At 39.9% G+C, this 72,089-nt stretch overlaps 1 protein-coding gene and 1 long non-coding RNA gene across 2 annotated transcripts; both read left to right on the forward strand.

Annotated features, from left to right (window-relative positions):
• The first annotated feature begins 16,317 nt into the window (after positions 1-16,317).
• On the forward strand, positions 16,318-19,036 carry LOC140723921 (uncharacterized). Its single transcript, XR_012098005.1, has 3 exons — positions 16,318-16,447; positions 18,596-18,698; positions 18,897-19,036. It is a non-coding gene; the product is annotated as an uncharacterized lncRNA (long non-coding RNA).
• A 33-nt stretch (positions 19,037-19,069) lies between these two features.
• Positions 19,070-37,014, forward strand: LOC140723926 (SLAM family member 6-like). Its single transcript, XM_073038473.1, has 4 exons — positions 19,070-19,238; positions 24,330-24,608; positions 30,019-30,123; positions 36,188-37,014. The coding sequence occupies exons 1-4, from the start codon at positions 19,070-19,072 to the stop codon at positions 36,229-36,231; spliced, it is 597 nt and encodes a 198-aa protein (XP_072894574.1). The 3' UTR covers positions 36,232-37,014.
• Positions 37,015-72,089: the final 35,075 nt, after the last annotated feature.

Genomic DNA, 72,089 nt, shown 5'->3' on the forward strand with positions numbered 1-72,089 from the left:
TGCGTCTCAATATCACCAAGACCAAGGAGATGGTGGTGGACTTTAGGAGATCTAGGCCCCACATGGAGCCAGTGATCATTAATGGAGAACGTGTGGAGCAGGTTAAGACCTACAAGTATCTGGGAGTACAGTTAGACGAGAAGCTTGACTGGACTGCCAACACAGATGCCTTGTGCAGGAAGGCACAGAGTCGAATGTACTTCCTAAGAAGGTTGGCGTCATTCAATGTCTGTAGTGAGATGCTGAAGATGTTCTATAGGTCAGTTGTGGAGAGCGCCCTCTTCTTTGTGGTGGCGTGTTGGGGAGGAAGCATTAAGAAGAGGGACGCCTCACGTCTTAATAAGCTGGTAAGGAAGGCGGGCTCTGTCGTGGGCAAAGTACTGGAGAGTTTAACATCGGTAGCTGAGCGAAGGGCGCTGAGTAGGCTACGGTCAATTATGGATAACTCTGAACATCCTCTACATAGCACCATCCAGAGACAGAGAAGCAGTTTCAGTGACAGGTTACTATCGATGCAATGCTCCTCAGACAGGATGAAGAGGTCAATACTCCCCAATGCCATTAGGCTTTACAATTCTACCGCCAGGACTTAAGAACTTTTTAAAAGCTATTAATGCTTTTTGAGATGGTGATTTAGATGCATATCATATTTTTTTACTGAGTTAAGTATTGTATGTAATTAGTTTTGCTACAACAAGTGTATGGGACATTGGAAAAAAAGTTGAATTTCCCCATGGGGATGAATAAAGTATCTATCTATCTATCTATCTATCTATCTATCTATCATATGAGGTGCATTTAATGATTCTGGGCCTAAACTCACTGGAATTCAGAAGAATGAGGGAGGGATCTCATTGAAAACTATTTAATGTTGAAAGAGGATGTGGAGCGAATGTTTCCCATGGTGGGGGAGTTCAAGACCAGAGGACACATCCTCAGAATATTTATTTATTTCTATGATATTTGAGTAGAAGCTATTTGGATGCATTGGATTTATTTTGCATTTTGTGGACAGGGGATTCTAGAGAAACTCCTCAGTTTGTTGGGGTGGTTGCCATTTTAAAGACAACTGACCAGATTATCCAGAGCTACAGTTAGTTCTGTGTGCACTCTGCTCCTGAAGCAAGCAATGAGATTGCATTTTGCATGTGGTGCACACTGCAGACACTGCCTCACATATATGAGGCTCACAACAACTCTGAAAGATTGCATTATTAATTGTCTATAAAGAAAGTTTTATATTTCTCTCTAAAGCAGGAATGCACAAACTCTGCCCTTCAACACTCGAGGGCTACCATCTAAATGGGCACTGACAGTCTGGTGTGCTGTATTCCTACACTCAAGACCACCTATAAAATGTAGTGCAATTGGCTATGACTGTAGCAGCACCTCTCAAAATTCTAACTCTCCAACTGAAAAGTTCAAAGGAACCAGGAACCCCCGTTTCATTTCCAAGTCAGACTTAGAAACATGAAGGTTCCTTTATCATTTATTGGCATCTCTGTTTGAACGCATTCACCATACAGACTTCAGTGGATCAAGAAAAGGGTTCACAAAACATATCAAAGATAATGGCAATAAATGTCATTCTTGTAGGTGACACCACTAACCCATAATAGAATTTCCAATAAGTCAGTATTTTCTGCTGTTTGATGCCACTGCTTATGTCTACAGTCTCCATTGCTACCATGTCACACCTGCACAACTGTGCCAGGAATAATCTGGGACTGTCATTTTGCTTCTCCAAGCTCAAATTTTAGTTCACCCACTCAGCAATGTGGCACCCAATTACTCTTGAATGATTTTCATAAAAAGTTCTTGCAATTATGTTGCATTTGTATGGATGTGGTCAAGTGTCTCAGAGTCTTTTGAATTTGAATCACTATGGTACTATATAGGGAAAACCTGTCTATAGTGAGGCCCCACAAACTGAGATATAGAAATATAGGGATAATTATTTTCTGGGTGCTATTGACCATGAGACCATAAGACCATAAGATATAGGAGCAGAGTAGGCCATTCGGCCTATTAAGTCAGCTCTGCCATTCAATCATGGGCTGATCCAATTCTTCCTTCTTCTAGTCATCCCCACTCCCCTGCCTTCACCCCATACCCTTTGATACCCTGGCTAATCAAGAATCTATCTATCCATTGCTTACATAATTTATTCTGTAATTTCTTAACCACTTGCTGTGATCTTAATACCTTTCTAAATTGGAAAATGTAGGAAAACAATTATCCCTACATTGCTATATTTCTGTTTGTTGTTTATCTTGTATCTTTTTTTTACTTAACTGAAGTTCAAAGAATGGTGAATCTGTGGTATTTGTCACACAGTCCTCTCCACCTTGTTTCACTCTAACATTGTTCCTCTATAGAACAGTTTTTGGTTCCTACAGTCCAATAGTACAGTTTCATTTGCTTTCTTAGCTATTCGTTTTCACTATTTTGAATATAATTAAATAGTTTTGGTGTGGGAAGTTTTCATCCAAGCATTAGAAATCAATGTCTATCACAACATTGGACTGATCACAGTCCTTGAGATAGATATGTCTCCAAAGAGGTTAAAGAGGAATGTTCTTCTGATTCTAAATTAAACTGGTACGCACAGGTTACTAGATTATACTTTTGATTAACTTAAAATAGTGTCAGTATTAAATGATATGAAAGAATGACTACCACGTCTGTAAATGCTTATGCCTGTTTTGTTATGATTTTTGAGTTCAGATGTCACAATAATTTGCTTGTTCACTGGAAAACTGCCAAAATACATTTTCAAGCTTTCCTGCAAATTCTAGAATTGGGAGTTCATACTTAATTTACGCATTAGATGGGCATTCTGTATTGCTCAAACACCAAATCAGAAGTCACCCAAAAATTTATGAAATTATAGGACTTTCTCTAGTCAGAGAATGGTGAATCTGTGGTATTTGTTACCATAGGCAGCTGTGGAAGACAAATCATTGTGTATATTTAAGGCAGAGCCTGATAGATTCTTGACTGACCAGGACATGAAAGGAAACATGGGAAAGCAAGAGATTGGAGCCGAGAGGAAAAATTGATCTGCCATGGTGAAATAGTGGAGCAGACTCAACAGGCCAAAAGACCTATGTCTGCTCCTATATCTTACGGTCCTATGATGTTAAGAAATCATTTTTTGTGTTTGCTGCTTTTAAAAAACATTAAAACCAAAGTTGAGCTTTTTCCCATCAAAGACTCGTGTTCAACAGGCAACATCAATAGCATTCTCTCATTAACCCATGGAAAATGGATCAATGCTCTTGCAGTGATCACTCCATGGCAGTCTCAGGAAATTATTGAGTTGAGTGATGATGGATTTGGCTGGGGTTGTGCTGGGTGGTGTTGGCAGTGAAGGCAGGGTAATAATTGTTCAACGGTTACCTGGAAAGACCGTAATGCCTGACTAACGCAGAGAGAGTTCATTGTGTTGAATGGATATGCCTAATCTCAATCATCTGCCACATCTGTGAAGGCGCTGGGCAAACAAAACAGGAGATCTGTGATCCACAGTAATCATTTCACAGAAACATGATCTGTTTCAAGGGCCATAAATTAATAAACTGACATCCTGAATAAAACACTTGACACATGCAGCTTTTATGCTGTCTACTCCTTGTTGAACTATAAGTAAATTACACAGGTAATAAATTGTGGCATTTTGACCTCATTTCTGTAATGGAACAAGTGGATGGTGACATTTTTATAGAATCAGTACATGCATGAAATATGATGAGCAAGTTAGATTATGGGAGGCCCAGTGACCCAAGCTGTCGTGCTGTTGCCTCTCAGCTCCAATGAGCTGTGTTTGATCCTGAACTCTAAACGGAGTTTGCATTTTCTTCTTGTGACAATGTGAGTCTTTTTCCAGGTACTGCAGATCAAAGACAGCAGACTGGAGATTACTACACTGAAGGTCCTGAAATTTGGGAAAAGAATAGTAAGGTACAGATAATACATTTTTATGACCACTGTAAAAGATTAACACCTGATATATTGGAAAGCATGTGTGGAAATAGGAAAAATAAGGTTATATGAGGTGGGGACTTTAATACTCATAGTACAATGTGGGTTTGTAGTGACGCAGTGTGAATGGGACAGTGGTGGAAGACTATCTGGAAGAAAAATGTTTGGTGTGCTTGGATGATGGTAGGAGTCCCATGATAAATCTATTAAACAACACTGCTTCTGCTATAGACCTTACACTGGTACCTGAGGATGTAGCAAATGTGTGTAACTGGGAAGGATATAATAACACAACTGTGCAGAGTGATCATTTCCCCTTTATCTGAAAATTGGGAATATTAGATGTGTATTAGAGTAAAGGATCTCCTGTCCCCTGATGGAATTTAAAAAAAGGCAAATTGGGATGTATTTGATGATTTATGAAAAAGTAGATTTCCTGATCATTTGGTTTTGGAGGATATGGAGTTGCATAATAATACCTTGTGCTCTGTACTCAACTCAATAGCTAAGGAAACAATTCCCAGAACTTTGGGAGATAATAAAAGGAGAGCTGCTCCCCGGTGGACTGATGAACGTAAAGGAGCTGTGAAGGAGAGGAATAAACTTTTGGGGAAGCTAGGCAGTGTTACTCTTATTCATCATTCATACAACATAAACGAGCTCAAGCTATAGTTAAAAAAGTAGTGAGATGGACAAGGAAAATGTATTGGAGAACGTACTGTGATAGCATTGGAAAAGAGATCCAGGCAGGGGAAGTTTGGGGTATGATACAGAAAACTTGATGCATTATCAACTTCACATGGTGGGGGAAGACCGCAGTTACTGACGCTGAAAAAGCAAAATTATTAGCAAAACCTCTCAATCTCTCATGACATCTGAGGTTCCTTGGACCTGTTGATCTTATCTTCCACCTTATGAGAGCATCTGGCTTTGAACTTTCATTATTTTACTTTTGAATCACTCCTACTAGTTCCATATAGTTCCACTAGTCCATGTCCCAGGTCCTGCTGGATTTTGAATTCATGTTGAATTTTGTCTTCACTCATTTCAGGCCTTTAAATTTTAATTCCCTTGTTTCATGTGGCTGACCTTGTCGTATCTCAGAGACATTACTCAACAAAGTAACAATAAAGATTATATTATAAAAGAATAATCACATTTTTGATCAAAAGTAAGAATATTGTCCTAACAAGAGACACTTAACATTATTGAGCCTAAGATTAAAATGCCTTTTCCTCATCGATTGAGTCCAGATGTAATACACACCAAAAGCATGCATTATAACCTGCCTCCAGACCTATACCAATGTTTTTCCATTTTTGGCAATGATGTTATTGATCAAGTTGATCTGTTCCTTGACTATTTTCTCCATAATACTTAAGCATCATTTTCAGTAAATGAGGAGATGTTTGAGGTTCTATCAGATCTTTGACATTCTACATTTTAAACAGAAATATTTATAGTCTAATAATTAAATAAGCTTGAATAAACTAAAATAGGCTGCATGCAGACACAAAAACAACAGATGGTCTAACTGGCCTGAAGTGAACATTATGTGTGTAAAACATATTTCCACATCTCCATTTGTACTGAAAAGATCAAGGTGAAAGATCCTCCAAATGTCTCCACAGACACCATTGTGTGTGCCTATTTATTAATATGATTTCAGCAGATGAGTGGGGTGATAGATAAACAGATTGTACAACAGGAAATGGCTGGAAACAGACTATTAGCAAAGCTCTGGACTCTTATTTTTCAGTTAACTGCAAAGTGGCTTGGTTTTAACTGTGGGTACATCAAAACAGCCCACGCGGCAATAAAAGTATGCCCAATAACTAACAAGAGGAACAGAGGAAATGGTGAACAACACTTACACTGGTTCTAACCACATAGGGGCACAATGGGTGAGAACACTTTTGGCATGAAAACTTCACAGAGTTTTAAAACAAACTGCTCATTAATATAGAACAGTACAGCATAGGAACAGGCCTTTATACCAGAATGTTGTGCCAAGTGAATTAACAAAGTAATTAATGGGGAACTAAACTAATTCTTCTCCCTACACAATCCTTCCATTTCCTGCACATTCATGAGCCTGAGACTCTCTTGAACACTTCTATCATAATTGTCTCCACCTCTAGCCAGGCAGGACATTCCCGTCATCCACCACCATAAAAACAAAGTTGTCCCACACAGCTCCAGTAAACTTACCTCCTCTCAGCTTAAACACAAGCCTTCGAAAAAAGATACAGTCTCTCTACTTTATCTATGCCTCAATCTTATAAAAATTTATCAGATCTCCCCTCAGCCTCCACTGCACCAGAGAAAACAATCTAAGATTGTCCAAACTCTCCTTACAGCACATGTCCATTAAATCAAGGTAGAATCCTGGTGAACCTCTTCTGCACCCTTTCTAAAGCTGCACTATCCTTCCTATAATTGCAATTCTGGCTATTCAGCCACACTATGGCCAAAATGTGTTTTATAAAGCTGCAACAAAACTACCAACCCATACATACAATTCCTTGAGAAATAAACGATGCATGCCTTCTTTACCACCCTATCAACCAGCATAGCCATTTCCAGGGAATTATGGACTTAGACCCCAGGATCTCTCTGCACATCAACACTTAATGGTCTTGCCATTAGCAGTGTCTTGTCTCTTTACATTTGATCTTCTTAAGAGCAATACTTCACATTTGAGTTGCTTGAACTCCATCTCCCATTTCTCTGCCTGTATCTGCAAATGATCTATATCCCACTGTATCCTTTGCCATTCTTCTATACTATCCACAGCACCAGTCTTCATATGATCTGGAAACTTACTAAACCACCCATCTACATTTTCATCCATGTTATATATCACAAGCAGTAGAGGTTCCAGTACAGATCCTTGCAGAATACTAATTACAGACCTCCAACCAGAATAAGTCCCATTGACCACTCCGCTCTGTCTTCTATGAACAAGTCAAGTCTGAATCCAAAGGCTAATTCATTGTGAATCCCATTCATCTTAATCTTTTGTTGAGCCTCCCATGGGAAACCTTTTCAAATGTCTTTTCAAAATCTATGTAGACAACATCCACAGCTCTATCTTCGACAACTTCTCAAAAGAAAAACAGTTCAGTCTGTAAGACATGACCTGCTCTGCACACAGCCGTGACAACTGTCCCTAGTTTGGCAAGGTTTTCCAATTGTTCATAAATCCTCTTCCCAAGAATCTTCTCCAATGTCTTCCCTATGACTGACTTACCAGTCTAAAGGTTACATCATTATCCATAATTCCCTTCAATAATGGATCAACACTAACAACTTGCCAGTTTTTCAGGACCTCAATGTCCCTATATGATATATGAAAGTATGGATTTACACCCTAGCAATTTCACCTCTTTCCTCTCTCAGTAATCTGGGGTATATCACATCAGGCCCTGGGGACTTACCAATCTTAATGATCTTAAGAAACACAACACTACCTCTTTTATCTCCAAATGCTCTAGCAAATTAGCACACTCACACTGATCTCCCTATCCTGCACATCCTTCACCTTGGTAAATCCTGATGCAAAGTACTCATTTAGGAACTCATCCACATCATCTGCCTCCAAGACACATTTCCTCCTTTATCTCAAAGTTGTCCTATTCACTCCCTGGTTATTCTTTTGCTCTTGCTGTATAGAACGGCTCGAGATTCTCTTTATTTGTCAAGGACATTTATGGCCTCTCCTGCTTTCTCTAATTTCCTTCTTGAGTTCTTTTCTCGCTTCTTAGTAATCCGTAAGGATCTTTTCTGGCATCTTTATAATCCTCAAGGGCTCTGTTTGATGTTTGCTTGCTAAACCTTACATTTTTTTTTCCTTTTGAGTAAATTCAGCATCACTCTCAATATCCAAGGTTCCCTTACCATTCCAACTTTGTCCTAATTTCTTACTGGAGTGTACCTGTACTGAACTCTGTGCACTTGATGTTTAAACAATTTCCACTTGTCAGATGAGAACTTGTCCAGGAATAACTATTCCAAATCAACTCTCCTTCATTCCTGTCTAATACTCTTATGGTTTTCCCTTCACCAATTTAATATTACCCTGTGAGGTCTATACTTATCCTTATCTATAGTCATCTTAAGATGTAAGGAGTTGTGGTCATTGTTCCCCAACTGTTTCTCACCGAAAGGCTCTACCCAACACCAGGACAAGTATGCCCCTCTTTTCATTGCACTTTCTACATATTGATTTATGTAAAACATCACTGGATACCCTTAACAAATTCTGCCCCATCTAAAAGTCTTGCACCAGTCTGTATTAGGGACGTTGCAGTCACCCACAACTATGATGCTATTGTTTTTGCACCTTTCCCTAATCTGCCTAGATATCTACTTTCCAAACTCTCGAGGTCTGTAGTATAATACCATCAGAGTGATGGCTCCTTTTTTATTTTTGAGTTGTAATTATTTTGACCCAGTGCATGATTATATCCCGTCTGAGTGCAGCTGTTTTATTGTCCTTGATTAACAGTGCATTTCCATCAACACATCTCCTCCAGCGTTCCTTACTTCCTTCTCTATCTTATGTGAAACATCAAAATCCTTGAACATTAAGCAGCTATTCCTGTCTCTCTCTCAACTTAGTCTCTGTTATGGCCACAACACCATAATTCCATGTATTGATCCATGCTCTAAGTTCACTCTTACCCATAACACTAAAATAACATTAAAATACACACACTTCAACTCATCCTTCAACCCAATACTTAAAGTAAACATGATGTTAGACTCCCGTGTGTTCCTTTGAATTAGATTAATGCTTTAAAGTTTCACAACGTAATAACTCCCTTCTTCTTTTTGTGAAGTTTCATGGCAGTTTGCAGACCAACACAAGGTGGATCCCTGCCACCTAGTGAGTTAGAGTGTGTAACAAAGAGACAGATGTATATCCTCTAAATTCCAACCCCACTAAATACAACTGAAATAATATCAAAAGGTCTAATGCTTTTCAGAAAGTCAAATACACACTTATATACATTATAATGGCAGTGATTATGGAGAGTTGGGATCCTACCAAGCTCTTCATGTTAAACTGCGTCTGACCCAAACATCTCAATTTAGCAATTAGTTGTTTCCTTTGCACCTCATAAAAACTGCATTCAAACCATACATGCTGTGCCGTTTCTTAATAAGTGCTCTCTCTACAAATGCCTTATCATGCATGTCAATTCTGAAAAGGGAATTATTCAACCTAGTATTATCCATTAGGTCAACGTGTAAGTATAAAGTCTCTCCGTTTATACTCATCTATCAATTGAATTCCCACTATCCTTATGGTGTTGTGGCCAGAACAGCAACTTGGTTGAGAGAGACAGGAACAGCTGTTCAAGGATTTTCATGTTTCACAAAAGATAAAGAAGGAAGTAAGGAATGGAGAAAGTGGCAGAGTGGCGTCAAGATGGTGCAGAACGGTGACTCCTTTGCTTGCATCTTCAGAAACAGCTTAATTTCTACCTTAGATATCTCTTTTTTCCCTTTTCAGGAGGTGGGTTTCTTTTTGAAGACCCCGACCTGGAGTTACACTCTGACTTTGGTTCTTTGCGGGAATGGGACCCACTCTCAGGACCTCACAACTGGCCACTTTTTGATCTCCCAAGGACGCGGCCTGGAAGACGAGCATGCCTTCAGGTTTCTGGGATTTCGTGGCTCTGGGGACGTGTTGACTCTAGGCCAGTGCCCCTGACTGAAGTGTTGCGGGAGAACATGGAACATCGGGAGCAGCGGGTTAGTTGCTAGGGGTTCTGTGTCCGGAACTGACTCTCTGGGTGCAGAGCTCGGAAAAAGTGACGCAACAGACTCTCAACATCATAAATCAGCGAGTTGTTTGTTATGTCTCACCTCTCGCTGTGAAACAGGGTCACCTCTTTTTCACTTATTAGGGAGAGAGAGCTGGTGGTGGGTCAGATTACCAGATCAATGGGTAGTTTTTGGAGTACTACAAGTCTGTGAATTTATTGATGCTTTGCTGCACGTTTGAGTGCTCGGTGGAGGGTGCTGATGAGATTTTGCTGGTGGGGGGAGGGAGGGAGGGAGAGAGAGAGATGCTTTGCTGCACATTTGAGAGCTTGGTGGAGGGTGCTGATGCAATTTTGCTGGTGGGGGGGTTGTTGCCTTGCTGCTGCTTGTGTGTGGGAGGGGGGTGTTGGGGGGGCTTTGGGGTTCTAACGTTTAACTGCCATTCATTCTTTGTGGCACTCCTCTGTTTTTGTGGATGTCTGTGAAGAAAAATAATTTCAGGAAGTATTTTGTATACATTTCTCTGACATTGAATGTACCTACTGAAACCAATCTGTGAATTTTACATAAATGGTATTCTTTTCTTATCCCAACTTTGCTGCCAGAGTGATCAAATAGATGTTTTAGTTATGGCTTTCATCTCCCCATTACAAAAATGCACCACTATATTTATATCCTAAATTTTAGGTGATTTATATCCTTAATCTTGTGATTGCTTGGCAAGAATTCCTTCAAGCCTAACATGGGCAGGAACCCATATGAAGTTTATACATAGGCCTCGACCCTGCAGCCTCAACAGATTCCAATCTCAAGAAGAATGTCTGGCATACAATTTGAAATACTTCCTTTAATAAATGTCAAAACTGAGGACAAATCAGAGCACAGAAGTACATAATCAGGGTGTATTTCTTTGTCTCATTCCAAGGTCAAACTGATAGCAAAAGTCTAAATGCGAATACTGATGATATCCTGTCTGAAAATCTTTTCTTAGTAATCTCCTGGAATCTTGGAACATAAACAGAAACACCTGTACAAACTGACACTGTATCTTTGAACCGTCTGTGCAGATATGTAAAAACCCCTAATATCTGACTTGCAGATATTGCTGGACTTCCGGAGCCAATGATAAACAAACAGTCCTCACCTTGATCTTTTCCTGTAGATTTCAATCAAATATAGGCAAAGGGAAAAGCCATGGAAGAGTGACAGAAAGGGGTACACTGGGTGTGTCGAGCTCTTTGTGCCTGTGTGGGGCACCGGCTGGGGGGGGGGGGGGGGGGGCTTTGGACTTTGAGGTTTATAGAGCACCGGAATTGGTTAATTGTTGTTAAATGAGATTCTTAATAGCTTATATTTCTTGTACATAAGTGTGTATTTGACTTTCTGAAAAGCATTAGTCTTTTTGATATTATTTGGGGTTGAACTGGAACATTTTCACATTGGTTGGTTTTATGTCACCAAAATTATCCAGGTCTCCCTTGACCCTCCAGTTCTCCAAGGTTTATTCAATGTTTTCGAGACCCTCTCAGCAGTTGGGTGCCATAGGAAAGGGGGGTACTGCAATGAGCTCTTCAGGCTGAGCCAGAGAGCATAGGGCAACAAGGTTTTCAGAGCAGCTGAATTGCTTAATTGTTGTTTAACCTGAGCCATGGCTCTTTGTGATGCGATTTCGAGGTGCTTTCTGTTTAAAATTGTTAAATTTATTTGGATAGGTTCAGGGATTTTGTATTACTTGGATTATTTAAGGAGACAGCTGATTAGCACTAACTGTGGGGTCCTTGCTTTGAGAATGATGCATCTCACCGTGTCACTCAGCCTAGTCACCAATGTTCTGTTGGAGTTCTAATGAATAAGCTTTGGTCGCCATCTCTACATTGGAGTCTGCCTTTCCTACACGCCTAGATTCTGACATTGTGACACCATACCAAATCCGCATTAAACAATCAAAGAATTTGTGACCATTCACTTCCCATCCACCCAAAACTGAAGAGCTTATGAATACAAAGTACAGCAATGTCTTCTTTACACTTCCCTGGGATTCTATTCACATTTTCCTTCTATGTTAACTAGGTATCCATCCACATAACTAGAAACTTTACCACTGACTGGTTTAAGAGATTTACCATATAACTGGAGATCAATTGTGGTTAAAATGTTCCTTTTAGAAAAACCAATAACTTGAATGTTTGCAACAGAAGACTTAAATGCTCACTCATGTCCCCATTCCTCTACAGCTGCCTGCATTTTCCTAACAATATAATTTATATTCCTGCCTCTCTTCAAAACTGCACCATCATCAGCATATAACAATTTGGAAACATCTGAACCAACATTTAGGAAACTATCATTCAGCATAATATTAAAAAGGAGTGGGCTACACACACTCTCTACCTCATACTCCTTAGAGAATGTTGTTCTCACATAACTTGCATTTTTTGATCACATAAAAATATCTTGAATCAAATTGAACATTCTACCACCTATTCCCATCTTTTCCAGTTCATGCAGCAACACTCATGTCTGGAACACATCATAAGCTTTCTCTACATAAAAAAAAACTGCTACCACTGATTCATTATTACCTCATGAATATCAGATTCAAAACCCTAACTCTGAATCCATGGTCATTCTCTCTTTATGAAATCCAGATTGGTGTACAGCTAATTCTGCACTACTTTACACAAAATACAAAAGCCTTACTATAATTATTCACTTCATTATCTTAGGTACATGTGAAGTTATGAAAATAGGTCTATAACCGGAATGATCTGATTGATCCTTACCAGGATTCAATACAGGGATAACAACCGCTAATTTCTGTGAACCAGGAACCCATAATGTATCAAGGAATTTCAAAACCACACAAGTTTTGAATCCAATAATCATATAAACATATTATAACAAATATCAGCTTTCCCGGGTGATGTCTGACCAACACCATTAATAGTCCTTTTAAGTTCAGACGATGTAAATATGACATCGAAGCAGGAACATTCTTTTTTTCTCGGCATTCTGAGGATTGCATTCCAAAACTGTTACTCTGTAAGACCTCTACTCTTTTCTCAAATTGGCTGAATTATGTACACTTACTTTTTTTGGCTAATAATTCTGCTTTTTCAGAGTCAGTAACTGTAACCTTCTCCCCACCATATAAAGTTGGTAATGCATCAAGTTTTTAAAATCCCCCCATTTTCTGTATCACACCCCAAACTTCCCCTGCCTGGATCTCTTTCCCATTGCTATCATAATAAGTTCTCCAATACATTTTCTTTGTCCATCTCACTATCTCACTAACTACAGCTTGAGATCTTCTATGTTGTATGAAAGATAAACAAGAGTAACAGTGCCTAGGCTTCCAAAAGCTTTATTCCCCTCCTTCACAGCTCTTTTACATTCATCAGTCCACTAAGGAACAGGTCTCCTTCAAAACCAAATGATCAGAAAGTCTACTTTCTCATAAATCATCCCAATTTGCCTTTTTAAAAATTCCATCTGGGGACAGTTGATCCTTTACTCTGATACACGTTTATTCCCATTTTATAGATAATGGGGAAATTATCACTCTCCACAGTTGTGTTATTATATCCTTCCCTGTTACACATACTTGAGGATATTGGGAAATACATCCTCAGATACCAGAGTAAAGTCTATAGCAAAAGCAGTGTTGTTTAATAGATTTTTCCTTGTGCCCCTACCATCATCCAAGCTCACCGAAGATTTTTTTTCAGGATAGTTTTCCACCATTGTCCCATTCACATTTGTGTCACTACAAAACCCACATTGTACCACGAGCATTAAAATCCCCACACCATATCACCAAATTTTTCCCATTTCCATACACACTCTTCAATGTATCAGGTGTTAATCTTTCACAGTGGTCATAAAAATTTATTATCTATACTATTACTTCCCCAAAGTTCAACCACAATTGAAGAGTGATTTTAGGGAGAGATTTTAGGTAGAGAACTGAAAGCAGGGCCTTCAGAGTAGTAATCTCTGGATTGTAGCCTTTTCTTTGATCTGTAGTACCTGGAGAAAACTCACATTGTCACAAAAAAATGCAAATACCATGCAGAGTTCAGGATCAAACACAGCTCATTGGAGCTGAGAGGCAACAGCACTACAGCTTGGGTCACTGGGCCTCCCATCATCTAATTTCCCCATCATATTTCATGCCTGCACCGATACTGTCAAAATGTCCACAATCCCTTTGTCCATAATGGAAATGAAATCAACATGCCACAATTTATTACCTGTGTTATTTACTCATAGTTCAATAAGGAGTACACAACATAAAAGCTGCATGATTTCAAGTGCTTATTTCAAGGTATCAGTTTATTCATTTGTGGCTCTTGAAACAGATCATGTTTCTGTGAAATGATTACTGTGGATCACAGATCTCCTGTTTGTTTGCCCAGTGCCTTCACAGATGTGGCAGATGATTGGGATTAGGCATATCCATTCAACACAATGAACTCTGCGTTAATCAGGCATTACGGTCTTTCCAGGTAACCGTTGAACAATTATTACCCTGCCTGCACCGCCATCACCACCCAGCACAATCCCAGCCATGCCCATCATCACCCAACTCAATAATTGCCTCAGACTGCCATGGAGTGATCTCTGCAAGAGCATTGACCCATTTTCCATGGGTTAATGAGAGAATGCTATTGATGTTGCCTGTTGAACACGAGTCTGTGATTGGGAAATAGTCAGCTTTGGTTTTAATGTTTCTTAAAAGCAGCAAACACAAAAAAACACAGAAATAACTGATATATAATAATGACAGAAGAATGCATTTCATTAAAAAGCATGCACTGATACCAGGTTTGCATATATTCAAACAAATTGGAAAAGAGGGTACTCATATTGGCCTACATTTGAAAGATTATTTATAATTTACATACAAGTATATACTTTATTTTTATTAAATGGAAAGCAGAAGGCCCTCCTACACATAGCCTCCACAACCAGAATGGGTGTCAGTCAATGTGAGACCATTTCAAATGCTGAATGGAAAATGTGTAGAAAGACAAGTTCTTTCTGACAGAATAGAACAGGAAGTGGCTGAAAATACAGATGATATCTCTTAACAAAAATACTGGGTTCTCAGTATTCTGTTGTCCAGTGTGGAAAGTTTGGTTTTAGTATTATATGAACATCAAAAAAGTCCACTCAATAATAAAACTATGTTGAATAAGTAACAGAGAAATTAAAGAAATAAAAAAAATGTCATTTGCCATGCAGATGGAGAAAGTTCCAGCTGCAAAGTGATGAAATTGCATTGTATGATGTGGATATTTTTCACGTGTAATTTAAAAACAATCCGATAATATAATTAATTGCATGATTAAATTGGACAGCTAATTAGTTGATTTAAAAATGGTGATTGAAACAAATATTTGGGAGGATCACATAGATTGGAATAAGGGATGTGAAATAACAATTAGTTTGTTCTCCTTCAAATCTACACCAAAAAAAAACACCAAAGAGTTCTGCTGTCCCAGGACTCTTTCTCCCAGGCTGAATCAAATTCATACTTCAATTAAATCCGTGTAGGAATCTGTTCAATTGCTTTACTAGATGTGACCCCGAGGTGAACATTGCAATCCTATGACTATAGCCTTGAGTTAGGGAACTTCTTAAACTATTACTTACATCATGACTAAAAGTAATGCAGGAAATAGATTGCTGACCTTTCACGGTTGGTATTTTATGTGATCCAATAATATTTCCATCATAAAACCAATACAACTTGTATTGGTTTTATGATGGTCGACAGTGCTTCTCCCTATAGATGCTGCCTGGCCTGCTGCGTTCCACCAGCATTTTGTGTGTGCAAATGGAATGAAGTTAAAGATTCAAAGCGTACCTTTCCCCGCTCCTGACCTCACTCTGGACATTATCTCATTCTTATATTCTTCAGAATTTGTCGCCAGGGAACTTCCAGCAAAAAAGGAAACAATTTGCAAAGAGGGAAGTAGAAGATATCTGAGCGGGTCCGAGTGGCGCTCATTGGTTCAGTAAAGAGCAGTTTCTGTATAACCTTCAGGTCAGTATCACGTACTGTTTTCCAGTATCAGCATCTCGGAATCACCATAGGACAGTGTAACCAGTCAACATTCAACACACGTCACACCCCCGACGCTGGCGAAATGTAATCTTGTTTGGCAGAAGTTGGAGATTTTATTTGCCAGTTGAAACATTGAAAAGAGAAGGTGGTTGAACATACTTTGGCTCAGATTTTACAATAAGCTGAATACGTTTCTGAAATAATTAGATAGCACGAAGAATATTAAAACAAAGCAGAAAGGTCGGGTTTTCGTTCAGAAGGTAGTCAAATCTATCTACGCTTTCCTGACAAAGGTGATATTTTATTCTTTATATTGCCCGGAGTGAAAAAGAAGTTTGCTAATAATTAGTCTTGACCAGGCGTTAAAGAAAGACTTGCAGTCTTAAATGAAATCCACTCACTACATCGCTCAACTTTTCGATCTTGAAAGCGGTGAATCTGAGTCTGTACTTAAAGCCAATAACTATTTGCATTAAATGTTTACTAGGTACATTAACTGTGGTTGATGGACATTGAACTCAACTGGTCAAACAATAAGAAACTGACCTGCTCAAACTTGGAGAGCAAATACAGATGAGCGACCTACGCAGATCTCCAGTTATATAATGCATGTTGGTAAGTGACCGCTGGACTGGTCCGGTAGAATTAAATTCGCTGCAAAACTCCTGTCTGTGGGACACTCCCCTTCTTACCCCATCCCTGATTTATTTATTTTCCCGCCCCTCCTTTTTCTCTCTCTGCCCATCACTCTTTGCCTGTTCTCCATCTCCCTCTGGTGCTCCCCTCTCCCTAGGCCACCCGTCCCATGATCCTCTCCCTTCTCCAGCTCTGTATCCCTTTTTCCAATCAACTTTCCAGCTTTTAGCTTCATCCCCTCCCCTTCCTGTCTTCTCCTATCATTTCGGATTTCCCCCTCCCCTGCCTGGTTTCAAATCTCTTACTATCTTTTCTTTCAGTTAGTCCTGACGAAGGGTTTCGGCCCGAAATGTCGACAGCGCTTCTCCCTATAGATGCTGCCTGACCTGCTGTGTTCCACCAGCATTTTGTGTGTGTTGCTTGAATTTCCAGCATCTGCAGATTTCCTCATGTTTCCTGTTGTTATTGGTATGCTTTGCTGGGACAATTTACCTCAAATTGTGAAAGTTTCCTGTGGCAAAAGTCTCACAACCACCGACAACTTTCTTTTTTAGTTCACCTCATCCACAAGTTCACTCTTTGCTTGGAGTAATCTCATGGGAGATATTACAGAGGCATCCTTTATTTTAATTTATGCGAGACATGTTAACATTTGAAATAACAGAAATAACAATTATTGCTCCTTCCCGCTGCGGGGGTTGCTCGAATATCTAAATATTTTACACAAATTGAGGTATTTATATTCGAGCATGAGGAAACTAAATGAGACAGAAGATTGTTATCCAACCCACCCACTCCCCTTAAAAATATATCTTCCGATTTAGAATCACGACCACCATGATACGTGCCGAGTGATGGAGAGTTTGGTGAACGCGGGTCATTTTCCACAATGGACATCAGTATCTGACACTCAGCGGATAACCGATCCCTCCGCTTGGGCTCTTCAGTTCATCCCGTCGTGTGAAACGGGAAACGGTGGAATTCTGTGGATGCAATGTTAAATAAGTCTCCCAGAAAATGTGTATGACTATTGTAAATGGTGGTTAAAGTGTTCTATTTAGTTTGCCTACCGGACACAATGCGCAGTATTTTTACTATCAGTAACCTTACTGGCCGCTGTTTATATTTTTGTACTGAGGAGATAAAATTGGATTTTAAAAAACGAATATAGATTGCTAATAAATATACAAATTAAATAATAAACTTAAAAAATATATTTTAATACATACCATAAATTTGAACTTTCTGTTGCTTGTGTTTTGTTGAAAGCTTTTCTGGTTGTATAATGCTGTGTTGCTCACAAAGTTGGAAGTGACTCTTTCCTGACTGAAGTGAGTCTGTCCGTGTATTAATCGAGGAGAGGAGGGTAGTCGGGACCTGCCCCAGAGTGAACAAGTCTGTACAAGCTCGCGGCCACTTGCCTTCCTCTGTCAGGCAGTGTCTGCTGTGAGGTCCCTCTGGTCCCAACCCCAGGCTTCTCCAAATACCTCACCTTAATGATCCGCGCAATCTTTCCCAAACTTTGCCAATCCGACGTGCGCTCGGCTAGTCTCTGATCCATTCCTGATCCGAGACTGAAGAATAAACGCACCTGGGATTGGTAAAGTGGAGTTCTGTAATAGGTTACTTGGCCAGTTCAAATGAAGCTGTCAAACATCCCAGTCATAATCACATTTGACCAGATGTCACAGTTATAGTGACAGTGAAGCTAAGGAGACTCGCCGTTAGGAGAGAGCTGACGGTGAATGGGTTTCCAGTGAACGTCCGCTGCTGGTTAGACACAGCGGTTCCTCTGTTAGCGGTGTCACAACTTGCTGTCCAGTTCCCCATGGAAATGTTTTGAGTGAGGTGAAGTTGCTGCACTTTCACGGGAGAGATGAACAAAACACACACTGAAAGTCAGTCCATATGTTGTCGTGTTTTTAAAAGTGACAGTGGATTTCCTGGTGATTGTGATTAATTAAAGCTCTTCTTCTCCAAATGTTTTTAATCTCATTAATATTGTGTGTTAAACTCTTGCCTCGCAATTTGTAAATGAAATGTTTTGAAATGTGGTACTCCAATAGGAATAATTTCAGATGCTCGCGAATGGAGGCTTATTTTTCAATCGTTTCATCATCTCCTCAGATTATTTTATTTTCACGATGCCAACACAAGCATGGAAAAGAAGTGGGCTCACACCATAAGGTTGTTCGGTTCTTCGTTGTGAAGATGTTTGCAGTGTTCGCAGGTAATACACTAATCCAAGCTAACTGGTATTCAGATAAACGAGAACTCAATGTGCATATAGGAATTAATTAATCAGATTTCTTCAGTGTGAAGGTGTGTATCATGATTTCCTGAAATAAGTTTTGGGAATTATTAAGCTAACCGTTGTTCAGAAATATTAAGTTCATCATTTTAATATAAATGCACTGTCCCATTCCAGCGCTCCATTTTCTTACACTCTGTGGCTCCGAAATCTCAGCCCGACCCATTACAACCATTGATGCCGTCGTTGGAGAAGATGTTCATTTCCCTGTGGAGAATCACTGTGAAGATCAATTTGTAGTAACAGTTCAGTTACTATCCCCGGTTGTTGCAACTCTTGCCTTGCGGGGAATGAACATATCTGACAGACTGCACCCGGTGTACAAGGACAGACTGTACTGGAGCGCGAATGGTTCCCTGGTGCTGTCCAACGTGCAGGTTAATGACAGTAATCTATACGAGACCCAAATCGATTGCTCGATGACCACAACTAAAAAGATCTACGACTTGCGCGTGTTCGGTAAGTAACTGATAGGGTGGGGGTGGGGTGGTTTACCGGTAAACCAGGGTTCGTGGAGGGTATCAGGAGACCGAGAGAAGGCCTGTGCGGGGGGTGATCCAGGTTCGGGTCGGACTGCAACAGCGCGCCAGATTGCGGCATACGGGTGGCACCAGATGCCGGGTAGAGGTTGGCTTGGCCCCGGCAAAGGGTGTAGGGGTAACGGTAAAACATGTGCCAGGGACTGGGTTTGTAGCTTCGGTTCAAAGTACCCGAAGCCACGGAGAGTCCAGGACTAACGCGAGAAATACAGGGTTGGGCATAATGGAATGACGGGGTCGCAGAGAGAAGGACGGGGAATAGCATGAGGTGGAGGAGGGGGTGGAGACGGGTGGCAGAGAGGTGAGTGGGGGAGGGAGTGGGTGGAGTTGTGCAGAAAGGAAAGGAAAGCCAGCTTGCAGAATAGCCGGGTGGGGTGTGGGGAGTTGGAGACTTTGGGGAGCGTGTAAGCGCAGTGGTGGGGATACCAGGTGGGACTGGACACAGTAGAGTGTGTCCACTCTACTGAAGGAGGGAGAATGGGACGTTTGATCGAGGTATGAGGAGAAAAGTGGTGAGAAGAACAATGGTTGGCTGAAGGGGTTAAGGAGAGGGTCGAGGGTGAATTAGGGAATGCGGAGACGTGACATCCGAATGTCAGCAGCTCCCAACAAGGTGGAGTAGAAGATGTCTGTGTGTGGATTATGTTAAATTAGGACAGTCACTGTAGAGCAGATGTCAAACGGGATTGACGGACTAAATGCCTAGTCCTTGGCCACTGGATCGAGCCAAATGGAGTCTCGGCTGTGCTGGAGCCAACAGTGGGTACACACAGACACAAACCTCATCGTGACACACGTGCAGAGAGTTCACCCATACACACACAGATTGATCTAACACATACACACTGACCCGCTGACTTCATCACCCTCCCTCGGCCCTGACTCCTGTCTGTTGTCTATTTCTGTCATCTTCCCACTGACATCCTCAACTAACTGCAGCTTCCCTCCCTCGGTCTCAACCGTTGACTGTTTATTCCCTCCATAGTGATGCCTGACTTGCTGAGTGCATTCAGTATTCACTTTACCTAATTGCCTTTTACCTCCTTTAATTCCTTCACCCCAACAATACAGAATTCCCAAATCAGTGCCTTCCCAGCTTGCACTAATCCCCTCCATCACCCTCCATAACATTCTTTGTCTCCATCTGAGCACACTGTCTATGAATTTTCTATCTTCAACTTTAAATCACTACCCCACTCTCCAGTGCTTTCCTCCCCCAAGACCTAACCCATCTATTTACATTTAGCTCTCCATCACCAGCTCACTCCCCTGGGCACGTGGCAGTCACAACCATCAGTGTTCCAGAGCGCTGGCCATCCTGAACTCCAGCTAATTTGAACCCAACTCCTACTCTATTTTTCACATCCTGGACTTCATCCTTCAGTCTTTTCAGCAAAAAAGCCCCCTTTTCATCATGGTCCAGTGACAAAGGTCCAGCATTTGTCATAGCCTCTGAGAGAAGCTGCTCACTAAGAGGTACAAATATTATAATGTTGAATCTGTCCATTCTGACAAGATGGAAAATATATCATTGTCTATGGCATCCAGCACTAATTAGATTAATCAGCCATTCCACACAAAGAACATTCATAAAGACAAAAAAAAAAGGAATGTAAGAACTTAGGAAATTGAGGAGAGAAAGCAATTTGGCCTCTGAGGCTCACTGATGCTCCTTTACCTTGTCCATGTCCTTGCCTATTTTTAAAAAAAATACATCTGTGCACTGAATGAATGAGACTCCATATTTATAAAATTAATTCGGTCAGGAACTAGTATGACTTCAGCCCAACATTGAACACTCATCTCCACTGACATGACTAAGCTTTATAATAATCACCAAGTTTTTTGGAACAAGAGTACAGGGAAACACAGTTGTAATTTATGTTAATCACAAATTCTTTGTTAGTTGCATCTCTGGAGCTCCCCACAGCTCAGCCAAAGAAGGATCACCACAGCAGTGAAATGGATATGTTACAAGGGAACATAACATTTATCTGTTAGAAACTTGGATGGAGCAATAGCAGATGGAATTTAATTCTGATGTGCACAGTGATGAATTTTGAAAGATCTAAAAGATCTAGTAAATTCTAGAGCCTCAGGGTGTTTTCTTGAACTAAGGGACTTTGGGTAGAAGTCCACAGATCCCTGAAAGTGGCAGGACAGGTGAAATGAGTGGTGAAGAAGCCATATGGGTTGCCTGGCAAAGAATATTGTTCCACTGTCGCAGTACTTCTGACAAATGTCGCTAGGCACAGCTCAAACATCTATAGATTTGCCAATTACACTACTGTTGGCAGAATCTCAGATGCCAATGAGGAGCCGTACAGGTATTGTTTCCTCTAAACTGCCTGGTTGCACGGCTGCACAGTAACTGAAATGTGTCCGCGCCCATAGCCCTTGTTGTGTAACAGCTGGAATCTGCTTATGCATACTATTAGTATAATTTTGAATTTATTCTAATTTAATTTTGTAATCTGTGGTGATATAATTCTGAAATACTCTGTAATTAATGTAAGAAATATAACACCGTCTAGTCAAATGAGTTTAATATTGCATTGTGCCTGTCAGTTGTTTAGACTCCCTGACATTGTTTACTTGTGTTGAGTTGTGATTTGTGTGAAAAATTCTATACTGTGACTTTTTTAGTAAGTAATCTTTCAAAAAATCATAATCTATTCTGAATTTCTTAATTAAAAATTGTTAGAACAAGTTAAAAAATCATTCTAAAATTGTTTGCATGTGTATGGTTATTTCATTATAATTTAATTTTTTCCAACTTTTTTCAATTTTTTTCAAAAAAATACTTATTATTTTGAGTACTGTATCCTAAAGAAGTCAAAACAAAAGGCAGAAGAATTAAATGCTTTAAAGAACAAACCTTGTATAAGATTTAAGGTAGAATGACTTTTGCAACTTGTAGATACTGAATTATCATCTTTGCTTAAAAATTTGCAATATTTTTACCTAATATATTGGTGATGTCACATCCACTATTTTATGGAGAAGTATAAGTTTGGGGGTTGAGTTCAGTAGTGGAAAAAAATAGAAGAATGCAAGTTAGATCATTTAAAACATCTCAACCAGATAATTCATGTGGATGCAACCAGGAAAAAAAAACAGAATTTTGCACGTTAACTAAAATTCTAAAAGAGCGCAAAGCAAGAGTGAAATAAGATGCACAAAAGAAGTCTAACTCTGATATTAAAATTAATGTTTCTATGCATTATGTGCAAGAAATTCACACATGTGAATCCATTTAAAGTGCCACAGAGTTTCCAGGCCATGCAAAGTTTTCCTGCTCAGAGGAATGGTTGGTCCACACAGCTGTAAAAAAACTAGACAGAACATTGTGGTACAGGTGTGAGATTGATCAGCTGTTTGAATGGTGTCATAATACAACCACACATTAACAATTAGCAAGACCAAGGAATTGATTCTGGGCTTCTGGAAAGGGAAGTCAGGAGAACATTAAGGGATCAACAGTGGAAAGGATGAGCAGTTTCAAGTTCATGGGCATTGACATCTCAGAGGATCTATCCTGAGCCCAACATATTGATACAATCATGAAGCAGGCATGCCAGTAGACTTACCTCATTAGGACTTTTAGGAGAATGGGTGTGTCACAAAGTCTCTAGCAAATTTCTATAACTGTACCATGGAGAGCATTCTGACTGGGTTGCATCATCACCTGGAATGGAAGCTCCAATGCACAGGATCAGCAGAGTCTGCAGAGGGTTGTTGATTCAGCCAGCTGCATCATGAGCGCAACCCACACCACCATCCAGGATCTTCAAAAGGCAATGTCTCAAGAAGGTGCATCCATCATTAAAGAACTTGCCATCTAGGACATGCCCTCTTCTCATTACTACCATCAGGGAGAAGTTACAGGAGCCTGAGGACCTGCACTCAATGATTAAAGAACAGCTTCTTCACCACCACCAAATCCCCTGCCTTCAGATTTTTGAACTTTCCATGAACTCATGAAGATTACATCACTATTCCACTTTCGCACAACTTATTTTTATTGTAATTTATAGTAATTTTTTAATGTCTTGTACTGTACTGTTGCCACAAAATAACAAACTTAATGGCATCTGTCAATTATAATCAACATAATTCTGATTCACCTGGGACATCATATTACAACTTTATAAAACACTGGTTAGGCTCCACCTGGAGTATTGTGCACGGTTCCGGTTATCACACCATTGAAAGATGTGATTGCACTGGGCAGAGTGCAGAGAAGATTCACATGGAAGTTGTTTGCTTTGTGTTTTTCAGTTATAAGGAGAGATTCAATAGGGTGTGTTTATTTTCCTTGCAGTAGAAGAAGCCAAGGGATGACCAGAAATGGATATTCAGAATTATTAGAGGGATAAATAGGGTAGGTGGTAAACAATCTTTTCCCCATGGTGACAAGTGTAATTGTAAGTTGAGAAATATAGGGTTCAGAGGGCATCTGAGTGAGAATTCTTTCACACCTAGTGTGGTCAGAATCTGGAATGCACTGACTGAGCAGATAGTGGAGGGAGGTGCTTTCAGAGTGTTTAAGAATGATTTAGACAATTACTGAGGCATAAGGGCTGTGGACTAAACGTGGATTAATGAGACTAGTAAAGGTGAATACAATGTTCAGCAAGGCCATAGTGATTCAAAGGTCCTGATCTGTGCTAAGATATTATCAGCCGCAAATCACTGAACACAATCTCCTGATTTCCAAAATTAACTCTCCACCAGGGAAGTGGAAGTTGCTGTCAGTGTTACAGAGAGATGATGGTGAGTATAGATGGTTTTGGTGTTACTAGAAAAAGAGAAACTAGTGATCTGAGATTTCTGTACATTTGCTAATCAACATATCTTACTTACAACCAAATTATTCAATTCTAAAATCCAGGAGTCCATATTATGGGCGGTGTGGGGTCGCTGGGTGGAAAGGGTTTATTACAATGCTGTATCTCTTGAAAAGAAAAGCAAGATTGCGTAATTGTTTTAACTACTATCTCCATTTCAGAACCAGGTTTGAAGCCAGTGATAACACAAATTTGGAAATGTCCATCTCCAAATATTACTCTGAGCTGCTCTGTCTCCAATGGAGCAAATGTTACATTCCACTGGGAAATTCTATTCCTGTCTGAAAACTCCAGCAGAACCTTCGATGGGCCGGAACTAGTGGTGAACCATGAGAACGAGTGGAAACAACACACATTCAGGTGCATAGTGAAGAACAGAGTCAGCAAAGCAAGTAGTGAACTCACTATCACAGAGTTGTGCAGTGAAAATAATTTTGCATGTAAGTATGAAGAATAATGTTTGTTCACAGTGCTGCATTAGATTCTTCCAATGTCTTCAGAACTATCCTCTCTCTTGATATGAAACAGAACATAGAACAGTGCAGCACAGTACTGGACATGTTGTGTCAATTTTTTAGCCTACTCCAAAATCAATCTAACCCTTCCCTTCCACACACTTCATTTTCTTTCATTCATGTGCCTTTCTAAGAGTCTCTTTAGTTCCCCCAAATTATCTGCCTCCACCACCATCCCTGGCACTGCATTCCACACAAATACTGCTCTCTGGGTAAAGAAAATCTACATCTGACATCCTCCATGTACTTTCCTCAAATCATCTTACAATTATGCCCTCTCATACTAGCCAATTCTGTCCTGGGAAAAGGTGCTGCCTCTCAACTCTATCTATGCTTCTTTTCATCTTGTATATCTCTTTGCAGTCACCTCTCGTCCTCCTTCAGAAAAGCTCTAGCTCACACAAACATTCCTCATGAAGCATTATCTTTAATCCAGGCAGCATCCTGGTAAATCTCCTGTGGATGAGGGGAGAAAAAATTTCTTCACTTAAAGGGTAGTGCAATGATCCAGAGGTGATAAGAGAGCTTAAGGTTAAGGAAACCTTAGGGAACAGTGATCACAATATGATTGAGTTCACTTTGAAATTTGAGAAGGGGAAACTAAATTCCAATGTGGAATAAAGGAAATTACAATAGCATAAGAGGGGAACTGGCCAAGGTTGACCGGGAGGGGACACTAGCAGATAGGACAGCAGAGCAGTAATGGCTGGAGTTTCTGCAAAAAATGAGGGAAGTGCAAAACAAATATATTCCAAATATGGAGAAATTTTCAAATGGAAGAAGAACACTACTGTGGCTAACAAGTGATGTCAGAGCCAAAGTAAAAGCAAAAGAGAGGCATGCAAGGAAGACAAAGCTAGTGGGAAGATAGAGGATTGGGAAACTTTAAAAAACTTGCAGAAGGGAACTAAGAAAGTCATTGGGAAGAAAAAGATGAATTATGAAAGGAAGCTGGTGACTAATATCAAAGAAGATACTAAAAGCTTTTTTAAGTATATAAAGGGTAAAAGATAGTTGAGGGTAGATAAAGAACCATGGAATTACAGGGGAGTTACAAGCATGTGTGTAGCATTTAGCTGATTGGCAGGAAACAGAGTGGGAATAAAGGGATCCTATTCTGGTTGGCTGACGATTACCAGTGGAGTTCCACAGGGGTTGGTGCAGGGACTGCTGTTTTTTACGATGTATATCAATGATTTGCACTATGGGATTAATGGATTTGTGGCTAAGTTTGCCGATGATATGAAGATAGGTGGAGGAATGGGTAGTGTTGGGGAAACAGAGAGCCTGCAGAGTGACTTAGATAGCTTAAGGGAATGGGCAGAGAAGTGGCAAATGAAATACAATGTTGGAAAGTCTATGTACATGCGCTTTGGTGGAGGAAATAAATGGGCAGACTATTATTTACATGGGGAGAGAATTCAAAATGCAGAGATGCAAAGGAATCTGGGCGTCCTTGTGCAGGATACCCTAAAGGTTAACCTCTAGGTTGAGTCGATGGTGAAGAAGGCATTCATTTCTAGAGGTATAGAATATAACAGCAGATATGTGATGTTGAGGCTCTATAGGCACTCATGAGACCACACTTGGAGTACTGTGTGCGGCTTTGGGCTCCTTATTTTAGAAATGATATACTGACATTGGAGAGGGTTCACAGAAGATTCACAAGAATGATTCCAGGAATGAAAGGGTTACCATATGAGAAATGTCTGACAGCTCTTGGGCTGTATTCCCTGGAGTTCAGGAGAATGAGGGGGGATCTCATGGGAACATTCTGAATGTCAAAAGGCCTGAACAGATTAGATATGGCAAAGTTATATCCCATGGTAGGGGATTCTAAGACAAGAGGGCATAACTTCAGGATTGAAGGATGTCAATTTGGAACAGAGTTGCGAAGAAATTACATTAGTCAGAGGGTGGTAAATCTGTGGAATCTGTTGCCACGAGTGGCTGTGGAGGCCAAGTCATTGGGTGTATTTAAGGCAGAGATAAATAGATTCTTGATCAGCCAGGGCATCAAAGGGTTTGGGGTGAAGGCAGAAGAGTGGGGATGACTGGAAGATTTGGATCAGCCCATGACTGAATGGTGCAGTAGATTCGATGGGGTGAATGACCTACTTACACTCCTATATCTTATGGTCTTATGGTAGTGAATCTTTGCAATTCTCATAAAGAGATAAGTTTTATTTGTCATATATATCGAAAGAGGGGTTCCTTGTGGCAATAGATGAGCAGGTGGTAAACACAAAAACTTACCATAATTACATGATACAACATATTCAAGACAATAAATGCAGGAAATACAATGAGAAACCGGAAACAATTCAACACCATACAGGATCCTGCAGTGGTTTAACTGAATCTGGTTACTTACACAATCAAGTGGCAGACATCAATCACCAGTATCTTACTGTAAAATACAAACTCATAAACGACACCATACCTTACCATAAATACATGTGTGATCCAGTTTTAGAGTCAGAGTCCTATGAATTATATTATGACTAATCCATTATTACAGATCGCACAATCCATAATAACCATCCCGAGATAATTTTACAGGATAAACCAGCAAGAACAACTTCATAGATACAGTCATTCTAAACACACATAGCATATAGGAATCAATGAATAAAAAACACCAGGAATATATTGAATTAGAAGAGGAAATTGAAAGACTATGGGACATAAACAAGGTTTATATTATCCCAAGTGTAATGACTACAACTAGTCTTATCCCAAAGTCACTACACAATGGCATTAAAAAATTAGACCTGGGCAACAATATTGGAGATTTCTGGAAATGTTAATCTGCAGAAAGCCACAAAATAAACACCACTAGAACAGTCTGAAAGTTCCTAGATATTGAGAAATGAGTGTGCTTGGGTATGCTGTATCTCAGGTTTTACCATATAGAGCTGAGAAAAATATACAATATATAAAAATAAATAAGCAATAAATATCAAAACCATGAGTTCTAGAGTTTTTAAAAGTGAATCAGTTCAATGTTGGATGAGTGCATTTATTCCCTCTGGCACAAGAGACTGATGGATGAGTTGTAATAACGGTTCCTGAACCTGGAGGTGTCGTACTTGAAACTCCTGTACCTCCTCTCTGATGCAACAGCAAGAAGTGAGCGTGGCTGGAATGGTAGGGGGCGGGATGGTGTTTGACAATGGATGCTGCTTTCCTGTGATAGCGCTCCTTGTAAATGTCCTCAACGGTTGTGAGGGCCTTCCCGTGATATACTGGGCCATATCCACTACCTTTTACAGATTTTTTTATTCAAGGGTATTGATGTCACCAATATCAGAACAAGATGCAACCAGTCAGTATACTCTCCACAGCACACGTATAGAAATTGGTCCGTTTGAGATGACAAGCTGAATCCACACAAACGTATCAGAAAATAGAGGTGCTGCTGTGCCTTCTTTGTAACGGCCGTTACATGCTGGACCCAGACTGATCCTCTGAAATGATTAAACTGAGGAATTTAAAAGTGCTGACTCTCACCACCTCTGATGCCCCAAGGAGGACTGGCTCAGTTTTGAAGAGAGGTCATGAACCTGAAACTTCAGTTCTGTTTCTCTTGCCACAGATGCTCTTGGCCTATTGGGCATTTCTGTATTTTCCATTCTTATTTTGATATATTGACAATTTTTTACTGAAAAACCAGGACTCTATCATGCAATATGTTCACACATACAAGTCATAGCGACACTGACATTTGATCCATCTTCTATTTATTTCTATGAAGCTTCCAACTGTTATAACTTGGGAGTCTTGACAAAGACATACTGACCTGAAATTGAAACTGAGGTTAACCATAACACTTAAAAATAGGAATTCAGTTTAGTTTCCTCACTAACTAGGGGAAATTAAAAATGCAAATATTCATCTGTAAACTTTTTAGTATGGAATAAGACTAGATCTAATTAGAGAGGTTGGAGTCATAAAGGGAATTCTAATTAATTTCACTGATTCTAACTAGAAAGGAATTTGGTTTGGTATATGTTGTCACTTTTTATCAGTGAAACCTACCTCCATATGTGCATGTTTTCTATTCACTGCCTCCTTTTGATCCCTGGAGCTTTTCATGGCCCACTAGCACCTGGTGTAGTTCTATGTAATTTCATTTTTATCAAAGAGAGTCCGGTGACCAGTCGCATGAGATAAGACAAACTGGTGACAAAAACAGGTGACATGGACAGAAATAAGAGCAGGAATAGGCCATCTGGCTAGTCAAGCATGCTCAACCATTTAATAAGATCATAGCTGATCTGGCCATGGACTCATCTTCAGCTACCTACCTTTTCCCAATAATCCTTAATTCTCCTACTATGCAAAAATCTATCCTACCTTGTCTTAAATATATTTACTGTGGTAGCCCCCACTGCTGAAGTTAATGTCTTCCCGATACTATTGTACATATTTAGTTGGGTTGGAATCTTTTGGCGGAATTGTAGGGATATAACTGGTGGTATACAAATGCAAGTCCTTTCTCATTGAATTATTAGACTTCCTGGAGCTTTTGTTTGTTTGTCATTTGCTTTGTAATTTGGAGTCAATCTTCGTGCAACTTTGTTCATAGCTTTGAGTTTATGTTTTTTTGATCTGGAAGATGTAGGTTTTCCATTAATAATGATAGCAGTCTTCAAAGGCTTCTAGATTATAGGAACAAATGCAAGCCATTGCTACTGGTTCTGTTATGTGTATTAGCTGTTAATACAAATTCAGATTTGTAATCAATGACTACATTGATGAACACTACTGTGAACAATGATACAGTGTGATCTTACTGTGTATGTTATAAAGTCTTTCACCATTAATGTTCAAATTTCACAATCCAGATGTGGTTATAAGGAATCTTTTCCTTTATATTTTTGAGTTCAAAAATGATGGCTTTTCATTCAAAGCTTATCAGACATGAAAGGTTCCCAAAAACTTTCCTCATCAACTAATATTTCATTCTATGATTGTTATCATTGATGTCATACTGATACCCAAACTTTGAAAATATTAAGAGACAGATCAGTTTAAAATGATGCACAAGCTCAGAAACTCAGTATTGCCCTTCTCTCTCATTTGAACATTAATAGTGATACAGGAGAGCTCTTGTATTGCTAGATACTATAAAATGGATTTTTAATTATTCTGTCTGCCAATGTATAGTATATTCACCACCGAAGTAAATTATCCAAGAAACATCAAACTACATATGTTTCAGATGTACTACAGAAACAATAATTAATGTTTATTTAATCAGATTGTTATCCTATCTTATCATTGTTTTAATACATTACAAATATTATTCTCTTCCTTTGATCTACTTTAGGTGAGCTCTGCCGATACATAGTTGCAGGAACATTGCTGTTACTTTTTCTTTTAATCATACTTAACTACCAAAAAGTAAAACAATGTGCACATGATGAACAAAATAGTAAGTAAAATTACTTTTTACAATTGTAAGATGTACAATTCTACTAATTTATTATTGATTATGTTTTTGTAGTCTTGCTAATAATGATACCCATTGTTATTGTACCATGTATTGTTACGTATTCAGGCAACAATAAATATTAGTGAGTTAGGCAAGGGTTTTTATAACAAATAACACGTTTATTAAACACTGAAAACAAACCCCCCCAAAAGTAAACAAACACTAATGTAACCGGAAAACAGCTGCTGTGCGGCAGCTTCACAGTTCTTAAAGCGATGCAGCTCTAACAGTTCTTAAAGCAATGTTGCAAAAACAGTTGTTTAAAGCGATATTGCCAAAAGTTCAAAGTGCTCAGTCCATTTTAAAAGGAGAGACTTTTTAAGGCGATTTAAATTCTCTTCCACGTCGTTTTCCTTCGTTCCCCGGCGTCGAACTCTTCCCACAAAGAATTTTATGAAACGTAACGGATTAAAGGCACTGACCTTTCCTTCCACACTGTCCTCAATCTTCTGCTATCCCAGCAGAGATTAACGTGAGAACAGTCAACGAAATCCTTCCGAATGAGGATCACACAAGGTCGAAACCATTCCACCGTCGAAATTCGATTCTCCTCGATGTTTAACTCCCGAACTTCTATCTTCACTCTCCACTAGCAGTATTGTAAAGAAACTGCTGGCAATGACCTTTCAAACTTTAGGCAATAGATAAAACTTCATTTTTCAACTAAACTGCGTCATCACATTAAATCACGCAGTGGCATGAAGTCAGCTTGGCAAATCCAGCCACGAACTGCCCCTCCCCACAGGGTGGGTCTTCCTTTTATAACCTGTAAAAAAAACCTGTCACATGACCTCTACTGGCGAGAAAATGACGTCACTCCACCATCACAAGACCATTACCTCAAGTCCAGTATAGCTTCAACCCCAGACACGTGACAAGGGTACCACTGTCACGTGTCACGAGTACGTAACAGTATACATATTGAAAACTTCTAATTTCCCTATCGAAATTGTTTGTATACAAGGTGAACAGTGACTATCCTTGTGGAACACTATTACAAATCTATTTTCAGTCTGAAGAGCCACTCTCAACTCCCATTTTTATGTTTCTGTTTTGAAAATAGCTTACTCCATGTTCCTTCTACTTGTCCCCTGATTCTAAATATCTGGATCCTGATTATGAATCAAACCTCTTGAAAATCTTTGTAAATTCCAGATACATCACATTCATTGCATTGTCCTTCTATTTTTTTGGCACATCACTGAATTCACTGAAACATGGAGAGCATTGTTTCTCAAAAACAATATTGTCAAGTTCATATTCTATTTGTATTCTGTTACATTGAGGAAAAAACTTCCCTTATACTTTTCCTACACCCATTAATTTGCCAGTAAACTTAACAGACCCAAACATCTGTTCCTACCTTGTGGATATATTGCATTGCAATAAAATATAAAGGTATTAGCTCATATACCGGTGAATTGTCAGAATCAATATAAAAATAAATCATAGAAAATTTACAATGACAATGACCAATCAGCTCAACAGACAACAGCGAAGGTGCTGCCTGGTGAAATTCCAGCACGGTATCGTGCTGTATACTGTCGCTCTACGCATTGTCTTCATCATCCCCTTTGCCAGTGAATTATAAATCATCCTGTGTGAAAATTATTTTCCTCACCTTACTTCTGGTATTTGTGGTAATGGCTGCAACTCTACAACCTGTAGCTTTTACAACAGCAGAACAGAGAAATGAGTTCTTCCTTATTATTCCATCAAGACCCAACCACCACATCTCCCCTCAAATAGTTCTGTACACCTCAATAAAGACTCTCCTCTCAGCCTTCTCACTGCCAAAGAAAAGAACTCCAATCTATCCAATTGCCTTCACAGGTAAAAAGTTCTAGTTCTTGCAACACTCCTCTGCACTCTGTCCTAGGTGGGCGGCCTCGGCTGATTAGTAGGGAAACATCTGAAACAATACTAAAAATACTAAAAAATAAATAAATAAAATAAAATAAAATACTAAACATCCCTTAAACTTACAATAAATCCAGAAATTCATTAACTTTGAAATTTGTAAATGTCACCTTATAGGCAAAGGGGAACTTTACTTGAATCAATATGAAAGAGAGATTGAACTAAACAACAGAGATGTACTCAAGAAGAAATCTAATAAACAAGTAGCAGAATTGAACAGCAGATTGTGATGATTAAAATTCAAAGTTTGAAATAAATATTTTTTTATCAAATTACATATGTGAGGGCCTCTGTCGGCCAGAGTCGATCACGGATATTGTGTCCTAGTTGTCTAGATATGTTAGTCTGGGCAGTAAGATATGGAGACAAGCTGTTGCCCATGTAGCAAGCTTGCCCTCTCCTTTCTTTGTCAATCTTATTATTAGTTGAATAAAAAAGTACATATATATATATACACACACATACACAAGAGGAGAATTATCACAAATATCTATATCAATAACAGTTTGAATAAAAGGAAAAATAACATTATCAAGATTAAGACAAAGTATTAATCTAATAGTATATAATAAAGAGAAGGGTAATTGATTCTCCTCTTATCCATTAAAAGAAAAAAGATAAAGAAACTTTTATAATCGACATAAACAAAGAAAAAACCTCAAAACACAAAAAAAAAAGAATAAAAAAGAACTGGGCAGCTCATACTGAGAGTGAAAACCAAAAAAAACAAGGAAAAACTTTCTGATCAAATCCAAAACTTCAAAAGGTAACTGGAAGGGCCTTAAGTTGGAGCATATGAAAATACTACATATATAAATAGAGCATATGATAGGTCGCCAAGTTTCCTCAAATTTAGAGGATGTATCAAATGTCCGAATTCTTATTTTCTCTAAACTTACAGGAGATAATGGAGGTAAGCCAATGAATAACAGTAGGTGGATTAGAATCCTTCCATTTAAGCAAAATGGTTCTCCTAGCCAATAAAGTTGTAAAAGCTATCATCCATTGAGCGGAAGCAGGAATATCTCTTGCTTCCGAAGGAATTATCCCAAAAATTGCTGTAAGTAAATTTGGTTGTAGATCCAAATTCAGAACCTTTGACTAAGTTTTGATGACTTCTTTCCAAAAGTTATCTAACTTGATGCACGACCTGAACATATGTGTTAAAGTAGCCACCTTGATATTATATCTATCACAAATAGGATTAATATTAGAAAAAATATGGGCTAATTTGTCATTTGACATATGCGCCTGATGCACTATCTTGAACTGTATCAAGGAGTTATGGGCGCAAATAGAAGAGATATTTACCAAATGAAAAATTTTATCTCACTGATTATCTGTAAGTGACTTTCGAAACTCCAGTTCCCATGTAGCTTTAATTCTATCATTAGGTAACATACGCAAGTTCAATAACCATTTATAAACTAGAGCTATCAGTCCTTTTTGAAATGGTTTGACCTGAAAAAGAGTATCAATAATATTGGGTGAATAAGCCAAAGAAAAATCTGGCAGTAAATTACGTAGGAAATTCCTAATTTGTAAATATCTAAAGTAGTGCATATTAGATAGATCATATTTATCCGCCAACTGAGTGAAAGACATTAGACAATTACCCAAAAACAAATCTAAAAAAGTTACTAATCCTTTGGTTTTCCAAATTGAAAAGGTCTGATCAAAAATTGAAAGTTTAAAAAAAAGTTAAGATGGATTTTACTAGAAAGAACAGAATTATTAAAGTCAAAGGATCTACAAAATTGAAATGAAATTCTTAATGTATGTTTAATAATAGGATTAAAATCTCGAGTACTGATCTTAGAAAGCAAAAAAGGAAGAGGAGCTCCCAATAAAGAAGCCAAAGAATACTCCTTCACCGAGTTTTTCTCCAAATCCACCCTTAAGGGACAATCATGTATATCTGGAAAATAAATCCAAAAAGTGATATAACGAATGTTAATTGCCCGGTAGTAAAATGTAAAGTTTGGCAAAGCCATACCACCATACTTCTTTAATTTCTGCAATAAAAGTTTGCTCAATCTAGGATTTATATTATTCCAAATAAAAGATAAAATTTTAGAGTCTATTCTATCAAAAAACAGTTTAGGAACAAAAGAGGGGATTGCTTGGAATACATATAAAAACTTCAGTAATACTATCATTTTAATAGCATTAAAGCAGCCAGTTAATGATAATGTCATAGGATACTATTTAGAAATTACTTTCTGTGTATACTCAATTAATGGAAGAAAGTTATAATTATACGGGTCATTAAAATTTTTGGTAATTTTAATACCGAGATAAGTAACGTTATTTTTAGCAATACTAAAAGGAAATTGATCATATTGATCAAAATAATTGTTAATAGGAAATAGTTCACTTTTATGCAAATTTAATTTATATCCAGAAAAATGACTAAATTCAGAAAATATAGATAACAAAGCTGGAATTGGTTTCTTAGGATCTGAAATATAAACTAACAAGTCATCTGCATACAACAAAACCTTATGCACTTTATCTCCTTTCTTCATACCCAAAACCTCATTGTAGTCCCGAAGAGCAATAGCGCGAGGTTTGAAAGCTAAATTAAATAGCAGCGGACTGAGACGGCAACCCTACTGGGTATCTTTATATAACTTCTACACAAGCTAAAATAAGAAGATTTTTGATTACTAGTTATAACTGCCGCCAAAGGAGCTTGATAACTTAGTTTAATCCAAGAAATGAAGCATGAAACAAAATTAAATCTTTCTAAAACCTGAAATAAATAGGGCCATTCTACCCTATCAAAGGCTTTCTCTGCATCACGAGAAACAACACATTCAAATTCTTTAGATGGAGAGGAATGAATGATGCTCAGTAGTCTCTGAATATTAAAATATGAATATCTATTAATAAATCCAGTTTGATCCTTAGAAATAACCGTAGGTAAAATGTTCTCAAGTCTGTTAGCCAAAATCTTAGGAAAGAATTTTGGAATCGACATTTAATGGAGAAATGGGTCTGTAAGAGCTGCATTCAAATAAATCTTTTCCTTTTTTAGGTATCAATGAAATTGATGCCTCATAAAAGGTTTTCGGGAGGGTCCCAGAAAATATAGATTCAGTGAAGATCTGGCATAGATGAGGTGTAAGAATATCCATAAACGTCTTAAAAAATTCTACCATAAAACCATTGGGTCCCAGGGCTTGCTCTCTCCACACATCTGATGTACCCAAATGAATGGCAGAGACCAATACAGTTTGGTACCAGCACGGTCACAAGAGGTGCCAGTCAGCATTGAACTGGATGTAGAACTGCCTTAGGGATTCCAGCTCCAGATTTTTCACTTGGGGTTTACTCCTGAAGCCTTCCCCATGAGTGGGTATAGCTGCAAACAGTGGAGGTTTGGGATCAGCACTTTCCTTCCCCGAGATGAGCAGCCAACCATGGCTGATGTGCCCCATCTGTCCGAAGCGACTGCTTTTAAGGAGCCAGTAACCTGCCTTTGCTGATTCTCCTGTCAGTAGAAACAGTTCCACCAGGCTTAGTAGCTAAGCCACACGTGAAGGCCAGGAGCTGGACTTGGTTGTCAGAGGCTATTTGAGGCACACAACATTGTGAGCATTTGACAGATAGTAGGAGCTTGTCCCCATTGCCACCCCTGGCTGCAACAAGCTTAAAGAACCAAAGTACATATACATCACTATATACTCCCCTGAGATTCATTTGCTTACAGCACTCACTAAATCAAAAAAATATATATTGATTAAAAACAAATAAGTAATAAATAACGTGAACATGAGTTGTAGAGACATTGAAAGTGAGTCCACTGGTGGAGGAATCAGTTCAATTTGGGGTGGGTAAAGTTATCCACTCTGGTTCAGGAGCCAGATGGTTGAGGGTTGATAACTGTTCCTGGTGGTGTGGGTCCTAAATCCCCTGTAACTCCTTCCTGATGACAGCAGCAAGAAAGAGCATAGCCTGAATTGTGGGTGTCCTATGGATGGAGTTAATTATTTACTTGTGTTTTGAGCATCTGCTAGTCACACATTTTTGGCAAGTTTTCAAAAACATGTTAATGATATAACTCTCATGGATTTTTCAGAGAAGGAGCAAAGAAGGCCTGGGGAGAAAGTGGTTTTCCTTTAAAATGGAATTATTGAACCAGATATATTGATGCTTTGAATTCATACTAAAGACAGCCCATTAACTGGACAGTCATTTTTGTACTGTTGGCCACCAATTGAAAACTGGAAGAAAATGAGTGAACTTCGACTGCTGCAGAATGAGGGTCAGTTATATTGACCTTTGTCCAACTCTGTATGACGGTGCAGTGGAACAGCAATGGATTTCACAGCATTAACATTGCCCAACTGAACTGAAATAAAATCAAAGCCTGAATTCCAAGCATATATCTCCACAAGAGGGTGCATTTGATGGTTATAAGAGGTCTGGTACTTTATATTTCTGAAATATATCAGCTGAAGGAAATCTAATTTCCTTTGACTAACCTGAGGATATTGTTTCCAAATGTGTCATTATGTACAGTGTCTCTAGCTGGATCTTCATGTCAGTTAGGGTGAAATTATTTTTTCCGGATTGTATAGCTGTAAATTAAGATTGAGAATGAGCCACAAAACTGGAATTAATCATGGTCAATTTTAATAAAAATGTTCATCCACCAAACCCATACTGTCAATTTTGCATGCTCACAAACAAGAGAAAATCTGCAGATGCTGGAAATCCGAGTAACACACAAAATGCTGGAGGAACTCAGCACGTCAGGCAGCATCTATGGAAAAGAGTACAATCAACATTTCGACCCAAAACTTCAACTATGCTCTTTTCCATTGATGCTGCCTGGTCTGCTGAGTTCCTCCAGCATTTTGTGAGTTTTGCATGTTGATCAACCCCATGAAGCTGACCATTGTAAAAAATACTATAGCATACTGCAGATAATGTGATCAATAACCAAAGGTGTTTTTGTCATGAATATTGAGTGAACAGTTCATTTCTAAGGTCACTTGGACTACCCTCCTTTTCATAAAAGCAGGGAAAATAGTACTGAGTATTGTAACTTAAAAATATTTTCTTGTCTCTTAATAAAATCTTTCTCTTTATTTTGTTCCAGTAGCTGATTTGACATTAAACCATATTTAAACAAATAATTTGATTGACATTGTATACTCATAATTTAGAAGACAGGAAAAGCAACATTAAAAGTACAATTTTGATGATGCATATTAAATGCACATCCACAACCAAAGAACCCATTAAATGTGCACAATTCTGTATGGAAAACAAGCAAATTAAAGATCAGGATGGGAATGAACTGTTGCTGCTTAAAACTGACGGAAACGATGCTGATTGGGGATGGATTCATCCTTGCTGGATTCCACGCAGGAAATGTGACTGCCGGTCAGGGATACAAGTGCGTTTATGGAAATGGAGTTTAAAGCTCCCAATATCGATGATCTTGCTGGCAAGCGTGCCGTCTCTGGTGAATAAAATTGATAATCTCAGAGTGCTGAATCATTCGGACGTTAAGACCACGTGTGTCCTTTGTTTCACAGAATCCTGGTTAACCCCTTCTGTACCGGACGCAGCGATTCAGATCAACAGGTTTACTATACACCGTCAGAATAGATCTATAGAGTTTCTCCAAAGCAGAGGTGGAGGAGTATGTGTCATGATCAACTCCATGTGGTGCACAAATATATCATTGCTGTCCCAATTTTGCTCACCAGACCTGGAATATCTCGCAGTTAAGTGTCATCCATTTTACCTACCACAGGAAATTTCCGTGATCATTTTGGTAGCAGAATACATTCCACCTCAGGCCTCTGTCAATCAGGCTTTAGATGGTCTGAGCAATGGGATCAACGTGCCTGAAACAGCACATGCTAATACCTTCATCATCGTTTTGGGGGATTTTAACCAGAGCAGTCTGAAAAAAATCACTAAACAATTACCTTGTAAGGCGCTGAAAATTTGTGCCAACCAACTGTCGGGAGTATTCAAGGACATTTTCAACCTCTCACTGCTATCGGCAGAAGTTCCCATTTGCTTCAAAAAGGCAAAAATTAGACCAATTCCTAAGAAGAATAATGTGAGCTGCCTTGATGACTATCGCCCAGTAGCACTCACATCTACAGTGATGAAATGCTTTGAGAGGTTGGACACCACTAGAATGAACTCCTGCCTGAGCAAGGACCTGGATCCATTGCAATTTGCCTTTCACCACAATGGGTCAATGGAAGATGCAATCTCAATGGCTCCCACTCAGCTTTACACTACCTGGGCAATACAAACACCTAAGTCAGCTGTTCATTGATATTAGCTCAGCATTTAACACCATCATTCCCACAATCCTGATTAATAAGTTACAGAACTTGGACTCTGCACCTCCCACTGCAATAGGATCCTCGACTTCCTAAACAGAAGAATAGGATCTGTGTGGATTGGTGACAAAATCTCCGCCTTGCTGACAACACTGGTGCACCTCAGGGGTGTGTGCTTAGCCCATTCCTCAACTCTCTCTATACCCATGACTGTGTGGCTAGGCATAGCTCAAACACCATCTATAAATTTGTTGATGACACAACCATTGCTGGTGGAATCTCAGGTGGTGATGAGAGGGCATACAGGAGCTAGATATACCAACTAGTAGAGTGGTGTTGCAGTAACAATCTTGCATTCAACGTCAGTAAGACGAAAGAGCTGACTGTGGACTTCAGTAAGGGTAAGATGAAGGAACACAAACCAATCCTCATAGAGGGATCAGAAGTGGTTTCTAGTGCCCAGCCTGGCATCAGTTGGAGCTCAATACAACATTCATGGAAAAATGGTCCTTTGCTGACTGGCTCCAGGGTGCAGTGAATATAGTCCTTGAAACTTCAGTACAACTAACACACTACTCCGTGTACTATGGCGCTTCAAGGTAAACTGATTGATCCTAGATTTCCAGCATCTATAGTACTTTACTCTTGAATTTATATTTATTTTCCAGTCTTACATTTAATTTTGGTGTGCAGAGGGGCATTGTATGCCAGACCTGGTACTGTAACTAATGCTGCTGCAGGTCAAACCGTGATGTTCCCCATAGAGCACCAAAGCAACGAAGATCAGTACGATGTTACCTTTAGATTAACATTTCCACAGCTCTTTAACATTCTCATATGGACATCCAATAATCCAGACAATCTGCATATTGTGCATCCACAATATAAACACAGAGCTACAATCAAAAATGGATCGGTGGTGTTATATGATATACAAGTTAGTGACAGTGGAGAGTATCAAATATGAACCGACTACTATGGGGTAGAACTGAAAAACCATGATCAAAGTATTTTCACGATTCAAGTCTTTGGTAAGTATTCATTCCTCATACTTTTTATAGTTCCAGTATCTTTAGAAAGTTAAGTATTTTCAAGTTCCAGCCCTTGGTCAAGGTCAACTGTATGAAGAGCAGAAGTGAGTTGTGTGATGACCCTTGACAGCAAGAAAGCATTTCACTAAGTGTGACCTTAACGAGTCTGAATAAGATCAAAGTTGGTGGGTGTCAATGGAAAAATTCTCTCAATGATTGGTGTCATTTTAGATGTTGGCAGTCCATCATTCAGCCCTAGAAAATCTCTGCATCAATTCCTCAGACTGAATCCTAGGCCCAGCTATCTTCCCTCAATCGAGTCAGAAATGCGTAGGTTTGCAGCTCATTCTGTAATATTAAATTCAGTACTGAACTTCTGAGAAAACGTTGCAATCTTTGCCTTCAGGGTGCAGGGTGTAGTGAGATGTTACTCACCCAGGCTACTGTGATAGCATGTGAAACCACAATCTCTGCCACAAGAAGGACAAAGGCAGCAGGGACATAGAATGGTCACTACGTACAGATTCCCTTTCAGTTAACACAGCTGCCTGACCTGGGAATGTATCACAAACCCTTCACTGTTCCTGGGACTAAAGCCTGGAGCTCTAAATGTGTCAGTGGTCTGAAAGTATCTCCACCACAGGCAGCTCACCACCAACGTTGATGACCTTTAGGGAATGGCAGTAAAGGCTGGCCTCACTGGTCATGCCTATTTGTTAAAAGATGAGTATACAGAAAAAAAATCTAGTTGATTAATGTCAAGTTTCTACCTGAAGTTAAAAAATGTATCAGTGTTTTAATGGATTCATATTGGATCAATTTCTCATGAAGAATGAATTTGAAAGGACTACTGTAGTCTAATCATTTGTTCCTATGCACTCACTGACACAAGCAGACCTGCAAAGACCAGTTTAGTAATGTTTCCATTCAGTCATTCAAAAGCAGCAAATGTTTACACTGTTATCAAACAAGCCTACATTTTCTCACATAATACAGTAAGCTTATTGTCTATATAGGGCAGTGCGTTGAAACTGCTAAAGCTAAATGTAAGAAATGAACTTGTTTATCCCGTTTAACCAATTGAGCATTATGAAATCATACCTGGTACCACTTCTCATTTGATAAAGGCATCGTTGTTCTCATGAAAGAAATCAAAGCCTGTCTCTACGTAGGAAGTATTAATACAGCATTTCAGTCATAGATAGGTAAATACTATTCATACATTGCGAGCCAGCTGAGATATACCAAGCAGGTAGAACAGAGCAGAAATTTAGAAATCCCTTCAACATTGCATTGACAGAATTCCTCATGAAATGGGTAATCAATAAAAATCAAAATACTGTATTGAGTTTATCTTTGTGTTCTCCATTGAAGCAGAATTTCATTGGCAGAAGATGATTGTATGTGTTAGTGTAATCACAATCAAAGAAATTGTGCAACAACTGGACCGAGGAAATGTATACATCCAAATCCAGTCTATCAAATCCCATGGGAAAGTAGATACAAACTTTGGTTGTAAGAATCATTCCTTCGCCAAATTTCAATATCAGGACTTGGACCTGTATGAAAACATAGAACATAGCATGGCACAGTGCAGGCCTGTTCACTCTTTTAAACCACTCTAAACTCAATCTAACTCCTGCTTCCCTCATAACCCTCCATTTTTTCTTTCATCCCTGTGCCTATCTAAGGGTCCCATAAATGTCCCTAATTTTTTGCCTCTACCATCACGCCTTGCAGTGTGTTACAACCTCATCCTCCTTTGCTCTAGAGAAAAAAGCTCTATCTGGCTTAATCTACCCACATAAGACATGATCCCTAATCCAGACAGCATCCTGTTAAGCCTCCTTTGCACACTCTCAACCTTCAACATCCTTCTATAAAGAGAAAATCAGAACTGAACACAATAATCAGTGTGGTCCATTCGAGTTTTATAGAGCTGCAACATTACCTCAAGCCTCCTGAACTCAATCCTCTGACAGGTGAAGGCAAACACAACTTATGCCTTCTTTACCACTCTATCAACTTGTGTGGTAACTTTGCGATCTATGGACATGGACCCTGAGATCTCTCTGTTCCCCTACACTGCTAAGAATCATGTCATTAACCTTGTATTCTGTGTTAATGTCTGATCTTCCAAAGTGCAACACTTCACACTTTTCTGGATTGAAATCTATCTGCCCCTACTAAGTCCAGCTTTGCATCTTATCAATGTTCTATTGTTACCAATGACAATCTTCTACACAATCCACAACAACACCATCCTTATTGTCATCTGCAAACTTACGACCTCACTCTTCTACTTCCTCATCCAAGTGATTTATAAAAATCACAAGGAGCAGGGAACATATCACTGTAAAGCACCACTGGCCACCAACCTCCAAGCACAATACATTCCATCTACTACCATTTCTGTATTCCTGCTCCCAAGCATCCCTGGATCCCATGCTTTCTAAATTTCTGAGTAAGCCTTCTATGAAGAACCTTGTCAACTGCTGTACGTTCATCAATTTATTTTCTCACTGCCTCAAAGAATCCTATCATACTCCCAAGGAAGAAACCTGCCCTGTCCAAAACCATGCTGATACCCCAAATCAGATTATGCTTCTCCAAATGCTATAAATCCTGTTTCTAAGAATCCTCTCCAATAGTTTGCTCACCACTGACATAAGATGAAAGTGTTCTATATACCCAGGATTTTCCCTATTGCCTTCCATGAAAAAAGGAATCAAATTTTGCTCCCTCCAGTCTTCAGTGGCCAGTGAGGACGCAAAGATCATTGCCAGAGTCCAGCAAACTTTCTCCTTGCTTCCTGTAGTAACCTGAGTTACATCTTGATTGGCACTGGAGACATCTAACCGAATGTTTTTCAAATGTTCCAGTACATCCAAGTACACAACATGGTCCAGCTTATCAACCTGTTTAATGTTGTTCTCATTGCATTTTCTGTTCAGTATTGTAGGCTCTCAGGTTATTAAATTTATAACACAAAATTTAAAAGAAAAACATGCAATTGCGTAGTAATCTATGACATTTTCAGGAAAATAAGCACATCAAGTAATTGCAACCGCATTTAGAAATCTTCTTACATTTTTATATTTCAGAACCAGTTTCTCAGCCTGTAGCAAAGACTTTCAGTCATGGTCAGAATGCACCAACTATCACTTTGATTTGCTCCATCTCCAATGAAAAGTCAGTCATGATTTACTGGGAAAAAATATCCTTTTCTGGAGTCATCATCGAGACGTATATGAACACAATTCTTTTGATAGACTGTGCCATTGAAGATGAACAACATGAGTACAGGTGAACACATACATACAAGCTGGATGAAATCAGCAGGTCAGGCAGCATCCGTGGAAACAAGCAGTCAACGTTCCAGGCCGAGACCCTCCTTCAGGACTGAAGATGGAGGGGGCCGGGGCCTCATAAAGAAGGTGGGGGGAGGATGGAAGGTGCCAGGTGAAAAACCAATCAGAGGAAAGATCAAGGGGTGGGGGAGGGGAAGCAGGGAGAGGATAGGCAGGAAAGGTGAAGAAGGAATGTAAGGGGAAAGCACAATGGGTAGTAGAAAAAGGCAGAATCATGAGAGAGGTGATAGGCAGCTGGAAGAGGAGGCAGAATGAAAGTGGGATGGGGGAAGGGAGGGCGAGGGAATTACCGGAAGTTGGAGAATTCGATGTTAATACCAAGGGGCTGGAGACTACCAGACGGTATATGAGGTGTTGTTTCTCCAACCCGAGTTTGGCCTCATCATGGCAGTAGAGGAGGCCATGTATGGACATATCCGAATGGGAATGTGAAGCAGAGTTGAAGTGGGTGGCAACTGACAAGTTCCTGCCCCACCGAACTTGTATCTGCCTACCTGGACTCCATTTTGTCACCCATAGTTGAGTCCCTCCCCACCTACATACGGTATACATTCCATGTCCTCCACCTCTTCAATAACTTACAGTTCCCTGGTCCCGACTGCTTCATTTTCACTATGGATGTCCAATCTTTATACACTTCAATTCCCAATCAAGAGGGCCTCAAAGCCCTCTGCTACTTTCTTGACAATAGACCTCACCAGTTCCCCAACACCACCACTCTCCTCTGGTTGGTGGAACTGGTACTCACACTTAATAACTTCTCTTTTGGCTCTTCTCACTTTCTCCACTCGCATGGGCCCCAGCTATGCCTGCCTCTTTGTGGTTTATGTGGAACAGTCTATGCTCCAAATCTATACTGGTACTGCTCCCCAACTTTTCCTTCGCTATATTGATGACTACATTGGTGCTGCTTCCTGCACCCATGCTGAGCTTGTCAATTTCATCGACTTTGCCTCTAACTTTCACCCAGCCCTCAAATTCACTTGGTCTATCTCGGACGCTTCTCTCCCCTGGAGACAGACTGTTCACTGGCATCTTCTATAAACCCACTGACTCTCATAACTACCTCGACTATACCTCTTCCCACCCTGCCAAATGTGAAAATGCTATTCCCTATTCCCAGTTCCTCTGTCTCCGCCGCATCTGCTCCCAGGATGAGGCTTTCTGTTCCAGGACATCTCAAATGTCCTCTTTCTTTAAGAATCGTGGTTTCCCTTCTGCCGTCATCAATGATGCCCTCACCCACTGATGCACCATCAATAACTCACTCTGAGACGTAAAAGCGAGGTATCGGCTTTTATTGACTGGAAGAAGGAACAAGCAGTGAGTGACCACCATACTACATCCTGGAGACAGTGAGGCCGGGCTCAGACCTCAATCACCTTTATACAGGGGTCTGTGGGAGGAGCCACAGGAGCAGTCATCAGGGGGCGTGTCCAGACAGGTATATGTAGTTCACCACACCCGCATCTCCTCCATTTCCCTCACTTCGGCCCTCACCCCATCCTCCCATCACCACAACAGGGACCGTGTTCCCCTTGTCCTCAACTTCCACCCCACCAGCCTCTGGATTCAGCATATTATCCTCTGCAACTTCCGCCACCTTCAACAGCACCCCACCACTAAGGACATCTTTTCCTCTCTACCCCTTTCTGCTTTTCACAGGAATCGTTCCCTCCACGACTGCCTGGTCCACACGTCCCTCCCCACAGATCTCCCATCTGGTACTTACCCCTGCAAGCGTAAGTGCTACACCTGTCCCTACACCTCCTCTCTTACCACCATTCAGAGCCCCAAACAGTCCTTCCAGGTGAGGCAACACTTCACTTGTGAGTCTGTTGGGGTAATCTATTGCATCCGGTGCTCCTGGTGTGGCCTCCTCTACATCAGTGAGACCTGACGCAGATTGGGGGACCGCTTCGTCGAGCACCTCTGCTCCGTCCGCCACAACAGACAGGATCTCCTGGTTGCCACCCACTTCAACTCTGCTTCACATTCCCATTCGGATATGTCCATACATGGCCTCCTCTACTGCCATGATGAGGCCAAACTCAGGCTAGAGGAGCAACACCTCATATACCGTCTGGGTAGTCTCCAGCCCCTTGGTATGAACATTGAATTCTCCAACTTCCAGTAATTCCCTCCCCCTCCCATCCCCCATCCCACTTACACTCTGCCTCCTCGTCTAGCTGCCTATCACCTCCCTCATGATTTTGCTTTCTTCTACTACCCATTGTGCTTTCCCCTTACATTCCTTCTTCACCTTTCCTGCCTGTCCCCTCCCTGCTTCCCCTCCCGCCCCCCCCTTGATCTTTCCTCTGATTGGTTTTTCACCTGGTACCTTCCACCCTCCCCCCACCTTCTATATAGGGCACCTGCCCCCTCCATCTTCAGTCCTGACGAAGGGTCTCAGCCTGAAACATTGACTGCTCATTTCAACGGATGCTGCCCGACCTGCTGTGTTCCTCCAGCATGTTGTAAGTATTCATTAAGTTCCTCTGCTATCTCCTCTGGTTCCATACACACTTTTCCACAGTCACAATTGATTGGTCCTATCCTCTCATGTCTTATCCTCTTGATCTTCACATACTTGCAGAATGCCTTGGGGTTTTCCTTAATTCTGCCCACCAAGCCTTTTCATGGCCCCTTCTGTCTCTCCTAATTTCATTCATAAGCTCCTTCCTGCTAGCCTTTTAATCTTTTAGATCTCTATCATTACCTAATTTTTTTAACCTTTCGTAAGCTTTTCTTTTCTTCTTGACTATACTTTCAACAGCCTTTGTACATCCCAGTTCCTGTACCCTACCATCCTTTCCCTGTCTCATTGGAATGTACCTATGCAGAACTCCATGCAAATATCCCCTGAACATTTGCTACATTTCTGCTGTACATTTCCCTAAGAACATCTGTTTCCAATTTATGCTTCAAAATTGCTGCCTGATGGCTTGATGTTCCCCTTACTCCAATTAAACGCTTTCCTAACTTGTCTGTTCCTGTCCTTCTCCAATGCGATGGTAAAGGAGATAGAGTTGTGATCATTATCTCCAAAATACTACCCCACTGAGAGACCTGACACCTGACCAGGTTCATTTCCCAATACCAGATCAAGTACAGCCTCTCCTCTTGTAGGCTTACCTACGTATTGTGTCAGGAAACCTTCCTGAACTCACCTAACAAATTCCACCCCATCTAAACCCCTTTGGTCTAATGAGATTCCAATTGATATTTGGGAAATTAAAGTCTCCCACCACAACAACCCTGTTATTATACCTTTCCACAATCTGTCTTTCTATCTGCTCCTCGATGTCCCTGTTACTATTGGGTGGTAATTGAAAAGAACACTCAGTAGAGTTATTGACCCCCTTCCTGTTCCTAACTTCCACCCACAGAGACTCAGTAGACAATCCCTCCATGGCCTCCTCCTTTTCTGCAGCCGTGACACTATCTCTGATCAACAGTGCCATGCCCCCACCTCTTTTGCCTCCCTCCCTATCCTTTCTGAAGCATCTATCGCCTGGTACTCTAAGTAACCATTCCTGCCCCTGAGCCATCCATACTGTCAGTTATGCATGTTGATCGACCCCCATGAAGCTGACCATTGTAAAAAGCGCTATGACATGCTGCAGATAATGTGATCAATAACAAAAAACTGTAGTTGAGTTGAGTGGACATTGAGTGGACATTTGGTTTCTAAGGTCACCTGGACTGCCCTCCTTTCCATAAAGTTAGATGACAAGAGTGAGGATGTGTGCCTGAATTTCCTCTGCAGAATGCTTCAGAATTTCCAGAGAGAATTTCAAGAATTTCATCTGTCACCATGTCCATTTCTTTACTTCAAACAGAATATGATCTATTTGAGTTCTTCACAAGGAAATCTGCAGATGCTGGAAATTCAAACAACACACACAAAATGCTGGTGGAACACAGCAGGCCAGGCAGCATCTATAGGAAGAAGCACTGTCGATGTTTCGGGCCGAGACCCTTTGTCAGGACTAACTGAAAGGAGAGATACAAAGAGAATCTCTAAGTAGAGGTCAGAGGTAATTATGCTTGTATTAGAATGATTCTGTACTAGTTGTGATTGTTAATCATTCAGCCTACTCTATATCTGGATATCATCTATGCAGATGCTGGAATAAACTATTATTGTGTCGGGCTGCTATAAAGTAATTACTTTTCAGTTTTAATCCAAAATTAAAAGGCTTCTCACGCATGGTGTCCACAGACAGAAAGCAGGAGGGAGCCTATTTATTCAATGTCCTTTTAACAGCTGAATAGAAAACATGTTACTTGAGAAATTGAGCAGTGGGGTTGTATAGCAGAAAATGGCTGGAGACACAGATACTAGTCTCTTAATGAGATATGCTTTTTTCAGCAAAATTGCTGTGGTCTTCATTTGATGTTTTTGAATGTAAAGGGGATTGGTGTTCTCAATTAAATCAGCCCAGAGAAAAATAAATGTTAAAACCTAGTACATCACCCACACAGGTGAAGAAATTTCTTGCCAAGGAGATAGAACACAAGCAAGTAAATTTCTCAAGTGGAACTGACAAACAGGGACACTTTAAAGAAAAGGCAGCTGAAAATACCTTAGCCCAGAGTATTCGACAATGTAAAACATATTAGTAAATAATAAAAAAGCAAGAGAATAATTAAACATATAATAGAAACATAGAAAAACAGAAAACCTACAGCACAATACAGGCCCTTCGGCCCACAAAGTTGTGCCGAACATGTCCCTACCTTAGAAATTATTAGGCTTACCTATAGCCCTCTATTTTTCTAATTACCGTACGCCTTCCATGTACCTCTCCAAAAGTCTCTTAAAAGACTTCTATCGTTTCCGCCTCCACCACCGTTGCCGGCAGCCCATTCCACGCACTCACCACTCTCTGCATAAAAAATTTACCCCTGACATCTCCTCTGTATCTACTCCCCAGCACCTTAAACCTGTGTCCGCTTATGGCAACCACTTCAGCCCTTGGAAAGAGCCTCTGACTATCCACACGATCAATGCCTCTCATCATCTTATACACCTCTATTAGGTCACCTCTCATCCTCCGTCGCTCCAAGGAGAAAAAGGCTGAGTTCACTCAACCTGTTTTCATAAGGCATGTTCGCGAATCCAGGCAACATCCTTGTAAATCTCCTCTGCACCCTTTTTATGGTTTCCACATCCTTCCTGTAGTGAGGCAACCAGAACTGAGCACAGTACTCCAAATGGGGTCTGACCAGGGTCCTATATAGCTGCAATATTACCTCTCAGCTCCTAAATTCAATTCCATGATTAATGAAGGCCAAGACACCGTACGCTTTCTTAACCACAAAGTCAACCGGCACAGCTGCTTTGAGCGTCCTATGGACTCGGACCCCGAGATCCCTCTGATCCTCTACACTGCCAAGAGTCTTACCATTAATACTATGCTCTGCCATCATATTTGACCTACCAAAATGAACACCTTCACACTTATCTGGGTTGAACTCCAACATCTTCCCAACTACAGAGATCAGACTAACTTGCCTATAATTTCTTTCTTCTCACTCCCATCTTGAAGAAAAGAGTGACGTTTACAATTTTCCATTCTGCCAGAACCTTGCAGAAACAATTGATTATGGAAAGGTCATTATTAATGCCTCCACAATCTCTTCAGCCATCACTTTCAGAACCCTGGAGTGTATGCTGTCTGACCCAAGTGACTTATCTACATTTAGACCTTTCACTTTCCCAAGAATCTTCTCCTTCATAACGTCAACTCCATACAATTCTGCCCCTGACTTCTTTTGTCAGCCACATTCTGCCTTTAGAATATTTCTTCCTCTTTGGTATGTATATATCTTGTACCTTTGGAATAGCTCCCAGAAGTTCTAGCCATTGCTGCACAGCCTTCATCCTTGCTAGTGTTCTTATCCAATCAAAGGATTTTTTTTGCCAACTCCTCTCTCATTCCTCTGTAATTCCCTTTACCCCATTGTAATACAGATACAAGACTTTAGATTCTTCTTCTCAAATTGTAGGCTGAATTCTATCATACTATGATCACTTGTCCCTAAGGGTTCTTTTACCTTAAGCTCACTAATCAATTTTCATTGCTCTTTCATTGCAACTCTCATTGCTCAACACCCAATCCAAAATAACTGATTCCCTCGTGCCTCCTCATAGGCATTGTAGAAATCCCTCCTCCTGAGATCCAGCACCAACCTAATTTTACCAATCTACCTGCATATTGAAATCCCTAATGACTATCAGAACGTTGCCCTTTTGACAGGCATTTTTAAAAAATCTCCCATTGCAATTTGTAGATTACATCTTTACTACTGCTTTTGGCTCTGTACATAGCTCCTATTAGGATCATCTTACCCTTGCACTTTCTTAGTTTACCCACAATTTGACACGTTCTGACCATATGTCAGCTCTTTCTAATGATTTGATTTCAGTTTTTTATCAACAGCGCCATGCCACCCCCTTTGCCTACCTACCTGTCCTCTCATTACAATGTGTGTCCTTGGATATTAAGCTCTCAGCTATAGTCATCTTTCTGCCATGATTCAGTGATGCCCACAACATCATACGTGCTATTCCATAATTGTGCTACAAGTTCATCTACCTTATTCAATATACTGCACACATTCATATATGGGGCCTTACGTCCTGTATTCACCCTTTTAGATTTTGTCCACCTTTTACATTGTAATTCATCCTCATTTCTATTTTGCCCTATTATTAGCGTCTCCTTGCTAGTAGTCTCACTACACACTACGTCTGTTTGTAAACCAGTAAATATGAAATGTAACCTGGACAAACCATTAATAATCATTAAAATGAAAACTAAACCTAGCAAACTGATTTGTGAACTTTAGTTCTTCCAACAATCTGAGTCCCTAATAGAGAGAAATTCAGTTTATATCAGAAAGCAACTTGATAAAATTACCTATAACATTTGAAACAAAATCCTTCAGCAAATAAAATCAATATCTCGGTATGGAAATGTCAAATCTGTACACATGATTGCTGCAATTTACATTCTTGATAAAGAAAAGCTTGAAGTGTGATGAGTAAACCAGGCTGAGATGGGGTCCACAGTTGACCTCCCCTGTGAACTATGCTGCTAATGAGAGAGAGTGAAGAAGAGGGGGAGGCATCCTGCTGCAGATGAGAGAGAGAGAGACATGATTTAATATTATGGCTTTAGCTGATTGTTTACCTTTGCTTCAAGGACACTTCCTTCGCCTGCTTGTGCGGATTCTTGCTGAGGCAGCAAGGAGGGACTAGGTGATGGACGGCCGGTACGCCGCGAGGGGAGATAAAAAGCAGGTCTGTGAAGACACAGGCGGACACACCAAGGGACACTGAAAGAGCGTTGTGCACCAACATGAAGGTGGGGGTTTGGAGGATCGATTCAGGGGAATCGATCAGAGGCTCACAGTGAAGGTGCGACCAGTGGGGACTTGTTTGTGTGTCTACTCTTGCCTGGGTGACACGCCTACCACTGAAGAATAGTCGTGCCAGGTACGGGGTCACAGTCGGTGACCATAACAGGACAGGAAGATAGCTGAAGGATCAATGGCAACAGCATCACCTCTTGCTCTCTCTCTCTATCTCTCTCTCTCTCTCTCTCTCTCTCTCTCTCTCTCTCTCTCTCTCTCTCTCTCCAACAGTACACCAACAACTACCTCAACCTAAACTAAACTGAACTCAACTCAACTCTGCACCATTGTAAGACTATCCATTTACCCCTAGACTCTGAAAGAGCTTGGTTTTGATTCTTATTTCCACACTTCTGTATATATCATTGCTAACCTGTTTCATATATTTGCATTTTATAGTACTGTATTACTTAGTTTACTAATAAACACTATTAGTTACAGTAATATCAGACTCCAACCTGTATTCCATTTCTGCTGGTTCAGTAACCTGGTCATGGGGTATGTGACAAAAGGCAATTCATTCATAAGAACAATATATCAAACCTTGAAAATGGTGGAAATCAATATGTACTGTCTTATCATGTACATGCATACGTGTACACTTTTTCATTGAATTCTGTTCTGCTGAAATGTTCCACTTTGTAGTGTGGTGACTTAAATAAGTGAAGATCTCCTGTACTATCGTGACGACAGTCTTCCTGTGGGCTTTTGCCAAGAACAGGCAGCAGCTTCATGTGTGTGGACGGAGGCCAATTTCTTCCATCTAATCCTACTGGATCTGATGGAAGGTGCGATCTCCTCTCCCTGTGCATCACTGGAGAGCTCTTCCAATCCTGCCCACCATCAAGGACAACTTCAAAAGGCAATGCCTCAAGTAGGAGGCATCCAGCTTTAAGGGCATGCCCTCCTCTCATGAATACCATCAGGAAGGACCCACACTTGACATCTTAAGAACAGCTTCTTTCCATCCATCATCAGCTTTCTGAGAAGTCCACAAATCCATGAGCAGTTCCTTGCTATTTTGCTTTGATTTTGCACTACTTATTTATTTTGATATATTTAATATTGTAACTTATAATAATTTTAATGTAGTGCACTGTACTGCAGCTGCAAAATTTCAAATTTCACAATATTGAAATTGCCTTCTGTTTGTTTTAATAAAGCTTCCAAATCGTGTAATGTCCCATTGATTTTTGCTTTATTATATGCCCTTTCTTTGGCTTTTATGTTGGCTTTGACTTCTCCTGTCAGCCACAGTTGTGTCATCCTGCCTTTAGAATATTTCTTCCTCTTTGGCATGTATATATCGTGCACATTCTGAATTGCTCCCAGAATGTCCACAGAATTTTGTAGGGAGATCAGCCAGATGACTTGCTACATATTGGTATCAATGACATAGAAAGGAAAAGCAGAGAGGTTCTAAAAAAAGGAATTTAGACAGCTAGGTAGAAAGCTGAGAAGCAAGATGTCTATTGTTGGATTGCTGCCTGTGCCACATGCCAGTGGGGGTAGAAACAGGGTGATGTGGCAGCTTAATGTATGGCTAAGAAGCTGCTGCCAGGGGCAGGGCCTCAGGTTCTTGGATCACTGGGATCATTCTGTGGGAGGTATGACCTGTTCAACAGTGACGGGTTACACTTGAACCCAATAGGGACCAATATTCTCGCAGGCCGGTGTGTTAGAACTTTTAGGGATGGTTTAAACTAATTTGGAAGGGGGGTAGGAACTGAAGTGATGGGACTCAGGATAGAACAGATGGTAAAAAAGCAAAGGTAGCATGCAGTCAGACTGTCAGGAAGGGCAAGCAGATGACAGGACAAAATTGCAGCCAGCAGGGTGAGTATCAGTGCACTAGGGATGCAGAATCAAAAAGGGTATCAAATACGATACTCAAAGTGTTATATCTCAATGCATGGAGTATAAGAAATAAGGTGGATGATCTATTATAGATTGTCAGTTATGATGTTTTTTTTAAAAAAGAAATGAGTTCAACTTGAAATTTGATACGGAGAAAGTAAAGTCTGGCATAGCAGTATTTCAGTGGAGTAATGGAAATTACAGTGTTATGAGAGAGGAGTTGGCCAAAGTAAGTTGGAAGGAGATGCTGGCAGGGATGACAGCAGAGCAGCAGTGGTTTGAGTTTCTGGGGAAAATGAGGAAGGTGCAGGATAAATGTATTCCAAAAACAAAGAAATACTCAAATGGCAAAATATTACAACCATAGCTGACAAGGGAAGTCAAAGCTAATGTAAAAACAAAAGGGCATACAACAAAGCAAAAATTAGTGGGAAGTCAAAGGACTGGAAAGCTTTTAAAAAGCTACAGAGAGCTAAAAGGATCTAAATGAATCATTAGAAGGGAAAAGATGAAATATGAAAGCAAACTAGCAAACAATATCAAAGTGGACAGAACAAGCTTTTTCACATATGTAAAAAATAAAAGAGAGATGAGAGTGGATATGGGACCACTAGAGAATGAGGCCAGAGAAATAATAACTGGGGACAAGAAGATGGCAGCTGAACTGAATGGATATTTTGCATCAGTGTTCACTGTGAAAGACACGAGCAGTGTGCCATATGTTGAAGGGTGTGAGTGCAGTTACTATTACAAGGGAGAAGGTGCTCAAAAAACAGAAAGAACTAATGGCACATAAGTCACCTGGACCAGATGAACTGCACCCTAGGGTTCTGAAAAAGATAATGGTAGAGATTGTGGGGGCACTAGTAATGATCTTTCAAATATCACTGGACTCTGGCATGGAACTGGAAAATTGCAAATTTCACTACACTCTCTAAGAAAGACGAAAGGAAATTATAAACCAGTTAGCCTGACCTCAGTGGTTGGGAAGATGTTGGAGTCAATTGTTAAGGATGGGGTTATGGTAACACAGGACAAAGTCAACATGATTTCCTTAAGGGAAAATCTAGCGTGATGAATCTTTTAGAATTCTTTGAGGAGATTACAAGTAGGATAGATAAAGGGGATGTTGTAGATGTTGTATATTTGGACTTCCAGAAGTCCTTTGACAAGGTCCTTTGACATGAGGCTGCATACCAAGTCAAGAGCCCATGGTATTACAGGCAAGTGTTACGTTCCCCAGTAACCGGGTAATTTTCCAGCAAAGATAGGTGGATCCACCGAAGCCTGATGCTACTATTTTCAAATGTTTTTATTTATAAAGGGGCACAAACGTATGGTTAATACAAAACATTCAGATCATATATGTCGTCACAACTCAATCTAAAGCACACGTTTAGTAATAATCAATCAGAAATAAGCTCTACAGTTGTCTAGGGGTAATGTAGATATATATTGTTTACTGGATATTTAAAAGTCTTTTTGCGGTCACTGCAGTTCCACCAGCCGCCGTCGGTTGTGGTGTCGCATTGGTGCACTTTTGTTAGAAAGAGAGAGAGAGAGAGATGTCATTAAACAGCTTCACCTGCCCGGGTCCCTACGGAGCACCGCCGTGGAATCAGAAGAGCAGGCTTCCCGGTTGTTAGTTAAAAGCGATTGTCCGTGATTCCATCCACAGACTCCCGATCCGGAGTCTAACGCACGTGGTTTCCTTCAGAATGGCGTCCCGCTCCGACGGGAAGCACTACTGTATCTTCTTCGTGTGTCTCCTTGGTGCGTCTGAGGCCCCGCCTCGGCAGCCCACCTTTTTATCTGGACTGGCAGGGTTGTAGATGTCCATCAGGGTAGGGGGGCGAGGCAATCCTTCCCCCATCACCCATCTCACATTGCCCCGAGATTTTGCACGTAGGCCAATTCCTTATCCCACAAAGGTGTCTCCCAAGACAATGGCTATGTCCGAGGCTTTTGTCTTGTTGAGTGACCAGCCCACTTTGCCCGAGGGCTTTACACGTGGTTTGCATGAGACAATAGTCAAAGAGTCACTTTATTCTGCTTCCCTGGGGAACATGGTCTTCAGCACGTCTCCCTCTCTCTCTTGGGTCATTTGACCCCCCCCCCCCCCCTTGACTAGGGCTCTTGCAAATCTCACAAAGGAGGGGGCTGGGGTCATAACACAAGTTACTGGCATAGTTAGAGCATTGGCTGATTGGTAGCAGGCAGTGAGTGGGAATAAAAGGATCATTTTCTGGTTGGTTGCCGGTAACTAGTGGTGTTCCATAGGGGCTGGTTTTGCGATGATGGCTTTGTTGCCTAGTTTGCAGATGATACAAAGATTTGTGGAGGGGCAGATACTGTTGAGGAAACACATAGGCTGCAGAAGAATTTAGACAACTTTGGAGAAGGGGCAAGAAAGTAGCAAATGAAATACAATGTTGGAAAATGCATGGTCTTGCACTTTGGTAGTAGAAATAAATGTACAAACTATTTTCTATTGGGGCAAAAATCCAAAAATGTGAAAAGCAAAAGAAATTGGTAGTCCTTGTACAGAGCACCCTAAAAGTTAACTTTCAGGTAGAATCAGTGGTGAGGAAAGCAAATGCAATGTTAGCATTCATTTCAAGAGATCTAGAATACAAGAGCAGGGATGTGATGCTGAAGCTTTATAAGGCACTGGTAATACCTCATCTTAGACTCCGCCCTCCGCATACGGACATGTAAGACATAGCTTCTTTATGTCTGCCTTTAATTTCAACTTTATTCAGTGGGATCTGTAGAATAACAGTTATAATTATGGCTACTCTCAGAAGCGCCAAAAGAAATCCAGACCCGGGCAATGGGAAGCCCAAAAAAACTGACGAATTCTCGGAAGAACCCCCCCTGGGTAAAGAGACTAGAATCTCAAATCAGCAATATCGGCATTGAGAAAACTCAAGTAAAAGAGAAATTCGAAGGAAAAATTGGCTCTCTGAGCCTTGATCTTAAAGAAGTTAGTCGAAATGCTGCTGACATTTCTTCTCGTTTGGAAAAAGCCCAACAATGGATCGTTGATCTGGAAGCTCGATCACGTCGGAATAATATTTGAATTGTTGGATTAAAAGAGAAATCAGAATCGGCCGACACACTGGATTATTTTGCAAAAATGTTTCAGTCTTTATTTCCGGAGGTTTGTTTATAGCCTTCAGATATCGAAATGGCTCACAAAATCGGCACTTTAAAATTTTTGGATCAAGGTAAAAACAGACACATTGTTGTGCGTTTACTCCGTTTCAGAGACAAAGACCATATTAATAAGGTTGCGAGAAAAAAAGGCTATTTCAGTACCAGGATTCAGATATTCGCTTTTTTGAAGATTTTCCACGTGAAATTGTTAAGAAGCGTGCTGGATTTTCGTCGGTTATGAAATTAGCATATCAAAAAAAGCTCTTCCCATTGCTTCAGTATCCAGCTAAATTAAGGCTTTTTGTCAAAAAATCTGGCGTTCATATTCTTGATGATCCAGCCAAAGCATTCAGTTTTATTAACTCTTTACCTGATGCATCTGATGACGAGTCTGAAGCCTGAAGTTTGAATGATTTATAATGGCTTGAGTGTCTCGCGGTGTAAAGACTGATGAGATTGGAAGATTTGATGGTTACAGAAAGTCTTTATCTTCAAATGCATTTTTATCTCTGAAAAAGACTGGTTTGGATGGTTTTAACTTCAGAAGACATAGCGGGAGAACTGTTGATAGGCTGTAGATAAGTTTGAATCATTTAGATTTTTTTCTGCAGCATTTAAATGAATTAAATGTTTTTTTTGTTTCGTATGCTTTTGTAAGGATCTTTTAAGTAATTATTTGGATTTCCTTATGTTTTAAAGAGAGATCGGACAATTTAAAGATGGCGATTGTTTTTCTTTTGTGCAAATATTTCAAGAATTGTTTTCGATGTGTTTTTCTTCCCTTATCTACTATTATGAAGGTTACTTTCAAATTGAAGGTCGTTTTCTTTTACAAGAAAATCACTATCCTTCCAAGTTAATTATATTGAGATATATGTCGACTGTAATGAGTTTTATGTTCTGTAGAGGGAGACAGAGATGATTTTTTTCCCAATTTTTTTTACTTAGGTAGGCGGAGTTTGTATCTGCATCTATGCTTTTCTTGGGGCTTGCATCCATTGATATTGACTTGTTTCTGGGCTTTGTAGTTTGGGTGGGATTTTCTTTCTTTTTTTATCCCCATTATGGAATCCCGTAGCATACGCCAATTATTTTTATTGTTGTTCATCTCCGCCATTTTCGACTACCCTATCCTGACATGTGTCTAACTACTCCTTTTAGATACAAAGTTCCATGATGATATCTAAACAGTTAAATGTTTTAACTTGGAATGTTCGCGGTTGGAATCATCCTATTAAGCGTAAGAAAACATTTAAAGTTATTAACCAATTCCAGCCTAATATAATCTTTGCTCAAGAGACGCATATCAGGTTATGTGATAAAAATTGATTTTTTAAATTTTGGAAGGGTCCTTAGTTTCATGCAACCTCCCAGAGTAAAACTAGAGGTGTCTCTATTTTTATTGATTCCAATATTCCTTTTAATCAGGAGGATAGGTAGATTTTTGATTGTTAAAGGAATAATTTGTAATAGGAAAACGGTTTTGGTTAATATTTATGGACCAAATGTTGATGATCACATTTTTTAAAGCTGATTTTGCTCTATTACCTGATTTAAATGAATATATGTTATTAATGGGTGCTGATTTTAATACTTGTTTAAATCCTTTAATGGATAAGTCATCATCCAAACATGAACTCCCTAATCATTCTGCATCACTTATTAATTCCTTTTTAATTGATAATGGTTTAATTGAGATCTAGAGGCATATTCACCATAGTGATAGGGAATACTCTTTTTTCTCACGTTCATAATAAATATTCAAGAATTGACTATTTTATAGTTGACCCTCAACTTTTATTTAATGTTCAGAAATGTGAGTATGATGCAATTGTTATGTCTGATCAGGCTCCTTTAAATTTAGTATTTGAACTGAAAGATGTTGTTTCTACCAGACCATTTTGGCGCTTTCCAGAACATTTATTACAAAGTTCAGAATTTGTTGAGTTAATTGAAGCTCAGATAAAAGAGTTTTTTCTCTTCAATAATATAGGAAACGTCTCAAAGTTAGTAATTTGGGATACGTTAAAAGCTTATTTACGTGGTCAAATTATTTCATATATAGCTAAACTGAAGAAACAAACAAGAATGGAATTAGATAAAATCACTAAGCAAATTAAAGAATTAGATAACTTCAATGCAATTTCTCCAAATGTTTCATTTAAAAGAAGAGCAGAATTACAATCAGAGTATAATTTTGTCATGGTCCAGATCGGTTCCCCTTTAAATTTAGTTAGGTTGCATTATGATCCGGACCATTGACTCCTTGTTCCCTTCTAATCCTGTTTCTCGTGTCCCTTGAGCTTGGCCATTAAGGTCATCTACTCTGGACCCGAACCAGCAGTTTATAAGCCCCTGGCTCTAGCCATTCGGGGTGAGAGTGTTAAGAAGCATTAGCAAGTCGCCGTCGCTACCACAAGCCAGAATTATCCAGTCCTGCATCGGAGTGCTGGCAATTTGCCTTCCTTCACCAGAGTGGGTCCAGCAAGGTCAACTGCCAGGCGTGAGTTGAAGGTGGAGTCCTGACTCGATGTTCATGCCCTGTGTCTGTCTATCCCTCGAAGAAGAGTCCCAGCTTGATGCCTAGTCTAGTTCTGTGTCTATTCCTCGAAGAAGAGTCCTGGCTCGATGCCTGACCTGAAGGCGGAGTCCTGGCTCGGTGTGTCAACTCCAAGTGTTCAAGTCTCTGGCTGCGGCAATCCATGATGTCCATGTTCTAGCAGCAGCGATTCAAGGTCCTAGTTTCCAGGCCCAAGGTCCGCAGCGGTCCCAGTCCCCTGTCTCCACGTCCCAGGTCCACGGCGGTCCCAGTCCCCTGTCTCCACGTCCCAGGTCCACGGCGGTCCCAGTCCCCAGGGTCCCAGTCATGGCCACAGCGATCCAAGTTCCCAGTTTCCAGGTCCGCAGCGGTCCCAGTCCCTAGTCTCCTAGTCCGAAGTTTGATTTCCTCTTGTCCTCCTCGATTTCCCGGTTCTCTGTGTAGCGAACAATAAACACTATTTTATAAAACCTAAGAGAGACGTGTTTGTGTCCTGCTTGTGGATCCTCTCCCAGCATCCTTGCCCCACCTTATGACAAATTTATTACTAACATATCCTATTGAAGGATATTTGCTTAAATTGAAAAGTCAATTTTATATATTTGGGGATAAAAATTAATAAGCTCTTAGCTTCTCAATTAAAAGCAGATAAAGCTAAAAGACAAATCTTAAAGATTCATAAAAATAATGGAGATATAGCAAGTAACCATGAGGACATTAATAATACTTTTCAAGACTTTTACTCTGATCTTTATAGATCTCAATTTCCTGCAGATTCCTCCAAAATGAAGGCGTTTTTACATAAGATTAAATTTCCACAAATTTCTGATGAAGATCAACAGATGCTTGATGTTTCAATTACCGAGCATGAAATTCAGAAAGCTATTTTATTAATGCAATCAGGTAAAGCTCCTGGACTTGATGGTTATTAGGTGGGATTTTACAAAAAATTTGAAAGATTACTTTCCCCGTATTTTTTGGAAATATTTCATGAATCCTTTGAGAAGGGTAATTTACCTTATTTTTATGAAGCATTTATTTCCTTAATTCTTAAAAAAAGATAAAGATCCTGTTGAATACTCATCATATAGACCTAGTTCGCTATTAAATATGGATGCAAAAATTCTCTCTAAAATAATGGCTAATCGCTTGGAAAATATTTTAACTAAAATCATTTCTATGGATCAAATGGGCTTTATTAAAGGACATTACTCTTTCTCTAACGTTTGGAGATTGATGAACATTATATATTCATCATTATCTAAGCAACCTCAATGTGTTATCTCTCTCGATGCAGAAAAGGCAATTGATAGATTTGAGTGGCCATATTTGTTTAAAGTATTAGAAAAAATTGGTAATAATTTTAATAGATGGATTCAAATGATTTATAAGAATCCTATTGCCACGGTCATTACTAATAACTGCAGGTCTTCTTTTTTCTCACTTTCTCGCGGTACTAGACAGGGATGTCCATTAAGCCCTTCATTATTTAATCTTGTATTGGAACCTTTAGCTATAACACTACGTGAAGCTGAAAATGTTCATGGTATTTCTATGAATGGAACGATACTTAAGATTTCTCTTTATGCAGATGATCTTTTGGTTTTTATTTCAAATCTTGAGGAATCAATTCCTAATCTTTTGGAAACACTTAAAGATTTTGGTAAATTTTCAGGATATCAAAGTGAATTGTTTCCATTAAATGTCCCTGTTAGTATATATAATGATATTCCTTTTAGAATTGTTAATACATTTAGATATTTAGGTATTATAATTACTAAAAGATATAAAGATCTCTATAAAGTGAATATAGTTCCTTTAATGGACTCCATGAAACAACTATTTTCTAGATGGAATCCACTTACTCTTTCTTTAATAGGTCGTATTCATGTTGTGAAAATGATGATTTTACCTAGATTTTTATATATTTTCTAAAATATACCTATCTTTTTAACTAAAACAATTTTCAGTCAAATTGACTGTCTTGTTTCTTCCTTTATTTGGAACAATAAGAGTCCAAGAATTAATAAGTATCATTTACAAGAATCTAAAAAACATTGCGGACTTGCACTTCCTAATTTAAGACTGTATTATTGGGCTGTGCATATCAGACAATTATGTTTTTGGTTATATTGGCTCGATAAGAACCAAAAACCATTATGGGTCGATTTGGAATTAAAGGCTGTTAAACAATTTCATTTAACTTCAATATTAGGAGCTCTATTACCTTTACAGCTCTCTAAAATTCCAAACTTAAATCTTTATCCGGTTATTAAACAATCCTTATGGATTTGGGTTTCATTTTCTAATTTTTCAAATTTTAAACAACTTAAGTTGTCTAGTTTTTTATATCGAAACTTTTCATTTAAATCTTCAATAACTGACCCCATTTTTCTCCTAAGGAGAAATAAAAGGATCTATTATTTTACAGATTTATTTTGTGATGGTCGATTGATGACTTTTGAAGAGTTAATTAACAAATATTCTCTCTCTCATACACATTATCTGCAATATTTTCAGGTTAGACATTTTTTACAACAATATTTACCTAATTTTCCATGTTTACAAGAATCTGATTTGTTGGATACCATTTTGAAATTGAATCCTATAGTGAAAGGTTACATTAGCAGAATTTATAATTTATTTTTTGTCACAAAAAGAGAATCTACTACTAAAGATTAAACAAGATTGGGAGAGAGAACTTAATATAACCTTTGTTAATGAAGATTGGCTTCGAGTTTTGAAAAACATAAATTCTTCTTCTGTATGTGCCAACCATTGTTTAATTCAATTTAAAATTGTACACCGTTGTTATTTAACAAAGGAGAGACTATCTAAAATATTTCCTAGTATAGTCAACTACTGTGATAGATATAAAAGTGAAGTAGCTACTTTGTCACATATGTTCTGGTCATGTTCTTCGTTAAAATCAGTTTGGAAATCTTTATTTTCTACAATTTCTAAAGTTCTGAAAATTAATTTACAACCTAATAGATTGACTATTCTATTTGAAATAGTTCTGCATCATATTCAGGGTATTTCACCTTCAGATCAACATGTAATTGCATTTGTTACACTACTGGCAAGAAGGGCTATTTTATTAAAATGGAAAGGTATCTCTTCCCCTGTATTAATTGAATGGTTTTCTCAAGTAATGTTATGTCTCTGTTTGGAAAAAATTAGTAGAATTTTTGGTCCTCGATTCGATTTTGAGAGAAGATAGGGTTCTTTTGCCAAATATTATCATTTAATTTGAATTATTTTATATGGTTTCCTTCCAATCTTATTCTATATAAACGTGAATTGGCGGTTGATGATTCTTTTTCTTTATATATATATATATGTAGATGATGGTAAGACGTATTGCTCCAGGTGTTGATTCCTAATGGGTTTTTCCCCCCTTTTTTGTAGTCAGTGGGTTTCTTTTTCTTAGTTAGTTGGGGTTCTTTTTTTCCTTCTTTTCTTTATATAATTTTTTTTCATTTTCATATATTACGATCAGTTTTTTTTCTCATCAGCTTTATTAATTGTATACATATTAATTTGTTGAAGTTTCGTATCATTTTATAGCTGTAGATGATTATGTACCAATAAAAAGATTCTAAAAATGAGGAAAAAACCTCATCTTGAATATTGTGAACAGTTTTGGGCTGCTCATCTAAGAAAAGATGTGCTGGCATTGGAAGAGATTCAGAGGAGGCTCACAAGGATGATTCCGGAAATGAAAGGGTTATCATACGAGTAACGTTTGATGGCTCAGGGATTGTACTTGCTGGTATTTAGAAGGAATTCATTGAATCCTTTTGAATGGTGAAAGGCCTAGACAGAGTAGATGGGAAAGGAGTTTCTCATGGTGGGGGAATCTAGGAAAGAGGGCATAGCCTCAGGATAGAGGGGTGTCCATTTAAAACAGAGATGCTGAGAAACGCCTTTAACCAGAAGGTGGTGATCTTGTGGAATTTGTTACCATAGCCAGCTGTTGAGGCCAGGTCGTTGAATGTGTTTAATGCAGAGCTTGATAGGTTCTTGATTGGACAGAGCACCAAAGGTTACAGGAAGGCCAGGGCGTGTGGCTGTGTGGGGGATAAAACAACAGCCATGATTAATGGCGGAACAGACTCGATGGGCCAAACGGCCTAATTCTGCGACTATGTCTTATGGTCTTATATACGTCAGTGATAATAAAACTGATTGTGATTCAGAGTTTTCTCTATACCTACAAGTTCTACGGCATCGCTATGTTGTCTAGGTATTTCATTACCTCATTTAAAACTTCAGCATGAGCAGAAGTCAGTTCTCAAATATACTCCGGTAAAAACTGGTTATCAGCGGTAAGAAGTGCTGGCTCTTCTTGGGAGCTGCATAATCAATAACGAAAGTTGCATTTTTGGCCATAGATAGATAGTGTGCGTTATACCCCGCACACATTGTTGCACCCCATTACGGCAACCAAGCTGTACAGATGCACTGACTGAAATGCAAAAAAAGGTTTTATTTTCTGAAATTTATTCGGAAACTTGAAAAAGTAAGTGAAGAAGTCAGAGAAGTAAATTGAAATTGTTCCTGCTTGTATCTTGTGGAAATTTCGCTCAGAAATTGTCAGATGGCTTGTTTCCCTCAGAGCTGGAGGCGACTCTTGGAGATGCAGTCCGTACGAACAAGGTGGAGGCCGGACTCCCGCCCAGGGATGTACTGAAACTTGAACATGAACTGCGCTCATGTCACCTGCTTTACTCCGCACGACCGGCTCTGGTGCAAGTTCCATCGAGTCTCAGCCACAGGCCTCTTGCTTTACCAAATACCTGTCAACGGGTTAAAAAAAAAGCGCAATTTTCCTCGGGTGCTACGTGCAAAGTGTCATTCTCACCTGTGGTTTTGTGGTGACCCACTTCCTAGCGCACTCGAACCAGCTCACAAATGGCCAGTGCGCCGGCACAAAGGCCAGTCCCAAAAGGGCACCAGGTCTGCTTCACCAACAAAGGGAAAAGCCCGCGCGGGACTGTGAGTACGTGCCCCCTACAGCATCCGCGCCCGGGGAGGGCGGGATCAGGGAGGCTTTAAAGCGAGGCTGTGAAGTTCAAATAAAATCTTCTTTAACTGCAGTTTACCGACTCCGTGTCGTTATTTTAGCGCTGCGTGTAGCACACCGCTACAGTATGATGATTCGCTATTGCGACTTCCTTCCCAAGAATAGAACAGGCTCGTATAAGCTGTTAAACATCCCAGAAATGATCTCACTGGATCAGATTTTATAGTTAAAGTAACGGAAGCTAACTGTACTCGTTGTTACGTGTGAGCAAAAGGTAAAGCGGCCTCAGACGAGCGCACGCTGCCGTTTTACACAGATTAACTGTAGACTCTCACACTCGGAGCCCAGCTCTTTATGGAAATGCACTGAATAACGTGAGTTGCTGCATTTACTCAAAAAAGACGAACAAAATTCCGAATAGCTGTAATCATTTTAGAAATGGTGACAAAAGTGGCAGTGAAATTCCACTGTGCTATTACAAGTAAGGAGGAGCCAGTAGTTCCGTTACTACCTTATACGGTGCTGTAAACCTCACCGTTCAACAATGCTTCTCGTTTTGAAAATAACTTGCTTTACAACGCAATACGCCTTTAAGAATTAAATTAATTATTACCAAACGGAAGGTAATTTCTCGACGATTTGATTTTATTCTACAGATTAATTTCGTGTAGGATCCACCGCCGCAAACATAGAGGAAGATCGCAAGGTATAGATAAAAAGTAGATGAAAAATATTCAGACCTATTCGTAGATGATTACGCTGTTTTCATGGAAGACATTTCGGGAATTAAGCTGACTACTATTCAAAAATATTAACATTCATCAATTTAATTTAAAAAATGAACAGTTTTCCATCCCAGCGCTCCATTTTCTTACGCACTGTCACCTCAACCCGAATACAGTCATTGGTGCAGTTGTTGGAAAAGCAACTCATTTCCCCGTGGATATTCAGTGTGAAGATCCACGTTTAGTGACATTTCAATTACTAACCCCGCTTACTGCTGTCCTTCTCTCGCGGGGAACGAACACATCTCAGACTGTCACCCAGTATACGAGGACAGACTGTATTGGAGTGTGAATGGCTCCCCGGTGCTGTGCAATATTCAGGTCACTGGCAGTAAAAGATACGGGATCCACATTGACTGTTACACCCGATACTCCATGGACACAAGTGAAAGGATCTTTGATTTGCGTCGGTTTGGTAGGTCACTGGTGGGAGGGGGGTGGTGGTGGCGCCGCTAGGAAACTGAAATCTGGAGGGCCTGATATGGGATGTGAGCCTGACCCTGGAATAGGCATACAGCACGGAAACAGGCCCGATGTCCCAACTGGTCCATGCCAACCGAGCTCGGTCCCCATAAAATATTTCCTCCTCATCTCCCCTTTAGATTCTCCCCACTCAGCTTCCGCTTATGCCCTTTAATCTTAGACTCCCCTATCCCGGAAAAAGTCTGCCATCAGTCACCTGATCATTAGTCCCCGTGATTTTGTACACCTGCAAGATTACATAGAACATAGAATAAAAGTCTTTTTCGAAAGAATGTCCATTGGACATTACAGAAAGAATTTTAGCTCTCAACCCTTGTCAAAAGGGTTTAGTAGCTATCATTTACAATATGATTATGAATGTACAGCCAGATGTATCAGAAAAAATTAAGAAGGAATGGCAGGAAAAATTGCATTGTCCTATATCTACTGAACAATGGGAAAAAATTTTATCATTGGTAAACTCATCCTCTATTTGTGCTAAACATGCCCTAATACAATTTAAGGTTGTACATAGAGCTCACATGTCTAAAGATAAACTTGCTCGATTTTATTCTTATGTTAATTCAACCTGTGATAGATGTCATTCTGATGTTGCTTCATTGACTCATATGTTTTGGTCTTGTCCTTGTTTACAAAACTATTGGAAAGATATTTTTAATATTATTTCAAGAGTTTTAAATATTAATTTCCAACCACATCCTTTTACCGCAATTTTTGGTTTACCAATGATAGATAATAAGCGTTTATCCGCTTCATCCCAACGAATGATTGCATTTGTTACATTAATGGCTAGAAGATCTATTTTACTGAATTGGAAAGAAATTAACCCTCCAACTGTATTTCAGTGGTTTTCTCAAACTATTTCCTGTTTGAGTTTAGAAAAAATTAGAAGTGTGGTTTTTGATTCTTCAGTTAAATTTGAGGAAACTTGGAGACCATTTATTCAACATTTTCATATGAATTAAATTGTCTGATCCTGAACCTTATTGTTACTATCATGAATTGTGTGGATGGAGGTTCGTAGTTATCGGCACTACTGTATGTATTTAACATTATGCAATTGCCCATGTTGGTTTGGTTTTTTTTTATTAGTTTTTTTTTTAAGTTCTCTTTTAGTCTTTTTTGGGTTTTTTTTCTTTTTTCTCTTTTTCTTAATTCCTTTACATTAATACTATGAGTTTGGGAGGCCTTATATATTGATTATTACATATCTGATTGTTTATTTAAACTATTAATTGTGTACTCTCAAATGTTTTGTACTCATATTTCACTTATGTTTTTCTTAAAATTAATAAAAAGATTTGAAAAAAAAGAAAGAACATAGAATAGTACAGCACAGTATAGGCCGTTCGGCTCAGAATGATGTGCTGACACTTAAACCCTGCCTCCCATATAATCCCCACCTTAAATTCCTCCATATACCTGTCTAGTCATCTCTCTGAGTAAAAATCCTTCCTCTAATATCCCCATTGAACTTTCCATCCCTTACCTTAAAGCCTCTTGTATTGAGCAGTGGTGCCCTGGGGAAGAGGCGTTAGCTGTCCACTCTATATATTCCTCTTAATATCTTGTACACCTCTATCATGTCTCCTCTCATCCTCCTTCTCTCCAAAGAGTAAAGCCCTAACTCCCTTAATCTCTGATAATAATGCATACTCTCTAAACCAGGCAGCATCCTGGTAAATCTCCTCTGTACCCTTTCCAAAACTTCCACATCCTTCCTATAATGAGGCGACCAGAACTGGACACAGTACTCCAAGTGTGGCCTAACCAAAGTTTTATAGAGCTGCATCATTACCTCGCAACTCTTAAGCTCTATTGCTCAATTTATGAAAGCTAACACCCCATAAACTTTCTTAACTACCCTATCTACCTGTGAGGCAACTTTCAGGGATTTGTGGACATGTACCCCCCATTACCAACCAGCCCATCCAGTCTCTCCTTATAACTCAGTCATTCCAGTCCTGGTGACGCCATTGTTAGTTCTTCCTGACCACTGTCAGTTGAATGATATCCTTCCTATAGCTGGGTAATTGGCCTGCACGTGATATTCAAAATGTGAGCTCATCAATGTCTAGTACCTGATGTACCAACTTCTCTCAATGTTCTGACTAATGAAGACAACTGTGCCAAATGCTTTTGTCACCACTCTGTCGACCTCCAGTATGTCTCTACTTTCAGGTAACTATGTACCTGTACCCCTAGGTCTCTCTGTTCTATAGCAGTCCACAAGGCTCCGCTATTTACTGTTCAAATCCTGCCTTGGTTTAACTGATCTACTGATCACTTGACCCAGTTAAATTTCCATCTTCTGTTCCACTTCTCCATTTGATCATGATACATTGTAATTTTAAATGACCCTCTTTGCTGATAATGATACCATTGTTTAATTTCATCTGCAAGCCCAGTAACCATGCCAAATACATTCTCATCCAAGTTGTTACTATAGACGACAAAGAGGACCTAGAATCCCTGTAGCACACGGCATTGGCTCCAATCTGAATAGCAGCCCCCCACCATCACCCTCTGATTCTTTGCTGGATGAGACCAGGAAGAGGATGGTCCCTCATGAGTTAGTTAAGGTTGGCAGGTTTATATGGATTATATTGAAACCCAGGATTTGGACTATGGGTGGCTTGAGATGTGCTGGTTCAGAAACAGGAGGCAGAGAGGGGATGTAGTGTGAGCGGGTTGTTGGCAGTCAACTGGGAGTCTCAGTGTGGGGTGTAAATTGAGAAATTGATTTATTATTGTCACATGTACCAGGGTTCAATGAATATCTTTGTTTTACAAGCCATTGATACAGATCATTTCATCAGATCAATGTATTGAGGTAATATAAGGGAAAACAATAACAGAATGCAAAATGAAGTGTTTTACAGAGAAAGTGTAATGTAGGAAGATAATAAGGTGCAAGGCCATATGGAGGTAGAGTTTGAGGTCAAGAGTCCATCTACTTGTAGTACAGGTGTCACGGTCCAGTCCGTTGACTCCTCATTTCAGTTAATTTCCTTTTCCCGTGTTCCACTGGGCTCCTTGATTAGGGCACCTGATCCTCATTTGAACCAGCAGCTTAAAAACTCCGGCTTATATCTACTTGTTGCTGGTTCGTCACCTCAGCAGTGTGGCTTTGCTCAATCTGGGCCACCGGGAATAAGATGAGCGCCTGCAGTCCACAGTTCCTGGGTCGAGTCAAGAGCCTGCTGTCCAGTTGAGTTTTGCCGGCCATTGCCACTTCATATGCTACCCGGAGTCAAGATACAAATGGACTGTCAATGTTGTTTTTTTGTCGTCTCATGTCTGGCTGAATATTGCAGGCTATTTGATGCTACTCCAAGTCGCGATACGAGTTGTCTGTCGTTGTTTGTTTTTGTCGTCTTGTGTCTGACTATTACTGGCCATTTGCTGCTGCTCTGAGCCGTGATACAAAATGTCTGTTGGTGTTTGGTTTTATCGCTCAGTGGCCACATCCAAGTCCGGGCTCCGAATCCAAGTCAACGTTCAAGTTCACACAAGAATCTTAACCCGCTTTCTGTGCCTGTTTCCTGCACTTGGGCTCTTCTCAGTCGTTTCATACAACAACAGGACTGTTCAAAAGTCTTGTAGCAGTGGGATAGAAGCTGTACTTGAGCCGGGTGGTTCATGCTTCCAGGATTCTGAATCTTCTGCCCAAGGAGAGGCGGGAGAAGAGGAAATTCCAGGGTAAGTGGGGTCTTTGATTATGTTGGTTGTTTTAATGAGGTATCGAGAAGTGTAGACAACATTGATGAGAGAAGTCTGGTGGTCATTGAGTTGTGATGGTGGGATGGTGAACGGGGTTGTGGTAGAGCGCAAAGCCAGGTTTATGGACAGGCTTGTAGGAGCAAGAAGAATAGTAGCAAACAGTGAAGAGGGTCTGTGGCCATGTCACCAGGCAGGAGGAGAGAGAAAGAAAATAAAGGAAGCATGTGACAGGTGTAGACAACTGCAATGAGGGAAGTTTCTTTGGGCAATTTAGAATGTGTAGGAGAGAACTTAAGAAATACTTTAGGAGGGCATAAAGTGGCCAAAAAATAAATTGGTAAGTAAACTGACAACTATTCTTGACAGAAAGTTAAGGATAATTCCAAGATATTCTGTGAGCATATCAGGAGCAAGAAGATAGCCAAGAAAACAGGGGCCATCCTTGGGGACCAAAGTCATAATCTTAAGTATAGGGCTATACTCACCAAGGAGAAAGACCTGGAGGACAGTGAGTTTAGGAAGAGAAAGGTGGATGTTCTTGAGCAGGTCAGTAGCTAACAGGAGAGGGAGGTATTAGATGTCATGGGACACATTGGGGTTGATAAATATCCAGGGCCTGAACAACTCATTCTCAGTTTGCTGTTGGAAGCAAGGGAAGAGATAATTGGGGTCCTGATAGAGCTTTATAACTCAGCCACAGGTGAAATGCCTGAAAACTGGAAGACAGCTCATATTATTCCCTTATTTACGAAGGGCTAAAGTTATAAGCCAGGTAACTACAGGTCGGTGAACCTTGTATCTGTGGTAGGAAAATTACTGGAGGAAGTCCCATGAGATAGGATTTATGTACATTTGGAAACATTGGCTGATGAGTGATTCTCTGCATGGTTTTATGAGGGGGAAATCCTATTGCATGAATTTGACTTAATTTTTTTGGCAGTAGTTAAGAAGATTGACAAAAGCAAGTTACAGACAGAATATAAATGAGCTTTAGTAATGAAGTATTAATGACTTGGATATGAATGTAGAAGATATGATTAGCAAGCTTGCAAATAGCACGAAGAGTGGTTGATATCTCAAATTTACTGCCAAAGGAGATGATGGAATCATATACAATTACTACAATTAAGAGACACTTAAATAGGCAAAGCGTGGAAGGATATGAAACTTGTGCAATCAAAGGGAATCAGGGCAAATGAGCAAGAGTCGGCATTGAAGGGCCATCTTCTGAGCTGTACATCTCTGACATTGATGGAGGATACTATGGAAGCGGAAGCAGAACCAAACCACTCAAGTTTGGAACACTTTGAGGACGAGTGACAGGGCCTTGGTGAAAGGATTGGAGAGAGGCAGGCAAATAGACTACGTTGTTGAGGATTGTGGAGGTAGGAAAGTTACTGTGGAGCAGCTACTCAAGCACTTGACAGAGTGGAGCCCTACGGCAATATTATCGTTGCCCCAGGCCAGAAGACCAAGCTGTGCTGTGGTGTACTTGCACTTACCTGGAAATCCACAGATACTAACTGGAACTCTACCCACATACACAAATGGACATAAGCAATTTTCGTTAACTTTCCTCAGACCTCCCTAATTTCCTCACTCTATCCTCCATTAGTCACCTTCCCCCTCCACTAGTCACCATCTTTCCTCTCTTAGATCTCTTTTCCATTCTCTCCCAGTCTTTGTCCCCTCAGTTAGAATCCCTTCAGTCTGTACACCGGAACTCCATTCCATCACTGTACACTTTATACCATCTTCTGCCCTTCCATTGACCCTGACTTCCTCACTCATTTTCTAACTCCTCTCTCTCTCCCTCCCCTCCTCTTCCATTCCACTCAACCACCAGCCCTCCTTGCTCCCTTCTGTCATCACCCCAGCTCTCCTACTTCACTGCTATCTCACCTCTCTCGCAACTCTCAATCAATAGTTTTTGCTTTCCACTTGAATATGGCCATACCCAAAGTATCAATGTTTATTTGCTCTCCAATGGCATGTAGCTCACTCAGACAATTGTTCATCCGGTTAGACTTGAACTAATCTCCACTTTATCCCATACCCCTTAGATTCTACTTCACACACCTTCTATAAGCCTCCTCTAACTGTTCTCCAAACCTGGTCCAGTTTCAAGGGACGGCTATTCACCAACACTTTCCAGCCAGCAAAACACTGATTTTTGGCATACTGACACAGTATGTGTCATTCATCATTCATATGTAAATTCAGCATTGCATCCATGAATTCTAGCTGGTTGCAAGCAGACAGATCAGTCACTCATTATGTGTGGAATATTCTTCCACATGGAACCAAAGGCAGGCTACACCACCCTTAGAACTTGTTCTGATCTTCAGCAAGTTCATTGTTGATCCCTTGGTTTCATGGTCCTTAACATTTACTTGTATATATACAAAAAATTTTTCGAAACTGAAATGAAAATGTGCTTCATATTGACATACTGAGGCCTCTGTACCACCTTACAGATCACACCAGTGAGAAGAGAACATGGTCCTTGATGATGGATGCTGCTTTCCTATGACAGCACTTGTAGATGTGCTCAATGGTGGGGAGGGCTTTGCCTGTGATGGACTAGGCTGGACCCACGAATTTTTGTTGGGTTTTCCATTCAGGAACATTGGTGTTTCCATACCAGGCCATAATGGAACCAGTCAGTACACTCTCCATTGCAGTTTTTTTTGTGACATGCTAAATCTTTGCAAACTTTTAAGAAAGTAGAGGTACTCTTGTGCTTTCTTTGTAATGGCAATTATGTGCTGGACCCAGGACAGATCTTCTGAAATGATAATGCTGAACAATTTAAATTTTCTGACCCTCTCCACCTCTGATTCCCTACAGTTTCCTCCTTGGTATTGATGGCACTGACAAAGAAATTATTATTATGGCACCACTCAGCCAGATTTTCAACTCCCCCCACCCCAACATATGCTGATTTATTATCACCTTTGATTCGGCCAACAACAACAGTGTCGTCAGGAAATGGAAATGAACCTCCAGAAGAAGTGTTTATGGCAGTACAATGATATACTTTAAGAAGCATTTGTTTAAGTACATGGAGGAGTGGAGATTAGAAGAATATGGGAAGAATGCAGGAAATTAGAACTGGCTGAGTGAGCACTGTATTTGGCATAGACTCATTGGGCTGGAAGTCCTGTAACCATGCTGTAGGAAGCTATGGCAAGGTAGATGCAGTTATCATGTTTTCATGTAAAAGATTTTTTATTCAAAATAACTCAGAAGACTATTTTTGGTAACTTAAAGGAGACATCTATCATCAAGTTTAGGCTGATGCTGGAAACTCAGAGCAATCAAAGTCTCCTTAAAAATATTCAGCCCCCAACTTTGTTCACATGGGTGGTATTACAACCAGGGACTTTGATCAATTTCACTGAGAAATTTCATTTGTGAATCACATGCTCCTTTTTTCATGGCAGAACACAAAAAATGAAAAATTGTAAAGTATGAAAAACTAAAAACTTAAAACTGAAATGTCAGCACTTCAAATGTATTCATCCCCCTTTGCTCAGCACTTAGTTGAACCACCTCTTGCAGCAATTACAGCCAGTAGTCCTTTTGGATAAGTCTCTATTAGATAGATATTGTGATGGAGCAAGATTTGCCCATTCTTCCTTGCAAAATTATTCAAGCCATGCCAAATGGGAAGCGGCAGTGGACAGCAAACATGAAGTCTTGTCAATCTTGAGGGCAGATAGGAGTGGGCAACAAATCCTGGTTAAATACATTCATTACCTGAAAGATGATCAAATAGAAGAAAATTTAATGTTTGATTATTTTAAACATTTTATGACTTATGTAAAGAACTGTTGTCACGGTCCGGTCCGCGGACTCCGGGTCCTCCGGCTGTCCCTTGTTTTAGCTGGACTTAAGCAGAAACACCTGATGCTCATCTTATTTGGCTGGGAATATAAGTGGTCCTGGTATTGAGTGTAGTTGGGGGGTCGTCCTGTCAAGATGCTCATGGAGTGAATGGCTGGTGGAAGGCTAGAACGGCCACTTGCCATCGTTAGGCTGCGTTGGAGATCCATTGCTTCTGGGAGCCTTGCTGTCAGTAGTCGGAGCTGTCATTGCAGTATGGATTCGGCCATTTCCCAGGCCAGCTGGGTGGCCATCAGCCACTCCGGGCTAGGTATGAATCCGGTTATTTCCGTAGCCCGCCACAGTTGCTGGCCGTAACAGCTACTCAGAGCTACCCCAATGTGGAGATAGAACCGTTTGTCATTCTTTGGTGTTT

This window comes from Hemitrygon akajei, chromosome 3 (genome assembly GCF_048418815.1).
Source record: "Hemitrygon akajei chromosome 3, sHemAka1.3, whole genome shotgun sequence".
Classification (NCBI taxonomy): Eukaryota; Metazoa; Chordata; class Chondrichthyes; order Myliobatiformes; family Dasyatidae; genus Hemitrygon; species Hemitrygon akajei.

Excerpts from the sequence above, each read along its gene's own strand:
- LOC140723926 (XM_073038473.1), top strand. The coding sequence starts at position 19,070 with ATGAACATATCTGACAGACTGCACCCGGTGTACAAGGACAGACTGTAC. Across the intron at positions 19,239-24,329 it reads CTACGACTTGCGCGTGTTCG|AACCAGGTTTGAAGCCAGTG; the intron begins GTAAGTAACTGA and ends TCTCCATTTCAG. Across the intron at positions 30,124-36,187 it reads TGCACATGATGAACAAAATA|AGAAGGAGCAAAGAAGGCCT; the intron begins GTAAGTAAAATT and ends TGGATTTTTCAG.